This window comes from Manis javanica, chromosome 12, assembly GCF_040802235.1.
Source record: "Manis javanica isolate MJ-LG chromosome 12, MJ_LKY, whole genome shotgun sequence".
NCBI classification, from domain to species: domain Eukaryota; kingdom Metazoa; phylum Chordata; class Mammalia; order Pholidota; family Manidae; genus Manis; species Manis javanica.
Window position 1 is genome coordinate 67,084,820 of NC_133167.1, and position 72,089 is coordinate 67,156,908.

Consider the following 72,089-nt stretch of genomic DNA (forward strand, 5'->3'; position numbering starts at 1 on the left):
ACAACTGCAAACAGCACACAAAGGGCAAGCACCGCGCACAAAACACACGCAGCACGACACACATTACATACAGTCGAATGAGGGGAAACCCAACACACCAACCAGGTCACAGCACAGAATCACAACGCACACAACACCGCACACCCAAAACACGCAACACTCACAAGACACGAGGATACACTCAACACACACACCACACACAAGACATCTAACCACACATTAAATACACCACACACAACACACACATTGAGCACGCAACATGCGCAAACACACGGAAGACACAGTAAAACATAAGAATACAGGGAAACACAACACAAGGAACAGCCCACACAACCTACAGGAAAGAAGCCCCACACAACAACATACACAACACACGTCTCACCCAGAGACAGCCACCCAAAGCGCCCCCCCAACGACACCCACGGGACACAAAGTACACAAAAGTCCATAAAGCACACTCAATGTAACAACAGAGAATGGACGCACAGCACTACCCCACAAGTGTAACACTACAGTATGCACACTGCACACACTACACTGAAAACAACACCACACTGCGCACAACAAACAACACAGAAAACACGCTAAACCACACAGAAACACCACATAACACAAAACTAAATGCACACCTTTAACGCTATATACTCACATGACCAGCATGACTGCAAAACACACAACTCCACACACAGGCCACACACACAATGCACAACCAGAAGAATCACAGAAAAGTCTCAGACACACATAATAAACACATCGCATCACACACACACATATTCGCACACCCATACCCTAACCCATCCACACACCCACAACCACGAGGAAAAGCAATCACACACGCAGACACAACCCCCATCCAATCACATACATACCCACACACAACACACACACACACAACACTGGAACACAGAACACACGCAATGCACATTTCACACACCATACACATCAAAAGAACACAGATTTAGAATACACCTCTCACACCACCAGAGACAGCCAGCACAGTGTGAAGCACATAACACACACCTAGAGCAAACGAATATACACTGCACAACGGTTTCAATACACACAATAAACACAAACACACAAAAGTCACAGCCCGCACCACACGCACACCATACACAAAACACGCAAAACCATGCACACAATACAGAGCACAATGCAGAGCCCCACACAAAACACAAAGGACACACACACATCACTCAGTGCACATGACACAGCAAAGCGCAAACACAAATCACACAGCCCGCACCACTAACACGGGGAACACACTCGAAAGAACATACAGAATGCAGAGCAGCATACTCAGCACAAGTAACTGCAATCGACACACAGAACACGCATAGTACGTACAACTGCAAACAGCACACAAAGGTCAAGCACCGCGCACAAAACACGCAGCACGACACACATTACATACAGTCGAATGAGGGGACACCCAGCACACCAACCAAGTCACAGCACAGAATCACAACGCACACAACACCGCACACCCAAAACACGCAACACTCACAAGACACGAGGATACACTCAACACACACACCACACAGAAGACATCTAACCACACATTAAATACACCACACACAACACACACATTGAGCACGCAACATGCGCAAACACACGGAAGACACAGTAAAACATAAGAATACAGGGAAACACAACACAAGGAACAGCCCACACAACCTACAGGAAAGAAGCCCCACACAACAACATACACAACACACGTCTCACCCAGAGACAGCCACCCAAAGCGCCCCCCCAACGACACCCACGGGACACAAAGTACACAAAAGTCCATAAAGCACACTCAATGTAACAACAGAGAATGGACGCACAGCACTACCCCACAAGTGTAACACTACAGTATGCACACTGCACACACTACACAGAAAACACCACACTGCGCACAACAAAGAACACAGAAAACACGCTAAACCACACAGAAACACCACATAACACAAAACTAAATGCACACCTTTAACGCTATATACTCACATGACCAGCATGTCTGCAAAACACACAAATCCACACACAGGCCACACACACAATGCACAACCAGAAGAATCACAGAAAAGTCTCAGACACACATAATAAACACATCGCATCACACACACACATATTCGCACACCCATACCCTAACCCATCCACACACCCACAACCACGAGGAAAAGCAATCACACACGCAGACACAACCCCCATCCAATCACATACATAACCACACACAACACACACACACACAACACTGGAACACAGAACACACGCAATGCACATTTCACACACCATACACATCAAAAGAACACAGATTTAGAATACACCTCTCACACCACGAGACAGCCAGCACAGTGTGAAACACATAACACACACCAAGAGCAAACGAATATACACTGCACAACGGTTCCAATACACACAATAAACACAAACACAGAAAAGTCACAGCCCGCACCACACGCACACCATACACAAAACACGCAAAACCATGCACACAATACAGAGCACAATGCAGAGCCCCACACAAAACACAAAGGACACACACACATCACTCAGTGCACATGACACAGAAAAGCACAAACACAAATCACACAGCCCGCACCACTAACACGGGGAACACACTCGAAAGAACATACAGAATGCAGAGCAGCATACTCAGCACAAGTAACTGCAATCGACACACAGAACACGCATACTACGTACAACTGCAAACAGCACACAAAGGTCAAGCACCGAGCACAAAACACGCAGTACGACACACATTACATACAGTCGAATGAGGGGACACCCAGCACACCAACCAAGTCACAGCACAGAATAACAACGCACACAACACCGCACACCCAAAACACGCAACACTCACAAGACACGAGGATACACTCAACACACACACCACACACAAGACATCTAACCACACATTAAATACACCACACACAACACACACATTGAGCACGCAACTGCGCAAACACAAGGAAGACACAGTAAAACATTAGAATACAGGGAAACACAACACAAGGAAGAGCCCACACAACCTACAGGAAAGAAGCCGCACACAACAACATACACAACACACGTCTCACCCAGAGGACAGCCACCCAAAGCGCCCCCCCCAATGACACCAACGGGACACAAAGTACACAAAAGTCCATAAAGCACACTCAATGTAACAACAGAGAATGGACGCACAGCACTACCCCACAAGTGTAACACTACAGTATGCGCACTGCACACACTACACAGAAAACAACACCACACTGCGCACAACAAAGAACACAGAAAACACGCTAAACCACACAGAAACACCACATAACACAACACTAATGCACACCTTTAACGCTATATACTCACATGACCAGCATGACTGCAAAACACACAAATCCACACACAGGCCACACACACAATGCACAACCAGAAGAATCACAGAAAAGTCTCAGACACACATAATACACACATCGCATCACACACACAAAATGTCTCACACACACAAGTTCGCACAGCCATACCCTCACAAATCCACACACCCACAACCACGAGGAAAAGCAATCACACACGCAGACACAACCCCCATCCAAACACATACATACCCACACACAACACACACACACACGACACTGGAACACAGAACACACGCAACGCACATTTCACACACCATACACAGCAAGAGAACACAGATTTAGAATATACTTCTCACACCACCAGAGACAGCCAGCACAGTGTGAAGCACATAACACACACCTAGAGCAAAGGAATATACACTGCACAACGGTTCCAATACACACAATAAACACAAACAACACACAAAAGTCACAGCCCGCACCACACACACACCATACACAAAACACGCAAAACCTTGCGCACAACACAGAGCACAATGCAGAGCCCCACACAAAATACAAAGGACATGCACACATCAATCACTGCACATGACACAGGGAAGCGCAAACACAAATCACACAGCCCCGCACCACTAACACGGGGAACACACTCGAAAGAACATACAGAATGCAGAGCAGCATACTCAGCACAAGTAACTGCAATCGACACACAGAACACGCATACTACGTACAACTGCAAACAGCACACAAAGGGCAAGCACCGCGCACAAAACACACGCAGCACGACACACATTACATACAGTCGAATGAGGGGAAAATCAACACACCAACCAGGTCACAGCACAGAATCACAACGCACACAACACCGCACACCCAAAACACGCAACACTCACAAGACACGAGGATACACTCAACACACACACCACACACAAGACATCTAACCACACATTAAATACACCACACACAACACACACATTGAGCACGCAACATGCGCAAACACACGGAAGACACAGTAAAACATAAGAATACAGGGAAACACAACACAAGGAACAGCCCACACAACCTACAGGAAAGAAGCCCCACACAACAACATACACAACACACGTCTCACCCAGAGACAGCCACCCAAAGCGCCCCCCCAACGACACCCACGGGACACAAAGTACACAAAAGTCCATAAAGCACACTCAATGTAACAACAGAGAATGGACGCACAGCACTACCCCACAAGTGTAACACTACAGTATGCACACTGCACACACTACACTGAAAACAACACCACACTGCGCACAACAAACAACACAGAAAACACGCTAAACCACACAGAAACACCACATAACACAAAACTAAATGCACACCTTTAACGCTATATACTCACATGACCAGCATGACTGCAAAACACACAACTCCACACACAGGCCACACACACAATGCACAACCAGAAGAATCACAGAAAAGTCTCAGACACACATAATAAACACATCGCATCACACACACACATATTCGCACACCCATACCCTAACCCATCCACACACCCACAACCACGAGGAAAAGCAATCACACACGCAGACACAACCCCCATCCAATCACATACATACCCACACACAACACACACACACACAACACTGGAACACAGAACACACGCAATGCACATTTCACACACCATACACATCAAAAGAACACAGATTTAGAATACACCTCTCACACCACCAGAGACAGCCAGCACAGTGTGAAGCACATAACACACACCTAGAGCAAACGAATATACACTGCACAACGGTTTCAATACACACAATAAACACAAACACACAAAAGTCACAGCCCGCACCACACGCACACCATACACAAAACACGCAAAACCATGCACACAATACAGAGCACAATGCAGAGCCCCACACAAAACACAAAGGACACACACACATCACTCAGTGCACATGACACAGCAAAGCGCAAACACAAATCACACAGCCCGCACCACTAACACGGGGAACACACTCGAAAGAACATACAGAATGCAGAGCAGCATACTCAGCACAAGTAACTGCAATCGACACACAGAACACGCATAGAACGTACAACTGCAAACAGCACACAAAGGTCAAGCACCGCGCACAAAACACGCAGCACGACACACATTACATACAGTCGAATGAGGGGACACCCAGCACACCAACCAAGTCACAGCACAGAATCACAACGCACACAACACCGCACACCCAAAACACGCAACACTCACAAGACACGAGGATACAATCAAGACACACCACACACAAGACATCTAACCACACATTAAATACACCACACACAACACACACATTGAGCACGCAACATGCGCAAACACACGGAAGACACAGTAAAACATAAGAATACTGGGAAACACAACACAAGGAACAGCCCACACAACCTACAGGAAAGAATCCCCACACAACAACATACACAACACACGTCTCACCCAGAGACAGCCACCCAAAGCGCCCCCCCAACGACACCCACGGGACACAAAGTACACAAAAGTCCATAAAGCACACTCAATGTAACAACAGAGAATGGACGCACAGCACTACCCCACAAGTGTAACACTACAGTATGCACACTGCACACACTACACAGAAAACACCACACTGCGCACAACAAAGAACACAGAAAACACGCTAAACCACACAGAAACACCACATAACACAAAACTAAATGCACACCTTTAACGCTATATACTCACATGACCAGCATGTCTGCAAAACACACAAATCCACACACAGGCCACACACACAATGCACAACCAGAAGAATCACAGAAAAGTCTCAGACACACATAATAAACACATCGCATCACACACACACATATTCGCACACCCATACCCTAACCCATCCACACACCCACAACCACGAGGAAAAGCAATCACACACGCAGACACAACCCCCATCCAATCACATACATACCCACACGCAACACACACACACACAACACTGGAACACAGAACACACGCAATGCACATTTCACACACCATACACATCAAAAGAACACAGATTTAGAATACACCTCTCACACCACCAGAGACAGCCAGCACAGTGTGAAACACATAACACACACCAAGAGCAAACGAATATACACTGCACAACGGTTCCAATACACACAATAAACACAAACACAGAAAAGTCACAGCCCGCACCACACGCACACCATACACAAAACACGCAAAACCATGCACACAATACAGAGCACAATGCAGAGCCCCACACAAAACACAAAGGACACACACACATCACTCAGTGCACATGACACAGAAAAGCACAAACACAAATCACACAGCCCGCACCACTAACACGGGGAACACACTCGAAAGAACATACAGAATGCAGAGCAGCATACTCAGCACAAGTAACTGCAATCGACACACAGAACACGCATACTACGTACAACTGCAAACAGCACACAAAGGTCAAGCACCGAGCACAAAACACGCAGTACGACACACATTACATACAGTCGAATGAGGGGACACCCAGCACACCAACCAAGTCACAGCACAGAATAACAACGCACACAACACCGCACACCCAAAACACGCAACACTCACAAGACACGAGGATACACTCAACACACACACCACACACAAGACATCTAACCACACATTAAATACACCACACACAACACACACATTGAGCACGCAACTGCGCAAACACAAGGAAGACACAGTAAAACATTAGAATACAGGGAAACACAACACAAGGAAGAGCCCACACAACCTACAGGAAAGAAGCCGCACACAACAACATACACAACACACGTCTCACCCAGAGGACAGCCACCCAAAGCGCCCCCCCCAATGACACCAACGGGACACAAAGTACACAAAAGTCCATAAAGCACACTCAATGTAACAACAGAGAATGGACGCACAGCACTACCCCACAAGTGTAACACTACAGTATGCGCACTGCACACACTACACAGAAAACAACACCACACTGCGCACAACAAAGAACACAGAAAACACGCTAAACCACACAGAAACACCACATAACACAACACTAATGCACACCTTTAACGCTATATACTCACATGACCAGCATGACTGCAAAACACACAAATCCACACACAGGCCACACACACAATGCACAACCAGAAGAATCACAGAAAAGTCTCAGACACACATAATACACACATCGCATCACACACACAAAATGTCTCACACACACAAGTTCGCACAGCCATACCCTCACAAATCCACACACCCACAACCACGAGGAAAAGCAATCACACACGCAGACACAACCCCCATCCAAACACATACATACCCACACACAACACACACACACACGACACTGGAACACAGAACACACGCAACGCACATTTCACACACCATACACAGCAAGAGAACACAGATTTAGAATATACTTCTCACACCACCAGAGACAGCCAGCACAGTGTGAAGCACATAACACACACCTAGAGCAAAGGAATATACACTGCACAACGGTTCCAATACACACAATAAACACAAACAACACACAAAAGTCACAGCCCGCACCACACACACACCATACACAAAACACGCAAAACCTTGCGCACAACACAGAGCACAATGCAGAGCCCCACACAAAATACAAAGGACATGCACACATCAATCACTGCACATGACACAGGGAAGCGCAAACACAAATCACACAGCCCCGCACCACTAACACGGGGAACACACTCGAAAGAACATACAGAATGCAGAGCAGCATACTCAGCACAAGTAACTGCAATCGACACACAGAACACGCATACTACGTACAACTGCAAACAGCACACAAAGGGCAAGCACCGCGCACAAAACACACGCAGCACGACACACATTACATACAGTCGAATGAGGGGAAAATCAACACACCAACCAGGTCACAGCACAGAATCACAACGCACACAACACCGCACACCCAAAACACGCAACACTCACAAGACACGAGGATACACTCAACACACACACCACACACAAGACATCTAACCACACATTAAATACACCACACACAACACACACATTGAGCACGCAACATGCGCAAACACACGGAAGACACAGTAAAACATAAGAATACAGGGAAACACAACACAAGGAACAGCCCACACAACCTACAGGAAAGAAGCCCCACACAACAACATACACAACACACGTCTCACCCAGAGACAGCCACCCAAAGCGCCCCCCCAACGACACCCACGGGACACAAAGTACACAAAAGTCCATAAAGCACACTCAATGTAACAACAGAGAATGGACGCACAGCACTACCCCACAAGTGTAACACTACAGTATGCACACTGCACACACTACACTGAAAACAACACCACACTGCGCACAACAAACAACACAGAAAACACGCTAAACCACACAGAAACACCACATAACACAAAACTAAATGCACACCTTTAACGCTATATACTCACATGACCAGCATGACTGCAAAACACACAACTCCACACACAGGCCACACACACAATGCACAACCAGAAGAATCACAGAAAAGTCTCAGACACACATAATAAACACATCGCATCACACACACACATATTCGCACACCCATACCCTAACCCATCCACACACCCACAACCACGAGGAAAAGCAATCACACACGCAGACACAACCCCCATCCAATCACATACATACCCACACACAACACACACACACACAACACTGGAACACAGAACACACGCAATGCACATTTCACACACCATACACATCAAAAGAACACAGATTTAGAATACACCTCTCACACCACCAGAGACAGCCAGCACAGTGTGAAGCACATAACACACACCTAGAGCAAACGAATATACACTGCACAACGGTTTCAATACACACAATAAACACAAACACACAAAAGTCACAGCCCGCACCACACGCACACCATACACAAAACACGCAAAACCATGCACACAATACAGAGCACAATGCAGAGCCCCACACAAAACACAAAGGACACACACACATCACTCAGTGCACATGACACAGCAAAGCGCAAACACAAATCACACAGCCCGCACCACTAACACGGGGAACACACTCGAAAGAACATACAGAATGCAGAGCAGCATACTCAGCACAAGTAACTGCAATCGACACACAGAACACGCATAGAACGTACAACTGCAAACAGCACACAAAGGTCAAGCACCGCGCACAAAACACGCAGCACGACACACATTACATACAGTCGAATGAGGGGACACCCAGCACACCAACCAAGTCACAGCACAGAATCACAACGCACACAACACCGCACACCCAAAACACGCAACACTCACAAGACACGAGGATACAATCAAGACACACCACACACAAGACATCTAACCACACATTAAATACACCACACACAACACACACATTGAGCACGCAACATGCGCAAACACACGGAAGACACAGTAAAACATAAGAATACTGGGAAACACAACACAAGGAACAGCCCACACAACCTACAGGAAAGAATCCCCACACAACAACATACACAACACACGTCTCACCCAGAGACAGCCACCCAAAGCGCCCCCCCAACGACACCCACGGGACACAAAGTACACAAAAGTCCATAAAGCACACTCAATGTAACAACAGAGAATGGACGCACAGCACTACCCCACAAGTGTAACACTACAGTATGCACACTGCACACACTACACAGAAAACACCACACTGCGCACAACAAAGAACACAGAAAACACGCTAAACCACACAGAAACACCACATAACACAAAACTAAATGCACACCTTTAACGCTATATACTCACATGACCAGCATGTCTGCAAAACACACAAATCCACACACAGGCCACACACACAATGCACAACCAGAAGAATCACAGAAAAGTCTCAGACACACATAATAAACACATCGCATCACACACACACATATTCGCACACCCATACCCTAACCCATCCACACACCCACAACCACGAGGAAAAGCAATCACACACGCAGACACAACCCCCATCCAATCACATACATACCCACACGCAACACACACACACACAACACTGGAACACAGAACACACGCAATGCACATTTCACACACCATACACATCAAAAGAACACAGATTTAGAATACACCTCTCACACCACCAGAGACAGCCAGCACAGTGTGAAGCACATAACACACACCTAGAGCAAACGAATATACACTGCACAACGGTTCCAATACACACAATAAACACAAACAACACAAAATTCACAGCCCGCACCACACACACACCATATACAAAACACACAAAACCATGCACACACCACAGCGCACAAAGCAGAGCCCCACACAAAACAGAAAGGACACGCACACATCACTCACTGCACATGACACAGGAAAACGCAAACACAAATCACACTGCCCCGCACCACTAACACGGGGAACACACTCGAAAGAACATACAGAATGCAGAGCAGCATACTCAGCACAAGTAACTGCAATCGACACACAGAACACGCATACTACGTACAACTGCAAACAGCACACAAAGGTCAAGCACCGCGCACAAAACACGCAGTACGACACACATTACATACAGTCGAATGAGGGGACACCCAGCACACCAACCAAGTCACAGCACAGAATCACAACGCACACAACACCACACACCCAAAACACGCAACACTCACAAGACACGAGGATACACTCAACACACACACCACACACAAGACATCTAACCACACATTAAATACACCACACACAACACACACATTGAGCACGCAACTGCGCAAACACAAGGAAGACACAGTAAAACATTAGAATACAGGGAAACACAACACAAGGAAGAGCCCACACAACCTACAGGAAAGAAGCCGCACACAACAACATACACAACACACGTCTCACCCAGAGGACAGCCACCCAAAGCGCCCCCCCCAATGACACCAACGGGACACAAAGTACACAAAAGTCCATAAAGCACACTCAATGTAACAACAGAGAATGGACGCACAGCACTACCCCACAAGTGTAACACTACAGTATGCACACTGCACACACTACACAGAAAACAACACCACACTGCGCACAACAAAGAACACAGAAAACACGCTAAACCACACAGAAACACCACATAACACAACACTAATGCACACCTTTAACGCTATATACTCACATGACCAGCATGACTGCAAAACACACAAATCCACACACAGGCCACACACACAATGCACAACCAGAAGAATCACAGAAAAGTCTCAGACACACATAATACACACATCGCATCACACACACAAAATGTCTCACACACACAAGTTCGCACAGCCATACCCTCACAAATCCACACACCCACAACCACGAGGAAAAGCAATCACACACGCAGACACAACCCCCATCCAAACACATACATACCCACACACAACACACACACACACGACACTGGAACACAGAACACACGCAACGCACATTTCACACACCATACACAGCAAGAGAACACAGATTTAGAATATACTTCTCACACCACCAGAGACAGCCAGCACAGTGTGAAGCACATAACACACACCTAGAGAAAAGGAATATACACTGCACAACGGTTCCAATACACACAATAAACACAAACAACACACAAAAGTCACAGCCCGCACCACACACACACCATACACAAAACACGCAAAACCTTGCGCACAACACAGAGCACAATGCAGAGCCCCACACAAAATACAAAGGACATGCACACATCAATCACTGCACATGACACAGGGAAGCGCAAACACAAATCACACAGCCCCGCACCACTAACACGGGGAACACACTCGAAAGAACATACAGAATGCAGAGCAGCATACTCAGCACAAGTAACTGCAATCGACACACAGAACACGCATACTACGTACAACTGCAAACAGCACACAAAGGGCAAGCACCGCGCACAAAACACACGCAGCACGACACACATTACATACAGTCGAATGAGGGGAAAATCAACACACCAACCAGGTCACAGCACAGAATCACAACGCACACAACACCGCACACCCAAAACACGCAACACTCACAAGACACGAGGATACACTCAACACACACACCACACACAAGACATCTAACCACACATTAAATACACCACACACAACACACACATTGAGCACGCAACATGCGCAAACACACGGAAGACACAGTAAAACATAAGAATACAGGGAAACACAACACAAGGAACAGCCCACACAACCTACAGGAAAGAAGCCCCACACAACAACATACACAACACACGTCTCACCCAGAGACAGCCACCCAAAGCGCCCCCCCAACGACACCCACGGGACACAAAGTACACAAAAGTCCATAAAGCACACTCAATGTAACAACAGAGAATGGACGCACAGCACTACCCCACAAGTGTAACACTACAGTATGCACACTGCACACACTACACTGAAAACAACACCACACTGCGCACAACAAACAACACAGAAAACACGCTAAACCACACAGAAACACCACATAACACAAAACTAAATGCACACCTTTAACGCTATATACTCACATGACCAGCATGACTGCAAAACACACAACTCCACACACAGGCCACACACACAATGCACAACCAGAAGAATCACAGAAAAGTCTCAGACACACATAATAAACACATCGCATCACACACACACATATTCGCACACCCATACCCTAACCCATCCACACACCCACAACCACGAGGAAAAGCAATCACACACGCAGACACAACCCCCATCCAATCACATACATACCCACACACAACACACACACACACAACACTGGAACACAGAACACACGCAATGCACATTTCACACACCATACACATCAAAAGAACACAGATTTAGAATACACCTCTCACACCACCAGAGACAGCCAGCACAGTGTGAAGCACATAACACACACCTAGAGCAAATGAATATACACTGCACAACGGTTTCAATACACACAATAAACACAAACACACAAAAGTCACAGCCCGCACCACACGCACACCATACACAAAACACGCAAAACCATGCACACAATACAGAGCACAATGCAGAGCCCCACACAAAACACAAAGGACACACACACATCACTCAGTGCACATGACACAGCAAAGCGCAAACACAAATCACACAGCCCGCACCACTAACACGGGGAACACACTCGAAAGAACATACAGAATGCAGAGCAGCATACTCAGCACAAGTAACTGCAATCGACACACAGAACACGCATAGAACGTACAACTGCAAACAGCACACAAAGGTCAAGCACCGCGCACAAAACACGCAGCACGACACACATTACATACAGTCGAATGAGGGGACACCCAGCACACCAACCAAGTCACAGCACAGAATCACAACGCACACAACACCGCACACCCAAAACACGCAACACTCACAAGACACGAGGATACAATCAAGACACACCACACACAAGACATCTAACCACACATTAAATACACCACACACAACACACACATTGAGCACGCAACATGCGCAAACACACGGAAGACACAGTAAAACATAAGAATACTGGGAAACACAACACAAGGAACAGCCCACACAACCTACAGGAAAGAATCCCCACACAACAACATACACAACACACGTCTCACCCAGAGACAGCCACCCAAAGCGCCCCCCCAACGACACCCACGGGACACAAAGTACACAAAAGTCCATAAAGCACACTCAATGTAACAACAGAGAATGGACGCACAGCACTACCCCACAAGTGTAACACTACAGTATGCACACTGCACACACTACACAGAAAACACCACACTGCGCACAACAAAGAACACAGAAAACACGCTAAACCACACAGAAACACCACATAACACAAAACTAAATGCACACCTTTAACGCTATATACTCACATGACCAGCATGTCTGCAAAACACACAAATCCACACACAGGCCACACACACAATGCACAACCAGAAGAATCACAGAAAAGTCTCAGACACACATAATAAACACATCGCATCACACACACACATATTCGCACACCCATACCCTAACCCATCCACACACCCACAACCACGAGGAAAAGCAATCACACACGCAGACACAACCCCCATCCAATCACATACATACCCACACGCAACACACACACACACAACACTGGAACACAGAACACACGCAATGCACATTTCACACACCATACACATCAAAAGAACACAGATTTAGAATACACCTCTCACACCACCAGAGACAGCCACCACAGTGTGAAGCACATAACACACACCTAGAGCAAACGAATATACACTGCACAACGGTTCCAATACACACAATAAACACAAACAACACAAAATTCACAGCCCGCACCACACACACACCATATACAAAACACACAAAACCATGCACACACCACAGCGCACAAAGCAGAGCCCCACACAAAACAGAAAGGACACGCACACATCACTCACTGCACATGACACAGGAAAGCGCAAACACAAATCACACTGCCCCGCACCACTAACACGGGGAACACACTCGAAAGAACATACAGAATGCAGAGCAGCATACTCAGCACAAGTAACTGCAATCGACACACAGAACACGCATACCACGTACAACTGCAAACAGCACACAAAGGGCAAGCACAGAGCACAAAACACGCAGCACGACACATATTACATACAGTCGAATGAGGGGAAACCAAGCATACCAACCAAGTCACAGCACAGAATCACAACGCACACAACACCGCACACCCAAAACACGCAACACTCACAAGACACGAGGATACACTCAACACACACACCACACACAAGACATCTAACCACACATTAAATACACCACACACAACACACACATTGAGCACGCAACATGCGCAAACACACGGAAGACACAGTAAAACATAAGAATACAGGGAAACACAACACAAGGAACAGCCCACACAACCTACAGGAAAGAAGCCCCACACAACAACATACACAACACACGTCTCACCCAGAGACAGCCACCCAAAGCGCCACCCCAACGACACCCACGGGACACAAAGTACACAAAAGTCCATAAAGCACACTCAATGTAACAACAGAGAATGGACGCACAGCACTACCCCACAGGTGTAACACTACAGTATGCACACTGCACACACTACACTGAAAACAACACCACACTGCGCACAACAAACAACACAGAAAACACGCTAAACCACACAGAAACACCACATAACACAAAACTAACTGCACACCTTTAACGCTATATACTCACATGACCAGCATGTCTGCAAAACACACAAATCCACACACAGGCCACACACACAATGCATAACCAGAAGAATCACAGAAAAGTCTCAGACACACATAATAAACACATCGCATCACACACACACATATTCGCACACCCATACCCTAACCCATCCACACACCCACAACCACGAGGAAAAGCAATCACACACGCAGACACAACCCCCATCCAATCACATACATACCCACACACAACACACACACACACAACACTGGAACACAGAACACACGCAATGCACATTTCACACACCATACACATCAAAAGAACACAGATTTAGAATACACCTCTCACACCACCAGAGACAGCCAGCACAGTGTGAAGCACATAACACACACCTAGAGCAAACGAATATACACTGCACAACGGTTCCAATACACACAATAAACACAAACAACACAAAATTCACAGCCCGCACCACACACACACCATATACAAAACACACAAAACCATGCACACACCACAGCGCACAAAGCAGAGCCCCACACAAAACAGAAAGGACACGCACACATCACTCACTGCACATGACACAGGAAAGCGCAAACACAAATCACACTGTCCCGCACCACTAACACGGGGAACACACTCGAAAGAACATACAGAATGCAGAGCAGCATACTCAGCACAAGTAACTGCAATCGACACACAGAACACGCATACTACGTACATCTGCAAACAGCACACAAAGGGTAAGCACAGCGCACAAAACACGCAGCACGACACATATTACAGTCGAATGAGGGGAAACCCAGCACACCAACCAAGTCACAGCACAGAATCACAACGCACACAACACCGCACACCCAAAACACGCAACACTCACAAGACACGAGGATACACTCAACACACACACCACACACAAGACATCTAACCACACATTAAATACACCACACACAACACACACATTGAGCACGCAACTGCGCAAACACAAGGAAGACACAGTAAAACATTAGAATACAGGGAAACACAACACAAGGAAGAGCCCACACAACCTACAGGAAAGAAGCCGCACACAACAACATACACAACACACGTCTCACCCAGAGGACAGCCACCCAAAGCGCCCCCCCCAATGACACCAACGGGACACAAAGTACACAAAAGTCCATAAAGCACACTCAATGTAACAACAGAGAATGGACGCACAGCACTACCCCACAAGTGTAACACTACAGTATGCACACTGCACACACTACACAGAAAACAACACCACACTGCGCACAACAAAGAACACAGAAAACACGCTAAACCACACAGAAACACCACATAACACAACACTAATGCACACCTTTAACGCTATATACTCACATGACCAGCATGACTGCAAAACACACAAATCCACACACAGGCCACACACACAATGCACAACCAGAAGAATCACAGAAAAGTCTCAGACACACATAATACACACATCGCATCACACACACAAAATGTCTCACACACACAAGTTCGCACAGCCATACCCTCACAAATCCACACACCCACAACCACGAGGAAAAGCAATCACACACGCAGACACAACCCCCATCCAAACACATACATACCCACACACAACACACACACACACGACACTGGAACACAGAACACACGCAACGCACATTTCACACACCATACACAGCAAGAGAACACAGATTTAGAATATACTTCTCACACCACCAGAGACAGCCAGCACAGTGTGAAGCACATAACACACACCTAGAGCAAAGGAATATACACTGCACAACGGTTCCAATACACACAATAAACACAAACAACACACAAAAGTCACAGCCCGCACCACACACACACCATACACAAAACACGCAAAACCTTGCGCACAACACAGAGCACAATGCAGAGCCCCACACAAAATACAAAGGACATGCACACATCAATCACTGCACATGACACAGGGAAGCGCAAACACAAATCACACAGCCCCGCACCACTAACACGGGGAACACACTCGAAAGAACATACAGAATGCAGAGCAGCATACTCAGCACAAGTAACTGCAATCGACACACAGAACACGCATACTACGTACAACTGCAAACAGCACACAAAGGGCAAGCACCGCGCACAAAACACACGCAGCAAGACACACATTACATACAGTTGAATGAGGGGAAAATCAACACACCAACCAGGTCACAGCACAGAATCACAACGCACACAACACCGCACACCCAAAACACGCAACACTCACAAGACACGAGGATACACTCAACACACACACCACACACAAGACATCTAACCACACATTAAATACACCACACACAACACACACATTGAGCACGCAACATGCGCAAACACACGGAAGACACAGTAAAACATAAGAATACAGGGAAACACAACACAAGGAACAGCCCACACAACCTACAGGAAAGAAGCCCCACACAACAACATACACAACACACGTCTCACCCAGAGACAGCCACCCAAAGCGCCCCCCCAACGACACCCACGGGACACAAAGTACACAAAAGTCCATAAAGCACACTCAATGTAACAACAGAGAATGGACGCACAGCACTACCCCACAAGTGTAACACTACAGTATGCACACTGCACACACTACACTGAAAACAACACCACACTGCGCACAACAAACAACACAGAAAACACGCTAAACCACACAGAAACACCACATAACACAAAACTAAATGCACACCTTTAACGCTATATACTCACATGACCAGCATGACTGCAAAACACACAACTCCACACACAGGCCACACACACAATGCACAACCAGAAGAATCACAGAAAAGTCTCAGACACACATAATAAACACATCGCATCACACACACACATATTCGCACACCCATACCCTAACCCATCCACACACCCACAACCACGAGGAAAAGCAATCACACACGCAGACACAACCCCCATCCAATCACATACATACCCACACACAACACACACACACACAACACTGGAACACAGAACACACGCAATGCACATTTCACACACCATACACATCAAAAGAACACAGATTTAGAATACACCTCTCACACCACCAGAGACAGCCAGCACAGTGTGAAGCACATAACACACACCTAGAGCAAACGAATATACACTGCACAACGGTTTCAATACACACAATAAACACAAACACACAAAAGTCACAGCCCGCACCACACGCACACCATACACAAAACACGCAAAACCATGCACACAATACAGAGCACAATGCAGAGCCCCACACAAAACACAAAGGACACACACACATCACTCAGTGCACATGACACAGCAAAGCGCAAACACAAATCACACAGCCCGCACCACTAACACGGGGAACACACTCGAAAGAACATACAGAATGCAGAGCAGCATACTCAGCACAAGTAACTGCAATCGACACACAGAACACGCATAGTACGTACAACTGCAAACAGCACACAAAGGTCAAGCACCGCGCACAAAACACGCAGCACGACACACATTACATACAGTCGAATGAGGGGACACCCAGCACACCAACCAAGTCACAGCACAGAATCACAACGCACACAACACCGCACACCCAAAACACGCAACACTCACAAGACACGAGGATACAATCAAGACACACCACACACAAGACATCTAACCACACATTAAATACACCACACACAACACACACATTGAGCACGCAACATGCGCAAACACACGGAAGACACAGTAAAACATAAGAATACTGGGAAACACAACACAAGGAACAGCCCACACAACCTACAGGAAAGAATCCCCACACAACAACATACACAACACACGTCTCACCCAGAGACAGCCACCCAAAGCGCCCCCCCAACGACACCCACGGGACACAAAGTACACAAAAGTCCATAAAGCACACTCAATGTAACAACAGAGAATGGACGCACAGCACTACCCCACAAGTGTAACACTACAGTATGCACACTGCACACACTACACAGAAAACACCACACTGCGCACAACAAAGAACACAGAAAACACGCTAAACCACACAGAAACACCACATAACACAAAACTAAATGCACACCTTTAACGCTATATACTCACATGACCAGCATGTCTGCAAAACACACAAATCCACACACAGGCCACACACACAATGCACAACCAGAAGAATCACAGAAAAGTCTCAGACACACATAATAAACACATCGCATCACACACACACATATTCGCACACCCATACCCTAACCCATCCACACACCCACAACAACAAGGAAAAACAATCACACACGCAGACACAACCCCCATCCAATCACATACATACCCACACGCAACACACACACACACAACACTGGAACACAGAACACACGCAATGCACATTTCACACACCATACACATCAAAAGAACACAGATTTAGAATACACCTCTCACACCACCAGAGACAGTCACCACAGTGTGAAGCACATAACACACACCTAGAGCAAACGAATATACACTGCACAACGGTTCCAATACACACAATAAACACAAACAACACAAAATTCACAGCCCGCACCACACACACACCATATACAAAACACACAAAACCATGCACACACCACAGCGCACAAAGCAGAGCCCCACACAAAACAGAAAGGACACGCACACATCACTCACTGCACATGACACAGGAAAGCGCAAACACAAATCACACTGCCCCGCACCACTAACACGGGGAACACACTCGAAAGAACATACAGAATGCAGAGCAGCATACTCAGCACAAGTAACTGCAATCGACACACAGAACACGCATACCACGTACAACTGCAAACAGCACACAAAGGGCAAGCACAGCGCACAAAACACGCAGCACGACACATATTACATACAGTCGAATGAGGGGAAACCCAGCACACCAACCAAGTCACAGCACAGAATCACAACGCACACAACACCGCACACCCAAAACACGCAACACTCACAAGACACGAGGATACAATCAAGACACACCACACACAAGACATCTAACCACACATTAAATACACCACACACAACACACACATTGAGCACGCAACATGCGCAAACACACGGAAGACACAGTAAAACATAAGAATACAGGGAAACACAACACAAGGAACAGCCCACACAACCTACAGGAAAGAAGCCCCACACAACAACATACACAACACACGTCTCACCCAGAGACAGCCACCCAAAGCGCCACCCCAACGACACCCACGGGACACAAAGTACACAAAAGTCCATAAAGCACACTCAATGTAACAACAGAGAATGGACGCACAGCACTACCCCACAGGTGTAACACTACAGTATGCACACTGCACACACTACACTGAAAACAACACCACACTGCGCACAACAAACAACACAGAAAACACGCTAAACCACACAGAAACACCACATAACACAAAACTAACTGCACACCTTTAACGCTATATACTCACATGACCAGCATGTCTGCAAAACACACAAATCCACACACAGACCACACACACAATGCATAACCAGAAGAATCACAGAAAAGTCTCAGACACACATAATAAACACATCGCATCACACACACACATATTCGCACACCCATACCCTAACCCATCCACACACCCACAACCACGAGGAAAAGCAATCACACACGCAGACACAACCCCCATCCAATCACATACATACCCACACGCAACACACACACACACAACACTGGAACACAGAACACACGCAATGCACATTTCACACACCATACACATCAAAAGAACACAGATTTAGAATACACCTCTCACACCACCAGAGACAGCCAGCACAGTGTGAAGCACATAACACACACCTAGAGCAAACGAATATACACTGCACAACGGTTCCAATACACACAATAAACACAAACAACACAAAATTCACAGCCCGCACCACACACACACCATATACAAAACACACAAAACCATGCACACACCACAGCGCACAAAGCAGAGCCCCACACAAAACAGAAAGGACACGCACACATCACTCACTGCACATGACACAGGAAAGCGCAAACACAAATCACACTGTCCCGCACCACTAACACGGGGAACACACTCGAAAGAACATACAGAATGCAGAGCAGCATACTCAGCACAAGTAACTGCAATCGACACAAAGAACACGCATACTACGTACAACTGCAAACAGCACACAAATGGTAAGCACAGCGCACAAAACACGCAGCACGACACATATTACAGTCGAATGAGGGGAAACCCAGCACACCAACCAAGTCACAGCACAGAATCACAACGCACACAACACCGCACAGCCAAAACACGCAACACTCACAAGACACGAGGATACACTCAACACACACACCACACACAAGACATCTAACCACACATTAAATACACCACACACAACACACACATTGAGCACGCAACATGCGCAAACACACGGAAGACACAGTAAAACATAAGAATACAGGGAAACACAACACAAGGAACAGCCCACACAACCTACAGGAAAGAATCCCCACACAACAACATACACAACACACGTCTCACCCAGAGACAGCCACCCAAAGCGCCCCCCCAACGACACCCACGGGACACAAAGTACACAAAAGTCCATAAAGCACACTCAATGTAACAACAGAGAATGGATGCACAGCACTACCCCACAAGTGTAACACTACAGTATGCACACTGCACACACTACACTGAAAACAACACCACACTGCGCACAACAAACAACACAGAAAACACGCTAAACCACACAGAAACACCACATAACACAAAACTAAATGCACACCTTTAACGCTATATACTCACATGACCAGCATGACTGCAAAACACACAAATCCACACACAGGCCACACACACAATGCACAACCAGAAGAATCACAGAAAAGTCTCAGACACACATAATAAACACATCGCATCACACACACACATATTCGCACACCCATACCCTAACCCATCCACACACCCACAACCACGAGGAAAAGCAATCACACACGCAGACACAACCCCCATCCAATCACATACATAACCACACACAACACACACACACACAACACTGGAACACAGAATACACGCATTGCACATTTCACACACCATACACATCAAAAGAACACAGATTTAGAATACACCTCTCACACCACCAGAGACAGCCAGCACAGTGTGAAACACATAACACACACCTAGAGCAAACGAATATACACTGCACAACGGTTTCAATACACACAATAAACACAAACACACAAAAGTCACAGCCGCACCACACGCACACCATACACAAAACACGCAAAACCATGCACAAAATACAGAGCACAATGCAGAGCCCCACACAAAACACAAAGGACACACACACATCACTCAGTGCACATGACACAGCAAAGCGCAAACACAAATCACACAGCCCGCACCACTAACACGGGGAACACACTCGAAAGAACATACAGAATGCAGAGAAGCATACTCAGCACAAGTAACTGCAATCGACACACAGAACACGCATAGTACGTACAACTGCAAACAGCACACAAAGGTCAAGCACCGCGCACAAAACACGCAGCACGACACACATTACATACAGTCGAATGAGGAGACACCCAGCACACCAACCAAGTGACAGCACAGAATCACAACGCACACAACACCGCACACCCAAAACACGCAACACTCACAAGACACGAGGATACACTCAACACACACACCACACACAAGACATCTAACCACACATTAAATACACCACACACAACACACACATTGAGCACGCAACATGCGCAAACACACGGAAGACACAGTAAAACATAAGAATACAGGGAAACACAACACAAGGAACAGCCCACACAACCTACAGGAAAGAAGCCCCACACAACAACATACACAACACACGTCTCACCCAGAGACAGCCACCCAAAGCGCCCCCCCAACGACACCCACGGGACACAAAGTACACAAAAGTCCATAAAGCACACTCAATGTAACAACAGAGAATGGACGCACAGCACTACCCCACAAGTGTAACACTACAGTATGCACACTGCACACACTACACAGAAAACACCACACTGCGCACAACAAAGAACACAGAAAACACGCTAAACCACACAGAAACACCACATAACACAAAACTAAATGCACACCTTTAACGCTATATACTCACATGACCAGCATGTCTGCAAAACACACAAATCCACACACAGGCCACACACACAATGCACAACCAGAAGAATCACAGAAAAGTCTCAGACACACATAATAAACACATCGCATCACACACACACATATTCGCACACCCATACCCTAACCCATCCACACACCCACAACCACGAGGAAAAGCAATCACACACGCAGACACAACCCCCATCCAATCACATACATAACCACACACAACACACACACACACAACACTGGAACACAGAACACACGCAATGCACATTTCACACACCATACACATCAAAAGAACACAGATTTAGAATACACCTCTCACACCACGAGACAGCCAGCACAGTGTGAAACACATAACACACACCAAGAGCAAACGAATATACACTGCACAACGGTTCCAATACACACAATAAACACAAACACAGAAAAGTCACAGCCCGCACCACACGCACACCATACACAAAACACGCAAAACCATGCACACAATACAGAGCACAATGCAGAGCCCCACACAAAACACAAAGGACACACACACATCACTCAGTGCACATGACACAGAAAAGCACAAACACAAATCACACAGCCCGCACCACTAACACGGGGAACACACTCGAAAGAACATACAGAATGCAGAGCAGCATACTCAGCACAAGTAACTGCAATCGACACACAGAACACGCATACTACGTACAACTGCAAACAGCACACAAAGGTCAAGCACCGCGCACAAAACACGCAGTACGACACACATTACATACAGTCGAATGAGGGGACACCCAGCACACCAACCAAGTCACAGCACAGAATCACAACGCACACAACACCGCACACCCAAAACACGCAACACTCACAAGACACGAGGATACACTCAACACACACACCACACACAAGACATCTAACCACACATTAAATACACCACACACAACACACACATTGAGCACGCAACTGCGCAAACACAAGGAAGACACAGTAAAACATTAGAATACAGGGAAACACAACACAAGGAAGAGCCCACACAACCTACAGGAAAGAAGCCGCACACAACAACATACACAACACACGTCTCACCCAGAGGACAGCCACCCAAAGCGCCCCCCCCAATGACACCAACGGGACACAAAGTACACAAAAGTCCATAAAGCACACTCAATGTAACAACAGAGAATGGACGCACAGCACTACCCCACAAGTGTAACACTACAGTATGCACACTGCACACACTACACAGAAAACAACACCACACTGCGCACAACAAAGAACACAGAAAACACGCTAAACCACACAGAAACACCACATAACACAACACTAATGCACACCTTTAACGCTATATACTCACATGACCAGCATGACTGCAAAACACACAAATCCACACACAGGCCACACACACAATGCACAACCAGAAGAATCACAGAAAAGTCTCAGACACACATAATACACACATCGCATCACACACACAAAATGTCTCACACACACAAGTTCGCACAGCCATACCCTCACAAATCCACACACCCACAACCACGAGGAAAAGCAATCACACACGCAGACACAACCCCCATCCAAACACATACATACCCACACACAACACACACACACACGACACTGGAACACAGAACACACGCAACGCACATTTCACACACCATACACAGCAAGAGAACACAGATTTAGAATATACTTCTCACACCACCAGAGACAGCCAGCACAGTGTGAAGCACATAACACACACCTAGAGCAAAGGAATATACACTGCACAACGGTTCCAATACACACAATAAACACAAACAACACAAAATTCACAGCCCGCACCACACACACACCATATACAAAACACACAAAACCATGCACACACCACAGCGCACAAAGCAGAGCCCCACACAAAACAGAAAGGACACGCACACATCACTCACTGCACATGACACAGGAAAGCGCAAACACAAATCACACTGTCCCGCACCACTAACACGGGGAACACACTCGAAAGAACATACAGAATGCAGAGCAGCATACTCAGCACAAGTAACTGCAATCGACACAAAGAACACGCATACTACGTACAACTGCAAACAGCACACAAATGGTAAGCACAGCGCACAAAACACGCAGCACGACACATATTACAGTCGAATGAGGGGAAACCCAGCACACCAACCAAGTCACAGCACAGAATCACAACGCACACAACACCGCACAGCCAAAACACGCAACACTCACAAGACACGAGGATACACTCAACACACACACCACACACAAGACATCTAACCACACATTAAATACACCACACACAACACACACATTGAGCACGCAACATGCGCAAACACACGGAAGACACAGTAAAACATAAGAATACAGGGAAACACAACACAAGGAACAGCCCACACAACCTACAGGAAAGAATCCCCACACAACAACATACACAACACACGTCTCACCCAGAGACAGCCACCCAAAGCGCCCCCCCAACGACACCCACGGGACACAAAGTACACAAAAGTCCATAAAGCACACTCAATGTAACAACAGAGAATGGACGCACAGCACTACCCCACAAGTGTAACACTACAGTATGCACACTGCACACACTACACTGAAAACAACACCACACTGCGCACAACAAACAACACAGAAAACACGCTAAACCACACAGAAACACCACATAACACAAAACTAAATGCACACCTTTAACGCTATATACTCACATGACCAGCATGACTGCAAAACACACAAATCCACACACAGGCCACACACACAATGCACAACCAGAAGAATCACAGAAAAGTCTCAGACACACATAATAAACACATCGCATCACACACACACATATTCGCACACCCATACCCTAACCCATCCACACACCCACAACCACGAGGAAAAGCAATCACACACGCAGACACAACCCCCATCCAATCACATACATAACCACACACAACACACACACACACAACACTGGAACACAGAATACACGCATTGCACATTTCACACACCATACACATCAAAAGAACACAGATTTAGAATACACCTCTCACACCACCAGAGACAGCCAGCACAGTGTGAAACACATAACACACACCTAGAGCAAACGAATATACACTGCACAACGGTTTCAATACACACAATAAACACAAACACACAAAAGTCACAGCCGCACCACACGCACACCATACACAAAACACGCAAAACCATGCACAAAATACAGAGCACAATGCAGAGCCCCACACAAAACACAAAGGACACACACACATCACTCAGTGCACATGACACAGCAAAGCGCAAACACAAATCACACAGCCCGCACCACTAACACGGGGAACACACTCGAAAGAACATACAGAATGCAGAGAAGCATACTCAGCACAAGTAACTGCAATCGACACACAGAACACGCATAGTACGTACAACTGCAAACAGCACACAAAGGTCAAGCACCGCGCACAAAACACGCAGCACGACACACATTACATACAGTCGAATGAGGAGACACCCAGCACACCAACCAAGTGACAGCACAGAATCACAACGCACACAACACCGCACACCCAAAACACGCAACACTCACAAGACACGAGGATACACTCAACACACACACCACACACAAGACATCTAACCACACATTAAATACACCACACACAACACACACATTGAGCACGCAACATGCGCAAACACACGGAAGACACAGTAAAACATAAGAATACAGGGAAACACAACACAAGGAACAGCCCACACAACCTACAGGAAAGAAGCCCCACACAACAACATACACAACACACGTCTCACCCAGAGACAGCCACCCAAAGCGCCCCCCCAACGACACCCACGGGACACAAAGTACACAAAAGTCCATAAAGCACACTCAATGTAACAACAGAGAATGGACGCACAGCACTACCCCACAAGTGTAACACTACAGTATGCACACTGCACACACTACACAGAAAACACCACACTGCGCACAACAAAGAACACAGAAAACACGCTAAACCACACAGAAACACCACATAACACAAAACTAAATGCACACCTTTAACGCTATATACTCACATGACCAGCATGTCTGCAAAACACACAAATCCACACACAGGCCACACACACAATGCACAACCAGAAGAATCACAGAAAAGTCTCAGACACACATAATAAACACATCGCATCACACACACACATATTCGCACACCCATACCCTAACCCATCCACACACCCACAACCACGAGGAAAAGCAATCACACACGCAGACACAACCCCCATCCAATCACATACATAACCACACACAACACACACACACACAACACTGGAACACAGAACACACGCAATGCACATTTCACACACCATACACATCAAAAGAACACAGATTTAGAATACACCTCTCACACCACGAGACAGCCAGCACAGTGTGAAACACATAACACACACCAAGAGCAAACGAATATACACTGCACAACGGTTCCAATACACACAATAAACACAAACACAGAAAAGTCACAGCCCGCACCACACGCACACCATACACAAAACACGCAAAACCATGCACACAATACAGAGCACAATGCAGAGCCCCACACAAAACACAAAGGACACACACACATCACTCAGTGCACATGACACAGAAAAGCACAAACACAAATCACACAGCCCGCACCACTAACACGGGGAACACACTCGAAAGAACATACAGAATGCAGAGCAGCATACTCAGCACAAGTAACTGCAATCGACACACAGAACACGCATACTACGTACAACTGCAAACAGCACACAAAGGTCAAGCACCGCGCACAAAACACGCAGTACGACACACATTACATACAGTCGAATGAGGGGACACCCAGCACACCAACCAAGTCACAGCACAGAATCACAACGCACACAACACCGCACACCCAAAACACGCAACACTCACAAGACACGAGGATACACTCAACACACACACCACACACAAGACATCTAACCACACATTAAATACACCACACACAACACACACATTGAGCACGCAACTGCGCAAACACAAGGAAGACACAGTAAAACATTAGAATACAGGGAAACACAACACAAGGAAGAGCCCACACAACCTACAGGAAAGAAGCCGCACACAACAACATACACAACACACGTCTCACCCAGAGGACAGCCACCCAAAGCGCCCCCCCCAATGACACCAACGGGACACAAAGTACACAAAAGTCCATAAAGCACACTCAATGTAACAACAGAGAATGGACGCACAGCACTACCCCACAAGTGTAACACTACAGTATGCACACTGCACACACTACACAGAAAACAACACCACACTGCGCACAACAAAGAACACAGAAAACACGCTAAACCACACAGAAACACCACATAACACAACACTAATGCACACCTTTAACGCTATATACTCACATGACCAGCATGACTGCAAAACACACAAATCCACACACAGGCCACACACACAATGCACAACCAGAAGAATCACAGAAAAGTCTCAGACACACATAATACACACATCGCATCACACACACAAAATGTCTCACACACACAAGTTCGCACAGCCATACCCTCACAAATCCACACACCCACAACCACGAGGAAAAGCAATCACACACGCAGACACAACCCCCATCCAAACACATACATACCCACACACAACACACACACACACGACACTGGAACACAGAACACACGCAACGCACATTTCACACACCATACACAGCAAGAGAACACAGATTTAGAATATACTTCTCACACCACCAGAGACAGCCAGCACAGTGTGAAGCACATAACACACACCTAGAGCAAAGGAATATACACTGCACAACGGTTCCAATACACACAATAAACACAAACAACACACAAAAGTCACAGCCCGCACCACACACACACCATACACAAAACACGCAAAACCTTGCGCACAACACAGAGCACAATGCAGAGCCCCACACAAAATACAAAGGACATGCACACATCAATCACTGCACATGACACAGGGAAGCGCAAACACAAATCACACAGCCCCGCACCACTAACACGGGGAACACACTCGAAAGAACATACAGAATGCAGAGCAGCATACTCAGCACAAGTAACTGCAATCGACACACAGAACACGCATACTACGTACAACTGCAAACAGCACACAAAGGGCAAGCACCGCGCACAAAACACACGCAGCACGACACACATTACATACAGTCGAATGAGGGGAAAATCAACACACCAACCAGGTCACAGCACAGAATCACAACGCACACAACACCGCACACCCAAAACACGCAACACTCACAAGACACGAGGATACACTCAACACACACACCACACACAAGACATCTAACCACACATTAAATACACCACACACAACACACACATTGAGCACGCAACATGCGCAAACACACGGAAGACACAGTAAAACATAAGAATACAGGGAAACACAACACAAGGAACAGCCCACACAACCTACAGGAAAGAAGCCCCACACAACAACATACACAACACACGTCTCACCCAGAGACAGCCACCCAAAGCGCCCCCCCAACGACACCCACGGGACACAAAGTACACAAAAGTCCATAAAGCACACTCAATGTAACAACAGAGAATGGACGCACAGCACTACCCCACAAGTGTAACACTACAGTATGCACACTGCACACACTACACTGAAAACAACACCACACTGCGCACAACAAACAACACAGAAAACACGCTAAACCACACAGAAACACCACATAACACAAAACTAAATGCACACCTTTAACGCTATATACTCACATGACCAGCATGACTGCAAAACACACAACTCCACACACAGGCCACACACACAATGCACAACCAGAAGAATCACAGAAAAGTCTCAGACACACATAATAAACACATCGCATCACACACACACATATTCGCACACCCATACCCTAACCCATCCACACACCCACAACCACGAGGAAAAGCAATCACACACGCAGACACAACCCCCATCCAATCACATACATACCCACACACAACACACACACACACAACACTGGAACACAGAACACACGCAATGCACATTTCACACACCATACACATCAAAAGAACACAGATTTAGAATACACCTCTCACACCACCAGAGACAGCCAGCACAGTGTGAAGCACATAACACACACCTAGAGCAAACGAATATACACTGCACAACGGTTTCAATACACACAATAAACACAAACACACAAAAGTCACAGCCCGCACCACACGCACACCATACACAAAACACGCAAAACCATGCACACAATACAGAGCACAATGCAGAGCCCCACACAAAACACAAAGGACACACACACATCACTCAGTGCACATGACACAGCAAAGCGCAAACACAAATCACACAGCCCGCACCACTAACACGGGGAACACACTCGAAAGAACATACAGAATGCAGAGCAGCATACTCAGCACAAGTAACTGCAATCGACACACAGAACACGCATAGTACGTACAACTGCAAACAGCACACAAAGGTCAAGCACCGCGCACAAAACACGCAGCACGACACACATTACATACAGTCGAATGAGGGGACACCCAGCACACCAACCAAGTCACAGCACAGAATCACAACGCACACAACACCGCACACCCAAAACACGCAACACTCACAAGACACGAGGATACAATCAAGACACACCACACACAAGACATCTAACCACACATTAAATACACCACACACAACACACACATTGAGCACGCAACATGCGCAAACACACGGAAGACACAGTAAAACATAAGAATACAGGGAAACACAACACAAGGAACAGCCCACACAACCTACAGGAAAGAATCCCCACACAACAACATACACAACACACGTCTCACCCAGAGACAGCCACCCAAAGCGCCCCCCCAACGACACCCACGGGACACAAAGTACACAAAAGTCCATAAAGCACACTCAATGTAACAACAGAGAATGGACGCACAGCACTACCCCACAAGTGTAACACTACAGTATGCACACTGCACACACTACACAGAAAACACCACACTGCGCACAACAAAGAACACAGAAAACACGCTAAACCACACAGAAACACCACATAACACAAAACTAAATGCACACCTTTAACGCTATATACTCACATGACCAGCATGTCTGCAAAACACACAAATCCACACACAGGCCACACACACAATGCACAACCAGAAGAATCACAGAAAAGTCTCAGACACACATAATAAACACATCGCATCACACACACACATATTCGCACACCCATACCCTAACCCATCCACACACCCACAACCACGAGGAAAAGCAATCACACACGCAGACACAACCCCCATCCAATCACATACATACCCACACACAACACACACACACACAACACTGGAACACAGAACACACGCAATGCACATTTCACACACCATACACATCAAAAGAACACAGATTTAGAATACACCTCTCACACCACCAGAGACAGCCAGCACAGTGTGAAACACATAACACACACCTAGAGCAAACGAATATACACTGCACAACGGTTCCAATACACACAATAAACACAAACACACAAAAGTCACAGCACGCACCACACGCACACCATACACAAAACACGCAAAACCATGCACACAATACAGAGCACAATGCAGAGCCCCACACAAAACACAAAGGACACGCACACATCACTCACTGCACATGACACAGGAAAGCGCAAACACAAATCACACAGCCCCGCACCACTAACACGGGGAACACACTCGAAAGAACATACAGAATGCAGAGCAGCATACTCAGCACAAGTAACTGCAATCGACACACAGAACACGCATACTACGTACAACTGCAAACAGCACACAAAGGTCAAGCACCGCGCACAAAACACGCAGTACGACACACATTACATACAGTCGAATGAGGGGACACCCAGCACACCAACCAAGTCACAGCACAGAATCACAACGCACACAACACCGCACACCCAAAACACGCAACACTCACAAGACACGAGGATACACTCAACACACACACCACACACAAGACATCTAACCACACATTAAATACACCACACACAACACACACATTGAGCACGCAACTGCGCAAACACAAGGAAGACACAGTAAAACATTAGAATACAGGGAAACACAACACAAGGAAGAGCCCACACAACCTACAGGAAAGAAGCCGCACACAACAACATACACAACACACGTCTCACCCAGAGGACAGCCACCCAAAGCGCCCCCCCCAATGACACCAACGGGACACAAAGTACACAAAAGTCCATAAAGCACACTCAATGTAACAACAGAGAATGGACGCACAGCACTACCCCACAAGTGTAACACTACAGTATGCACACTGCACACACTACACTGAAAACAACACCACACTGCGCACAACAAAGAACACAGAAAACACGCTAAACCACACAGAAACACCACATAACACAACACTAATGCACACCTTTAACGCTATATACTCACATGACCAGCATGACTGCAAAACACACAAATCCACACACAGGCCACACACACAATGCACAACCAGAAGAATCACAGAAAAGTCTCAGACACACATAATACACACATCGCATCACACACACAAAATGTCTCACACACACAAGTTCGCACAGCCATACCCTCACAAATCCACACACCCACAACCACGAGGAAAAGCAATCACACACGCAGACACAACCCCCATCCAAACACATACATACCCACACACAACACACACACACACGACACTGGAACACAGAACACACGCAACGCACATTTCACACACCATACACAGCAAGAGAACACAGATTTAGAATATACTTCTCACACCACCAGAGACAGCCAGCACAGTGTGAAGCAGATAACACACACCTAGAGCAAACGAATATACACTGCACAACGGTTCCAATACACACAATAAACACAAACAACACACAAAAGTCACAGCCCGCACCACACACACACCATACACAAAACACGCAAAACCTTGCGCACAACACAGAGCACAATGCAGAGCCCCACACAAAATACAAAGGACATGCACACATCAATCACTGCACATGACACAGGGAAGCGCAAACACAAATCACACAGCCCCGCACCACTAACACGGGGAACACACTCGAAAGAACATACAGAATGCAGAGCAGCATACTCAGCACAAGTAACTGCAATCGACACACAGAACACGCATACTACGTACAACTGCAAACAGCACACAAAGGGCAAGCACCGCGCACAAAACACACGCAGCATGACACACATTACATACAGTCGAATGAGGGGAAAATCAACACACCAACCAGGTCACAGCACAGAATCACAACGCACACAACACCGCACACCCAAAACACGCAACACTCACAAGACACGAGGATACACTCAACACACACACCACACACAAGACATCTAACCACACATTAAATACACCACACACAACACACACATTGAGCACGCAACATGCGCAAACACACGGAAGACACAGTAAAACATAAGAATACAGGGAAACACAACACAAGGAACAGCCCACACAACCTACAGGAAAGAAGCCCCACACAACAACATACACAACACACGTCTCACCCAGAGACAGCCACCCAAAGCGCCCCCCCAACGACACCCACGGGACACAAAGTACACAAAAGTCCATAAAGCACACTCAATGTAACAACAGAGAATGGACGCACAGCACTACCCCACAAGTGTAACACTACAGTATGCACACTGCACACACTACACTGAAAACAACACCACACTGCGCACAACAAACAACACAGAAAACACGCTAAACCACACAGAAACACCACATAACACAAAACTAAATGCACACCTTTAACGCTATATACTCACATGACCAGCATGACTGCAAAACACACAACTCCACACACAGGCCACACACACAATGCACAACCAGAAGAATCACAGAAAAGTCTCAGACACACATAATAAACACATCGCATCACACACACACATATTCGCACACCCATACCCTAACCCATCCACACACCCACAACCACGAGGAAAAGCAATCACACACGCAGACACAACCCCCATCCAATCACATACATACCCACACACAACACACACACACACAACACTGGAACACAGAACACACGCAATGCACATTTCACACACCATACACATCAAAAGAACACAGATTTAGAATACACCTCTCACACCACCAGAGACAGCCAGCACAGTGTGAAACACATAACACACACCTAGAGCAAACGAATATACACTGCACAACGGTTTCAATACACACAATAAACACAAACACACAAAAGTCACAGCCCGCACCACACGCACACCATACACAAAACACGCAAAACCATGCACACAATACAGAGCACAATGCAGAGCCCCACACAAAACACAAAGGACACACACACATCACTCAGTGCACATGACACAGCAAAGCGCAAACACAAATCACACAGCCCGCACCACTAACACGGGGAACACACTCGAAAGAACATACAGAATGCAGAGCAGCATACTCAGCACAAGTAACTGCAATCGACACACAGAACACGCATAGTACGTACAACTGCAAACAGCACACAAAGGTCAAGCACCGCGCACAAAACACGCAGCACGACACACATTACATACAGTCGAATGAGGGGACACCCAGCACACCAACCAAGTCACAGCACAGAATCACAACGCACACAACACCGCACACCCAAAACACGCAACACTCACAAGACACGAGGATACAATCAAGACACACCACACACAAGACATCTAACCACACATTAAATACACCACACACAACACACACATTGAGCACGCAACATGCGCAAACACACGGAAGACACAGTAAAACATAAGAATACTGGGAAACACAACACAAGGAACAGCCCACACAACCTACAGGAAAGAATCCCCACACAACAACATACACAACACACGTCTCACCCAGAGACAGCCACCCAAAGCGCCCCCCCAACGACACCCACGGGACACAAAGTACACAAAAGTCCATAAAGCACACTCAATGTAACAACAGAGAATGGACGCACAGCACTACCCCACAAGTGTAACACTACAGTATGCACACTGCACACACTACACAGAAAACACCACACTGCGCACAACAAAGAACACAGAAAACACGCTAAACCACACAGAAACACCACATAACACAAAACTAAATGCACACCTTTAACGCTATATACTCACATGACCAGCATGTCTGCAAAACACACAAATCCACACACAGGCCACACACACAATGCACAACCAGAAGAATCACAGAAAAGTCTCAGACACACATAATAAACACATCGCATCACACACACACATATTCGCACACCCATACCCTAACCCATCCACACACCCACAACCACGAGGAAAAGCAATCACACACGCAGACACAACCCCCATCCAATCACATACATACCCACACGCAACACACACACACACAACACTGGAACACAGAACACACGCAATGCACATTTCACACACCATACACATCAAAAGAACACAGATTTAGAATACACCTCTCACACCACCAGAGACAGCCAGCACAGTGTGAAGCACATAACACACACCTAGAGCAAACGAATATACACTGCACAACGGTTCCAATACACACAATAAACACAAACAACACAAAATTCACAGCCCGCACCACACACACACCATATACAAAACACACAAAACCATGCACACACCACAGCGCACAAAGCAGAGCCCCACACAAAACAGAAAGGACACGCACACATCACTCACTGCACATGACACAGGAAAGCGCAAACACAAATCACACTGCCCCGCACCACTAACACGGGGAACACACTCGAAAGAACATACAGAATGCAGAGCAGCATACTCAGCACAAGTAACTGCAATCGACACACAGAACACGCATACCACGTACAACTGCAAACAGCACACAAAGGGCAAGCACAGCGCACAAAACACGCAGCACGACACATATTACATACAGTCGAATGAGGGGAAACCCAGCATACCAACCAAGTCACAGCACAGAATCACAACGCACACAACACCGCACACCCAAAACACGCAACACTCACAAGACACGAGGATACACTCAACACACACACCACACACAAGACATCTAACCACACATTAAATACACCACACACAACACACACATTGAGCACGCAACATGCGCAAACACACGGAAGACACAGTAAAACATAAGAATACAGGGAAACACAACACAAGGAACAGCCCACACAACCTACAGGAAAGAAGCCCCACACAACAACATACACAACACACGTCTCACCCAGAGACAGCCACCCAAAGCGCCACCCCAACGACACCCACGGGACACAAAGTACACAAAAGTCCATAAAGCACACTCAATGTAACAACAGAGAATGGACGCACAGCACTACCCCACAGGTGTAACACTACAGTATGCACACTGCACACACTACACTGAAAACAACACCACACTGCGCACAACAAACAACACAGAAAACACGCTAAACCACACAGAAACACCACATAACACAAAACTAAATGCACACCTTTAACGCTATATACTCACATGACCAGCATGTCTGCAAAACACACAAATCCACACACAGGCCACACACACAATGCATAACCAGAAGAATCACAGAAAAGTCTCAGACACACATAATAAACACATCGCATCACACACACACATATTCGCACACCCATACCCTAACCCATCCACACACCCACAACCACGAGGAAAAGCAATCACACACGCAGACACAACCCCCATCCAATCACATACATACCCACACACAACACACACACACACAACACTGGAACACAGAACACACGCAATGCACATTTCACACACCATACACATCAAAAGAACACAGATTTAGAATACACCTCTCACACCACCAGAGACAGCCAGCACAGTGTGAAGCACATAACACACACCTAGAGCAAACGAATATACACTGCACAACGGTTCCAATACACACAATAAACACAAACAACACAAAATTCACAGCCCGCACCACACACACACCATATACAAAACACACAAAACCATGCACACACCACAGCGCACAAAGCAGAGCCCCACACAAAACAGAAAGGACACGCACACATCACTCACTGCACATGACACAGGAAAGCGCAAACACAAATCACACTGTCCCGCACCACTAACACGGGGAACACACTCGAAAGAACATACAGAATGCAGAGCAGCATACTCAGCACAAGTAACTGCAATCGACACACAGAACACGCATACTACGTACAACTGCAAACAGCACACAAAGGGTAAGCACAGCGCACAAAACACGCAGCACGACACATATTACAGTCGAATGAGGGGAAACCCAGCACACCAACCAAGTCACAGCACAGAATCACAACGCACACAACACCGCACACCCAAAACACGCAACACTCACAAGACACGAGGATACACTCAACACACACACCACACACAAGACATCTAACCACACATTAAATACACCACACACAACACACACATTGAGCACGCAACATGCGCAAACACACGGAAGACACAGTAAAACATAAGAATACAGGGAAACACAACACAAGGAACAGCCCACACAACCTACAGGAAAGAATCCCCACACAACAACATACACAACACACGTCCCACCCAGAGACAGCCACCCAAAGCGCCCCCCCAACGACACCCACGGGACACAAAGTACACAAAAGTCCATAAAGCACACTCAATGTAACAACAGAGAATGGACGCACAGCACTACCCCACAAGTGTAACACTACAGTATGCACACTGCACACACTACACTGAAAACAACACCACACTGCGCACAACAAACAACACAGAAAACACGCTAAACCACACAGAAACACCACATAACACAAAACTAAATGCACACCTTTAACGCTATATACTCACATGACCAGCATGACTGCAAAACACACAAATCCACACACAGGCCACACACACAATGCACAACCAGAAGAATCACAGAAAAGTCTCAGACACACATAATAAACACATCGCATCACACACACACATATTCGCACACCCATACCCTAACCCATCCACACACCCACAACCACGAGGAAAAGCAATCACACACGCAGACACAACCCCCATCCAATCACATACATAACCACACACAACACACACACACACAACACTGGAACACAGAATACACGCATTGCACATTTCACACACCATACACATCAAAAGAACACAGATTTAGAATACACCTCTCACACCACCAGAGACAGCCAGCACAGTGTGAAACACATAACACACACCTAGAGCAAACGAATATACACTGCACAACGGTTTCAATACACACAATAAACACAAACACACAAAAGTCACAGCCGCACCACACGCACACCATACACAAAACACGCAAAACCATGCACAAAATACAGAGCACAATGCAGAGCCCCACACAAAACACAAAGGACACACACACATCACTCAGTGCACATGACACAGCAAAGCGCAAACACAAATCACACAGCCCGCACCACTAACACGGGGAACACACTCGAAAGAACATACAGAATGCAGAGAAGCATACTCAGCACAAGTAACTGCAATCGACACACAGAACACGCATAGTACGTACAACTGCAAACAGCACACAAAGGTCAAGCACCGCGCACAAAACACGCAGCACGACACACATTACATACAGTCGAATGAGGGGACACCCAGCACACCAACCAAGTCACAGCACAGAATCACAACGCACACAACACCGCACACCCAAAACACGCAACACTCACAAGACACGAGGATACACTCAAGACACACCACACACAAGACATCTAACCACACATTAAATACACCACACACAACACACACATTGAGCACGCAACATGCGCAAACACACGGAAGACACAGTAAAACATAAGAATACTAGGAAACACAACACAAGGAACAGCCCACACAACCTACAGGAAAGAAGCCCCACACAACAACATACACAACACACATCTCACCCAGAGACAGCCACCCAAAGCGCCCCCCCAACGACACCGACGGGACAAAAAGTACACAAAAGTCCATAAAGCACACTCAATGTAACAACAGAGAATGGACGTACAGCACTACCCCACAAGTGTAACACTACAGTATGCACACTGCACACACTACACAGAAAACACCACACTGCGCACAACAAAAGAACACAGAATACACGCTAAACCACACAGAAACACCACATAACACAAAACTAAATGCACACCTTTAACGCTATATACTCACATGACCAGCATGTCTGCAAAACACACAAATCCACACACAGGCCACACACACAATGCACAACCAGAAGAATCACAGAAAAGTCTCAGACACACATAATAAACACATCGCATCACACACACACATATTCGCACACCCATACCCTAACCCATCCACACACCCACAACCACGAGGAAAAGCAATCACACACGCAGACACAACCCCCATCCAATCACATACATACCCACACACAACACACACACACACAACACTGGAACACAGAACACACGCAATGCACATTTCACACACCATACACATCAAAAGAACACAGATTTAGAATACACCTCTCACACCACCAGAGACAGCCAGCACAGTGTGAAGCACATAACACACACCTAGAGCAAACGAATATACACTGCACAACGGTTCCAATACACACAATAAACACAAACAACACAAAATTCACAGCCCGCACCACACACACACCATATACAAAACACACAAAACCATGCACACACCACAGCGCACAAAGCAGAGCCCCACACAAAACAGAAAGGACACGCACACATCACTCACTGCACATGACACAGGAAAGCGCAAACACAAATCACACTGCCCCGCACCACTAACACAGGGAACACACTCGAAAGAACATACAGAATGCAGAGCAGCATACTCAGCACAAGTAACTGCAATCGACACACAGAACACGCATACTACGTACAACTGCAAACAGCACACAAAGGGCAAGCACAGCGCACAAAACACGCAGCACAACACATATTACATACAGTCGAATGAGGGGAAACCCAGCACACCAACCAAGTCACAGCACAGAATCACAACGCACACAACACCGCACACCCAAAACACGCAACACTCACAAGACACGAGGATACACTCAACACACACACCACACACAAGACATCTAACCACACATTAAATACACCACACACAACACACACATTGAGCACGCAAAATGCGCAAACACACGGAAGACACAGTAAAACATAAGAATACAGGGAAACACAACACAAGGAACAGCCCACACAACCTACAGGAAAGAATCCCCACACAACAACATACACAACACACGTCTCACCCAGAGACAGCCACCCAAAGCGCCCCCCCAACGACACCCACGGGACACAAAGTACACAAAAGTCCATAAAGCACACTCAATGTAACAACAGAGAATGGACGCACAGCACTACCCCACAAGTGTAACACTACAGTATGCACACTGCACACACTACACAGAAAACACCACACTGCGCACAACAAAGACCACAGAAAACACGCTAAACCACACAGAAACACCACATAACACAAAACTAAATGCACACCTTTAACGCTATATACTCACATGACCAGCATGTCTGCAAAACACACAAATCCACACACAGGCCACACACACAATGCACAACCAGAAGAATCACAGAAAAGTCTCAGACACACATAATACACACATCGCATCACACACACAAAATGTCTCACACACACAAGTTCGCACAGCCATACCCTCACAAATCCACACACCCACAACCACGAGGAAAAGCAATCACACACGCAGACACAACCCCCTTCCAAACACACACATACCCACACACAACACACAAACACACGACACTGGAACACAGAACACATGCAACGCACATTTCACACACCATACACAGCAAGAGAACACAGATTTAGAATACACTTCTCACACCACCAGAGACAGCCAGCACAGTGTGAAGCACATAACACACACCTAGGGCAAACGAATATACACTGCACAACGGTTCCAATACACACAATAAACACAAACAACACACAAAAGTCACAGCCCGCACCACACACACACCATACACAAAACACGCAAAACCTTGCGCACAACACAGAGCACAATGCAGAGCCCCACAAAAAACAAAAAGGACACGCACACATCACTCACTGCACATGACACAGGAAAGCGCAAACACAAATCACACAGCCCCGCACCACTAACACGGGGAACACACTCGAAAGAACATACAGAATGCAGAGCAGCATACTCAGCACAAGTAACTGCAATCGACACACAGAACACGCATACTACGTCCAACTGCAAACAGCACACAAAGGGCAAGCACCGCGCACAAAACACACGCAGCACGACACACATTACATACAGTCGAATGAGGGGAAACCCAACACACCAACCAGGTCACAGCACAGAATCACAAGCACACAACACCGCACACTCAAAACACGCAACACTCACAAGACACGAGGATACACTCAACACACACACCACACACAAGACATCTAACCACACATTAAATACACCACACACAACACACACATTGAGCACGCAACATGCGCAAACACACGGAAGACACAGTAAAACATAAGAATACAGGGAAACACAACACAAGGAACAGCCCACACAACCTACAGGAAAGAAGCCCCACACAACAACATACACAACACACGTCTCACCCAGAGACAGCCACCCAAAGCGCCCCCCCAACGACACCCACGGGACAAAAAGTACACAAAAGTCCATAAAGCACACTCAATGTAACAACAGAGAATGGACGCACAGCACTACCCCACAAGTGTAACACTACAGTATGCACACTGCACACACTACACAGAAAACACCACACCGGGCACAACAAAGAACACAGAAAACACGCTAAACCACACAGAAACACCACATAACACAAAACTAAATGCACACCTTTAACGCTATATACTCACATGACCAGCATGTCTGCAAAACACACAAATCCACACACAGGCCACACACACAATGCACAACCAGAAGAATCACAGAAAAGTCTCAGACACACATAATAAACACATCGCATCACACACACACATATTCGCACACCCATACCCTAACCCATCCACACACCCACAACCACGAGGAAAAGCAATCACACACGCAGACACAACCCCCATCCAATCACATACATACCCACACACAACACACACACACACGACACTGGAACACAGAACACACGCAATGCACATTTCACACACCATACACATCAAAAGAACACAGATTTAGAATACACCTCTCACACCACCAGAGACAGCCAGCACAGTGTGAAACACATAACACACACCTAGAGCAAACGAATATACACTGCACAACGGTTTCAATACACACAATAAACACAAACACACAAAAGTCACAGCCCGCACCACACGCACACCATACACAAAACACGCAAAACCATGCACACAATACAGAGCACAATGCAGAGCCCCACACAAAACACAAAGGACACGCACACATCACTCACTGCACATGACACAGGAAAGCGCAAACACAAATCACACTGCCCCGCACCACTAACACGGGGAACACACTCGAAAGAACATACAGAATGCAGAGCAGCATACTCAGCACAAGTAACTGCAATCGACACACAGAACACGCATACTACGTACAACTGCAAACAGCACACAAAGGTCAAGCACCGCGCACAAAACACGCAGCACGACACACATTACATACAGTCGAATGAGGGGACACCCAGCACACCAACCAAGTCACAGCACAGAATCACAACGCACACAACACCGCACACCCAAAACACGCAACACTCACAAGACACGAGGATACACTCAAGACACACCACACACAAGACATCTAACCACACATTAAATACACCACACACAACACACACATTGAGCACGCAACATGCTCAAACACACGGAAGACACAGTAAAACATTAGAATACAGGGAAACACAACACAAGGAAGAGCCCACACAACCTACAGGAAAGAAGCCGCACACAACAACATACACAACACACGTCTCACCCAGAGACAGCCACCCAAAGCGCCCCCCCCAATGACACCAACGGGACACAAAGTACACAAAAGTCCATAAAGCACACTCAATGTAACAACAGAGAATGGACGCACAGCACTACCCCACAAGTGTAACACTACAGTATGCGCACTGCACACACTACACAGAAAACAACACCACACTGCGCACAACAAAGAACACAGAAAACACGCTAAACCACACAGAAACACCACATAACACAACACTAATGCACACCTTTAACGCTATATACTCACATGACCAGCATGACTGCAAAACACACAAATCCACACACAGGCCACACACACAATGCACAACCAGAAGAATCACAGAAAAGTCTCAGACACACATAATACACACATCGCATCACACACACAAAATGTCTCACACACACAAGTTCGCACAGCCATACCCTCACCCATCCACACACCCACAACCACGAGGAAAAGCAATCACACACGCAGACACAACCCCCTTCCAAACACACACATACCCACACACAACACACAAACACACGACACTGGAACACAGAACACATGCAACGCACATTTCACACACCATACACAGCAAGAGAACACAGATTTAGAATACACTTCTCACACCACCAGAGACAGCCAGCACAGTGTGAAGCACATAACACACACCTAGGGCAAACGAATATACACTGCACAACGGTTCCAATACACACAATAAACACAAACAACACACAAAAGTCACAGCCCGCACCACACACACACCATACACAAAACACGCAAAACCTTGCGCACAACACAGAGCACAATGCAGAGCCCCACAAAAAACAAAAAGGACACGCACACATCACTCACTGCACATGACACAGGAAAGCGCAAACACAAATCACACAGCCCCGCACCACTAACACGGGGAACACACTCGAAAGAACATACAGAATGCAGAGCAGCATACTCAGCACAAGTAACTGCAATCGACACACAGAACACGCATACTACGTCCAACTGCAAACAGCACACAAAGGGCAAGCACCGCGCACAAAACACACGCAGCACGACACACATTACATACAGTCGAATGAGGGGAAACCCAACACACCAACCAGGTCACAGCACAGAATCACAAGCACACAACACCGCACACTCAAAACACGCAACACTCACAAGACACGAGGATACACTCAACACACACACCACACACAAGACATCTAACCACACATTAAATACACCACACACAACACACACATTGAGCACGCAACATGCGCAAACACACGGAAGACACAGTAAAACATAAGAATACAGGGAAACACAACACAAGGAACAGCCCACACAACCTACAGGAAAGAAGCCCCACACAACAACATACACAACACACGTCTCACCCAGAGACAGCCACCCAAAGCGCCCCCCCAACGACACCCACGGGACAAAAAGTACACAAAAGTCCATAAAGCACACTCAATGTAACAACAGAGAATGGACGCACAGCACTACCCCACAAGTGTAACACTACAGTATGCACACTGCACACACTACACAGAAAACACCACACCGGGCACAACAAAGAACACAGAAAACACGCTAAACCACACAGAAACACCACATAACACAAAACTAAATGCACACCTTTAACGCTATATACTCACATGACCAGCATGTCTGCAAAACACACAAATCCACACACAGGCCACACACACAATGCACAACCAGAAGAATCACAGAAAAGTCTCAGACACACATAATAAACACATCGCATCACACACACACATATTCGCACACCCATACCCTAACCCATCCACACACCCACAACCACGAGGAAAAGCAATCACACACGCAGACACAACCCCCATCCAATCACATACATACCCACACACAACACACACACACACGACACTGGAACACAGAACACACGCAATGCACATTTCACACACCATACACATCAAAAGAACACAGATTTAGAATACACCTCTCACACCACCAGAGACAGCCAGCACAGTGTGAAACACATAACACACACCTAGAGCAAACGAATATACACTGCACAACGGTTTCAATACACACAATAAACACAAACACACAAAAGTCACAGCCCGCACCACACGCACACCATACACAAAACACGCAAAACCATGCACACAATACAGAGCACAATGCAGAGCCCCACACAAAACACAAAGGACACGCACACATCACTCACTGCACATGACACAGGAAAGCGCAAACACAAATCACACTGCCCCGCACCACTAACACGGGGAACACACTCGAAAGAACATACAGAATGCAGAGCAGCATACTCAGCACAAGTAACTGCAATCGACACACAGAACACGCATACTACGTACAACTGCAAACAGCACACAAAGGTCAAGCACCGCGCACAAAACACGCAGCACGACACACATTACATACAGTCGAATGAGGGGACACCCAGCACACCAACCAAGTCACAGCACAGAATCACAACGCACACAACACCGCACACCCAAAACACGCAACACTCACAAGACACGAGGATACACTCAAGACACACCACACACAAGACATCTAACCACACATTAAATACACCACACACAACACACACATTGAGCACGCAACATGCTCAAACACACGGAAGACACAGTAAAACATTAGAATACAGGGAAACACAACACAAGGAAGAGCCCACACAACCTACAGGAAAGAAGCCGCACACAACAACATACACAACACACGTCTCACCCAGAGACAGCCACCCAAAGCGCCCCCCCCAATGACACCAACGGGACACAAAGTACACAAAAGTCCATAAAGCACACTCAATGTAACAACAGAGAATGGACGCACAGCACTACCCCACAAGTGTAACACTACAGTATGCGCACTGCACACACTACACAGAAAACAACACCACACTGCGCACAACAAAGAACACAGAAAACACGCTAAACCACACAGAAACACCACATAACACAACACTAATGCACACCTTTAACGCTATATACTCACATGACCAGCATGACTGCAAAACACACAAATCCACACACAGGCCACACACACAATGCACAACCAGAAGAATCACAGAAAAGTCTCAGACACACATAATACACACATCGCATCACACACACAAAATGTCTCACACACACAAGTTCGCACAGCCATACCCTCACCCATCCACACACCCACAACCACGAGGAAAAGCAATCACACACGCAGACACAACCCCCTTCCAAACACACACATACCCACACACAACACACAAACACACGACACTGGAACACAGAACACATGCAACGCACATTTCACACACCATACACAGCAAGAGAACACAGATTTAGAATACACTTCTCACACCACCAGAGACAGCCAGCACAGTGTGAAGCACATAACACACACCTAGGGCAAACGAATATACACTGCACAACGGTTCCAATACACACAATAAACACAAACAACACACAAAAGTCACAGCCCGCACCACACACACACCATACACAAAACACGCAAAACCTTGCGCACAACACAGAGCACAATGCAGAGCCCCACAAAAAACAAAAAGGACACGCACACATCACTCACTGCACATGACACAGGAAAGCGCAAACACAAATCACACAGCCCCGCACCACTAACACGGGGAACACACTCGAAAGAACATACAGAATGCAGAGCAGCATACTCAGCACAAGTAACTGCAATCGACACACAGAACACGCATACTACGTCCAACTGCAAACAGCACACAAAGGGCAAGCACCGCGCACAAAACACACGCAGCACGACACACATTACATACAGTCGAATGAGGGGAAACCCAACACACCAACCAGGTCACAGCACAGAATCACAAGCACACAACACCGCACACTCAAAACACGCAACACTCACAAGACACGAGGATACACTCAACACACACACCACACACAAGACATCTAACCACACATTAAATACACCACACACAACACACACATTGAGCACGCAACATGCGCAAACACACGGAAGACACAGTAAAACATAAGAATACAGGGAAACACAACACAAGGAACAGCCCACACAACCTACAGGAAAGAAGCCCCACACAACAACATACACAACACACGTCTCACCCAGAGACAGCCACCCAAAGCGCCCCCCCAACGACACCCACGGGACAAAAAGTACACAAAAGTCCATAAAGCACACTCAATGTAACAACAGAGAATGGACGCACAGCACTACCCCACAAGTGTAACACTACAGTATGCACACTGCACACACTACACAGAAAACACCACACCGGGCACAACAAAGAACACAGAAAACACGCTAAACCACACAGAAACACCACATAACACAAAACTAAATGCACACCTTTAACGCTATATACTCACATGACCAGCATGTCTGCAAAACACACAAATCCACACACAGGCCACACACACAATGCACAACCAGAAGAATCACAGAAAAGTCTCAGACACACATAATAAACACATCGCATCACACACACACATATTCGCACACCCATACCCTAACCCATCCACACACCCACAACCACGAGGAAAAGCAATCACACACGCAGACACAACCCCCATCCAATCACATACATACCCACACACAACACACACACACACGACACTGGAACACAGAACACACGCAATGCACATTTCACACACCATACACATCAAAAGAACACAGATTTAGAATACACCTCTCACACCACCAGAGACAGCCAGCACAGTGTGAAACACATAACACACACCTAGAGCAAACGAATATACACTGCACAACGGTTTCAATACACACAATAAACACAAACACACAAAAGTCACAGCCCGCACCACACGCACACCATACACAAAACACGCAAAACCATGCACACAATACAGAGCACAATGCAGAGCCCCACACAAAACACAAAGGACACGCACACATCACTCACTGCACATGACACAGGAAAGCGCAAACACAAATCACACTGCCCCGCACCACTAACACGGGGAACACACTCGAAAGAACATACAGAATGCAGAGCAGCATACTCAGCACAAGTAACTGCAATCGACACACAGAACACGCATACTACGTACAACTGCAAACAGCACACAAAGGTCAAGCACCGCGCACAAAACACGCAGCACGACACACATTACATACAGTCGAATGAGGGGACACCCAGCACACCAACCAAGTCACAGCACAGAATCACAACGCACACAACACCGCACACCCAAAACACGCAACACTCACAAGACACGAGGATACACTCAAGACACACCACACACAAGACATCTAACCACACATTAAATACACCACACACAACACACACATTGAGCACGCAACATGCTCAAACACACGGAAGACACAGTAAAACATTAGAATACAGGGAAACACAACACAAGGAAGAGCCCACACAACCTACAGGAAAGAAGCCGCACACAACAACATACACAACACACGTCTCACCCAGAGACAGCCACCCAAAGCGCCCCCCCCAATGACACCAACGGGACACAAAGTACACAAAAGTCCATAAAGCACACTCAATGTAACAACAGAGAATGGACGCACAGCACTACCCCACAAGTGTAACACTACAGTATGCGCACTGCACACACTACACAGAAAACAACACCACACTGCGCACAACAAAGAACACAGAAAACACGCTAAACCACACAGAAACACCACATAACACAACACTAATGCACACCTTTAACGCTATATACTCACATGACCAGCATGACTGCAAAACACACAAATCCACACACAGGCCACACACACAATGCACAACCAGAAGAATCACAGAAAAGTCTCAGACACACATAATACACACATCGCATCACACACACAAAATGTCTCACACACACAAGTTCGCACAGCCATACCCTCACCCATCCACACACCCACAACCACGAGGAAAAGCAATCACACACGCAGACACAACCCCCTTCCAAACACACACATACCCACACACAACACACAAACACACGACACTGGAACACAGAACACATGCAACGCACATTTCACACACCATACACAGCAAGAGAACACAGATTTAGAATACACTTCTCACACCACCAGAGACAGCCAGCACAGTGTGAAGCACATAACACACACCTAGGGCAAACGAATATACACTGCACAACGGTTCCAATACACACAATAAACACAAACAACACACAAAAGTCACAGCCCGCACCACACACACACCATACACAAAACACGCAAAACCTTGCGCACAACACAGAGCACAATGCAGAGCCCCACAAAAAACAAAAAGGACACGCACACATCACTCACTGCACATGACACAGGAAAGCGCAAACACAAATCACACAGCCCCGCACCACTAACACGGGGAACACACTCGAAAGAACATACAGAATGCAGAGCAGCATACTCAGCACAAGTAACTGCAATCGACACACAGAACACGCATACTACGTCCAACTGCAAACAGCACACAAAGGGCAAGCACCGCGCACAAAACACACGCAGCACGACACACATTACATACAGTCGAATGAGGGGAAACCCAACACACCAACCAGGTCACAGCACAGAATCACAAGCACACAACACCGCACACTCAAAACACGCAACACTCACAAGACACGAGGATACACTCAACACACACACCACACACAAGACATCTAACCACACATTAAATACACCACACACAACACACACATTGAGCACGCAACATGCGCAAACACACGGAAGACACAGTAAAACATAAGAATACAGGGAAACACAACACAAGGAACAGCCCACACAACCTACAGGAAAGAAGCCCCACACAACAACATACACAACACACGTCTCACCCAGAGACAGCCACCCAAAGCGCCCCCCCAACGACACCCACGGGACAAAAAGTACACAAAAGTCCATAAAGCACACTCAATGTAACAACAGAGAATGGACGCACAGCACTACCCCACAAGTGTAACACTACAGTATGCACACTGCACACACTACACAGAAAACACCACACCGGGCACAACAAAGAACACAGAAAACACGCTAAACCACACAGAAACACCACATAACACAAAACTAAATGCACACCTTTAACGCTATATACTCACATGACCAGCATGTCTGCAAAACACACAAATCCACACACAGGCCACACACACAATGCACAACCAGAAGAATCACAGAAAAGTCTCAGACACACATAATAAACACATCGCATCACACACACACATATTCGCACACCCATACCCTAACCCATCCACACACCCACAACCACGAGGAAAAGCAATCACACACGCAGACACAACCCCCATCCAATCACATACATACCCACACACAACACACACACACACGACACTGGAACACAGAACACACGCAATGCACATTTCACACACCATACACATCAAAAGAACACAGATTTAGAATACACCTCTCACACCACCAGAGACAGCCAGCACAGTGTGAAACACATAACACACACCTAGAGCAAACGAATATACACTGCACAACGGTTTCAATACACACAATAAACACAAACACACAAAAGTCACAGCCCGCACCACACGCACACCATACACAAAACACGCAAAACCATGCACACAATACAGAGCACAATGCAGAGCCCCACACAAAACACAAAGGACACGCACACATCACTCACTGCACATGACACAGGAAAGCGCAAACACAAATCACACTGCCCCGCACCACTAACACGGGGAACACACTCGAAAGAACATACAGAATGCAGAGCAGCATACTCAGCACAAGTAACTGCAATCGACACACAGAACACGCATACTACGTACAACTGCAAACAGCACACAAAGGTCAAGCACCGCGCACAAAACACGCAGCACGACACACATTACATACAGTCGAATGAGGGGACACCCAGCACACCAACCAAGTCACAGCACAGAATCACAACGCACACAACACCGCACACCCAAAACACGCAACACTCACAAGACACGAGGATACACTCAAGACACACCACACACAAGACATCTAACCACACATTAAATACACCACACACAACACACACATTGAGCACGCAACATGCTCAAACACACGGAAGACACAGTAAAACATTAGAATACAGGGAAACACAACACAAGGAAGAGCCCACACAACCTACAGGAAAGAAGCCGCACACAACAACATACACAACACACGTCTCACCCAGAGACAGCCACCCAAAGCGCCCCCCCCAATGACACCAACGGGACACAAAGTACACAAAAGTCCATAAAGCACACTCAATGTAACAACAGAGAATGGACGCACAGCACTACCCCACAAGTGTAACACTACAGTATGCGCACTGCACACACTACACAGAAAACAACACCACACTGCGCACAACAAAGAACACAGAAAACACGCTAAACCACACAGAAACACCACATAACACAACACTAATGCACACCTTTAACGCTATATACTCACATGACCAGCATGACTGCAAAACACACAAATCCACACACAGGCCACACACACAATGCACAACCAGAAGAATCACAGAAAAGTCTCAGACACACATAATACACACATCGCATCACACACACAAAATGTCTCACACACACAAGTTCGCACAGCCATACCCTCACCCATCCACACACCCACAACCACGAGGAAAAGCAATCACACACGCAGACACAACCCCCTTCCAAACACACACATACCCACACACAACACACAAACACACGACACTGGAACACAGAACACATGCAACGCACATTTCACACACCATACACAGCAAGAGAACACAGATTTAGAATACACTTCTCACACCACCAGAGACAGCCAGCACAGTGTGAAGCACATAACACACACCTAGGGCAAACGAATATACACTGCACAACGGTTCCAATACACACAATAAACACAAACAACACACAAAAGTCACAGCCCGCACCACACACACACCATACACAAAACACGCAAAACCTTGCGCACAACACAGAGCACAATGCAGAGCCCCACAAAAAACAAAAAGGACACGCACACATCACTCACTGCACATGACACAGGAAAGCGCAAACACAAATCACACAGCCCCGCACCACTAACACGGGGAACACACTCGAAAGAACATACAGAATGCAGAGCAGCATACTCAGCACAAGTAACTGCAATCGACACACAGAACACGCATACTACGTCCAACTGCAAACAGCACACAAAGGGCAAGCACCGCGCACAAAACACACGCAGCACGACACACATTACATACAGTCGAATGAGGGGAAACCCAACACACCAACCAGGTCACAGCACAGAATCACAAGCACACAACACCGCACACTCAAAACACGCAACACTCACAAGACACGAGGATACACTCAACACACACACCACACACAAGACATCTAACCACACATTAAATACACCACACACAACACACACATTGAGCACGCAACATGCGCAAACACACGGAAGACACAGTAAAACATAAGAATACAGGGAAACACAACACAAGGAACAGCCCACACAACCTACAGGAAAGAAGCCCCACACAACAACATACACAACACACGTCTCACCCAGAGACAGCCACCCAAAGCGCCCCCCCAACGACACCCACGGGACAAAAAGTACACAAAAGTCCATAAAGCACACTCAATGTAACAACAGAGAATGGACGCACAGCACTACCCCACAAGTGTAACACTACAGTATGCACACTGCACACACTACACAGAAAACACCACACCGGGCACAACAAAGAACACAGAAAACACGCTAAACCACACAGAAACACCACATAACACAAAACTAAATGCACACCTTTAACGCTATATACTCACATGACCAGCATGTCTGCAAAACACACAAATCCACACACAGGCCACACACACAATGCACAACCAGAAGAATCACAGAAAAGTCTCAGACACACATAATAAACACATCGCATCACACACACACATATTCGCACACCCATACCCTAACCCATCCACACACCCACAACCACGAGGAAAAGCAATCACACACGCAGACACAACCCCCATCCAATCACATACATACCCACACACAACACACACACACACGACACTGGAACACAGAACACACGCAATGCACATTTCACACACCATACACATCAAAAGAACACAGATTTAGAATACACCTCTCACACCACCAGAGACAGCCAGCACAGTGTGAAACACATAACACACACCTAGAGCAAACGAATATACACTGCACAACGGTTTCAATACACACAATAAACACAAACACACAAAAGTCACAGCCCGCACCACACGCACACCATACACAAAACACGCAAAACCATGCACACAATACAGAGCACAATGCAGAGCCCCACACAAAACACAAAGGACACGCACACATCACTCACTGCACATGACACAGGAAAGCGCAAACACAAATCACACTGCCCCGCACCACTAACACGGGGAACACACTCGAAAGAACATACAGAATGCAGAGCAGCATACTCAGCACAAGTAACTGCAATCGACACACAGAACACGCATACTACGTACAACTGCAAACAGCACACAAAGGTCAAGCACCGCGCACAAAACACGCAGCACGACACACATTACATACAGTCGAATGAGGGGACACCCAGCACACCAACCAAGTCACAGCACAGAATCACAACGCACACAACACCGCACACCCAAAACACGCAACACTCACAAGACACGAGGATACACTCAAGACACACCACACACAAGACATCTAACCACACATTAAATACACCACACACAACACACACATTGAGCACGCAACATGCTCAAACACACGGAAGACACAGTAAAACATTAGAATACAGGGAAACACAACACAAGGAAGAGCCCACACAACCTACAGGAAAGAAGCCGCACACAACAACATACACAACACACGTCTCACCCAGAGACAGCCACCCAAAGCGCCCCCCCCAATGACACCAACGGGACACAAAGTACACAAAAGTCCATAAAGCACACTCAATGTAACAACAGAGAATGGACGCACAGCACTACCCCACAAGTGTAACACTACAGTATGCGCACTGCACACACTACACAGAAAACAACACCACACTGCGCACAACAAAGAACACAGAAAACACGCTAAACCACACAGAAACACCACATAACACAACACTAATGCACACCTTTAACGCTATATACTCACATGACCAGCATGACTGCAAAACACACAAATCCACACACAGGCCACACACACAATGCACAACCAGAAGAATCACAGAAAAGTCTCAGACACACATAATACACACATCGCATCACACACACAAAATGTCTCACACACACAAGTTCGCACAGCCATACCCTCACCCATCCACACACCCACAACCACGAGGAAAAGCAATCACACACGCAGACACAACCCCCTTCCAAACACACACATACCCACACACAACACACAAACACACGACACTGGAACACAGAACACATGCAACGCACATTTCACACACCATACACAGCAAGAGAACACAGATTTAGAATACACTTCTCACACCACCAGAGACAGCCAGCACAGTGTGAAGCACATAACACACACCTAGGGCAAACGAATATACACTGCACAACGGTTCCAATACACACAATAAACACAAACAACACACAAAAGTCACAGCCCGCACCACACACACACCATACACAAAACACGCAAAACCTTGCGCACAACACAGAGCACAATGCAGAGCCCCACAAAAAACAAAAAGGACACGCACACATCACTCACTGCACATGACACAGGAAAGCGCAAACACAAATCACACAGCCCCGCACCACTAACACGGGGAACACACTCGAAAGAACATACAGAATGCAGAGCAGCATACTCAGCACAAGTAACTGCAATCGACACACAGAACACGCATACTACGTCCAACTGCAAACAGCACACAAAGGGCAAGCACCGCGCACAAAACACACGCAGCACGACACACATTACATACAGTCGAATGAGGGGAAACCCAACACACCAACCAGGTCACAGCACAGAATCACAAGCACACAACACCGCACACTCAAAACACGCAACACTCACAAGACACGAGGATACACTCAACACACACACCACACACAAGACATCTAACCACACATTAAATACACCACACACAACACACACATTGAGCACGCAACATGCGCAAACACACGGAAGACACAGTAAAACATAAGAATACAGGGAAACACAACACAAGGAACAGCCCACACAACCTACAGGAAAGAAGCCCCACACAACAACATACACAACACACGTCTCCCCCAGAGACACCCACCCAAAGCGCCCCCCCAACGACACCCACGGGACAAAAAGTACACAAAAGTCCATAAAGCACACTCAATGTAACAACAGAGAATGGACGCACAGCACTACCCCACAAGTGTAACACTACAGTATGCACACTGCACACACTACACAGAAAACACCACACCGGGCACAACAAAGAACACAGAAAACACGCTAAACCACACAGAAACACCACATAACACAAAACTAAATGCACACCTTTAACGCTATATACTCACATGACCAGCATGTCTGCAAAACACACAAATCCACACACAGGCCACACACACAATGCACAACCAGAAGAATCACAGAAAAGTCTCAGACACACATAATAAACACATCGCATCACACACACACATATTCGCACACCCATACCCTAACCCATCCACACACCCACAACCACGAGGAAAAGCAATCACACACGCAGACACAACCCCCATCCAATCACATACATACCCACACACAACACACACACACACACACGACACTGGAACACAGAACACACGCAATGCACATTTCACACACCATACACATCAAAAGAACACAGATTTAGAATACACCTCTCACACCACCAGAGACAGCCAGCACAGTGTGAAACACATAACACACACCTAGAGCAAACGAATATACACTGCACAACGGTTTCAATACACACAATAAACACAAACACACAAAAGTCACAGCCCGCACCACACGCACACCATACACAAAACACGCAAAACCATGCACACAATACAGAGCACAATGCAGAGCCCCACACAAAACACAAAGGACACGCACACATCACTCACTGCACATGACACAGGAAAGCGCAAACACAAATCACACTGCCCCGCACCACTAACACGGGGAACACACTCGAAAGAACATACAGAATGCAGAGCAGCATACTCAGCACAAGTAACTGCAATCGACACACAGAACACGCATACTACGTACAACTGCAAACAGCACACAAAGGTCAAGCACCGCGCACAAAACACGCAGCACGACACACATTACATACAGTCGAATGAGGGGACACCCAGCACACCAACCAAGTCACAGCACAGAATCACAACGCACACAACACCGCACACCCAAAACACGCAACACTCACAAGACACGAGGATACACTCAAGACACACCACACACAAGACATCTAACCACACATTAAATACACCACACACAACACACACATTGAGCACGCAACATGCTCAAACACACGGAAGACACAGTAAAACATTAGAATACAGGGAAACACAACACAAGGAAGAGCCCACACAACCTACAGGAAAGAAGCCGCACACAACAACATACACAACACACGTCTCACCCAGAGACAGCCACCCAAAGCGCCCCCCCCAATGACACCAACGGGACACAAAGTACACAAAAGTCCATAAAGCACACTCAATGTAACAACAGAGAATGGACGCACAGCACTACCCCACAAGTGTAACACTACAGTATGCGCACTGCACACACTACACAGAAAACAACACCACACTGCGCACAACAAAGAACACAGAAAACACGCTAAACCACACAGAAACACCACATAACACAACACTAATGCACACCTTTAACGCTATATACTCACATGACCAGCATGACTGCAAAACACACAAATCCACACACAGGCCACACACACAATGCACAACCAGAAGAATCACAGAAAAGTCTCAGACACACATAATACACACATCGCATCACACACACAAAATGTCTCACACACACAAGTTCGCACAGCCATACCCTCACCCATCCACACACCCACAACCACGAGGAAAAGCAATCACACACGCAGACACAACCCCCTTCCAAACACACACATACCCACACACAACACACAAACACACGACACTGGAACACAGAACACATGCAACGCACATTTCACACACCATACACAGCAAGAGAACACAGATTTAGAATACACTTCTCACACCACCAGAGACAGCCAGCACAGTGTGAAGCACATAACACACACCTAGGGCAAACGAATATACACTGCACAACGGTTCCAATACACACAATAAACACAAACAACACACAAAAGTCACAGCCCGCACCACACACACACCATACACAAAACACGCAAAACCTTGCGCACAACACAGAGCACAATGCAGAGCCCCACAAAAAACAAAAAGGACACGCACACATCACTCACTGCACATGACACAGGAAAGCGCAAACACAAATCACACAGCCCCGCACCACTAACACGGGGAACACACTCGAAAGAACATACAGAATGCAGAGCAGCATACTCAGCACAAGTAACTGCAATCGACACACAGAACACGCATACTACGTCCAACTGCAAACAGCACACAAAGGGCAAGCACCGCGCACAAAACACACGCAGCACGACACACATTACATACAGTCGAATGAGGGGAAACCCAACACACCAACCAGGTCACAGCACAGAATCACAAACACACAACACCGCACACTCAAAACACGCAACACTCACAAGACACGAGGATACACTCAACACACACACCACACACAAGACATCTAACCACACATTAAATACACCACACACAACACACACATTGAGCACGCAACATGCGCAAACACACGGAAGACACAGTAAAACATAAGAATACAGGGAAACACAACACAAGGAACAGCCCACACAACCTACAGGAAAGAAGCCCCACACAACAACATACACAACACACGTCTCACCCAGAGACAGCCACCCAAAGCGCCCCCCCAACGACACCCACGGGACAAAAAGTACACAAAAGTCCATAAAGCACACTCAATGTAACAACAGAGAATGGACGCACAGCACTACCCCACAAGTGTAACACTACAGTATGCACACTGCACACACTACACAGAAAACACCACACTGGGCACAACAAAGAACACAGAAAACACGCTAAACCACACAGAAACACCACATAACACAAAACTAAATGCACACCTTTAACGCTATATACTCACATGACCAGCATGACTGCAAAACACACAAATCCACACACAGGCCACACACACAATGCACAACCAGAAGAATCACAGAAAAGTCTCAGACACACATAATAAACACATCGCATCACACACACACATATTCGCACACCCATACCCTAACCCATCCACACACCCACAACCACGAGGAAAAGCAATCACACACGCAGACACAACCCCCATCCAATCACATACATAACCACACACAACACACACACACACAACACTGGAACACAGAACACACGCAATGCACATTTCACACACCATACACATCAAAAGAACACAGATTTAGAATACACCTCTCACACCACGAGACAGCCAGCACAGTGTGAAACACATAACACACACCAAGAGCAAACGAATATACACTGCACAACGGTTCCAATACACACAATAAACACAAACACAGAAAAGTCACAGCCCGCACCACACGCACACCATACACAAAACACGCAAAACCATGCACACAATACAGAGCACAATGCAGAGCCCCACACAAAACACAAAGGACACACACACATCACTCAGTGCACATGACACAGAAAAGCACAAACACAAATCACACAGCCCGCACCACTAACACGGGGAACACACTCGAAAGAACATACAGAATGCAGAGCAGCATACTCAGCACAAGTAACTGCAATCGACACACAGAACACGCATACTACGTACAACTGCAAACAGCACACAAAGGTCAAGCACCGCGCACAAAACACGCAGTACGACACACATTACATACAGTCGAATGAGGGGACACCCAGCACACCAACCAAGTCACAGCACAGAATCACAACGCACACAACACCGCACACCCAAAACACGCAACACTCACAAGACACGAGGATACACTCAACACACACACCACACACAAGACATCTAACCACACATTAAATACACCACACACAACACACACATTGAGCACGCAACTGCGCAAACACAAGGAAGACACAGTAAAACATTAGAATACAGGGAAACACAACACAAGGAAGAGCCCACACAACCTACAGGAAAGAAGCCGCACACAACAACATACACAACACACGTCTCACCCAGAGACAGCCACCCAAAGCGCCCCCCCAACGACACCCACGGGACACAAAGTACACAAAAGTCCATAAAGCACACTCAATGTAACAACAGAGAATGGACGCACAGCACTACCCCACAAGTGTAACACTACAGTATGCGCACTGCACACACTACACAGAAAACAACACCACACTGCGCACAACAAAGAACACAGAAAACACGCTAAACCACACAGAAACACCACATAACACAACACTAATGCACACCTTTAACGCTATATACTCACATGACCAGCATGACTGCAAAACACACAAATCCACACACAGGCCACACACACAATGCACAACCAGAAGAATCACAGAAAAGTCTCAGACACACATAATACACACATCGCATCACACACACAAAATGTCTCACACACACAAGTTCGCACAGCCATACCCTCACAAATCCACACACCCACAACCACGAGGAAAAGCAATCACACACGCAGACACAACCCCCATCCAAACACATACATACCCACACACAACACACACACACACGACACTGGAACACAGAACACACGCAACGCACATTTCACACACCATACACAGCAAGAGAACACAGATTTAGAATATACTTCTCACACCACCAGAGACAGCCAGCACAGTGTGAAGCACATAACACACACCTAGAGCAAAGGAATATACACTGCACAACGGTTCCAATACACACAATAAACACAAACAACACACAAAAGTCACAGCCCGCACCACACACACACCATACACAAAACACGCAAAACCTTGCGCACAACACAGAGCACAATGCAGAGCCCCACACAAAATACAAAGGACATGCACACATCAATCACTGCACATGACACAGGGAAGCGCAAACACAAATCACACAGCCCCGCACCACTAACACGGGGAACACACTCGAAAGAACATACAGAATGCAGAGCAGCATACTCAGCACAAGTAACTGCAATCGACACACAGAACACGCATACTACGTACAACTGCAAACAGCACACAAAGGGCAAGCACCGCGCACAAAACACACGCAGCACGACACACATTACATACAGTCGAATGAGGGGAAAATCAACACACCAACCAGGTCACAGCACAGAATCACAACGCACACAACACCGCACACCCAAAACACGCAACACTCACAAGACACGAGGATACACTCAACACACACACCACACACAAGACATCTAACCACACATTAAATACACCACACACAACACACACATTGAGCACGCAACATGCGCAAACACACGGAAGACACAGTAAAACATAAGAATACAGGGAAACACAACACAAGGAACAGCCCACACAACCTACAGGAAAGAAGCCCCACACAACAACATACACAACACACGTCTCACCCAGAGACAGCCACCCAAAGCGCCCCCCCAACGACACCCACGGGACACAAAGTACACAAAAGTCCATAAAGCACACTCAATGTAACAGCAGAGAATGGACGCACAGCACTACCCCACAAGTGTAACACTACAGTATGCACACTGCACACACTACACTGAAAACAACACCACACTGCGCAGAACAAACAACACAGAAAACACGCTAAACCACACAGAAACACCACATAACACAAAACTAAATGCACACCTTTAACGCTATATACTCACATGACCAGCATGACTGCAAAACACACAACTCCACACACAGGCCACACACACAATGCACAACCAGAAGAATCACAGAAAAGTCTCAGACACACATAATAAACACATCGCATCACACACACACATATTCGCACACCCATACCCTAACCCATCCACATACCCACAACCACGAGGAAAAGCAATCACACACGCAGACACAACCCCCATCCAATCACATACATACCCACACACAACACACACACACACAACACTGGAACACAGAACACACGCAATGCACATTTCACACACCATACACATCAAAAGAACACAGATTTAGAATACACCTCTCACACCACCAGAGACAGCCAGCACAGTGTGAAGCACATAACACACACCTAGACCAAACGAATATACACTGCACAACGGTTTCAATACACACAATAAACACAAACAACACAAAATTCACAGCCCGCACCACACACACACCATATACAAAACACACAAAACCATGCACACACCACAGCGCACAAAGCAGAGCCCCACACAAAACAGAAAGGACACGCACACATCACTCACTGCACATGACACAGGAAAGCGCAAACACAAATCACACTGCCCCGCACCACTAACACGGGGAACACACTCGAAAGAACATACAGAATGCAGAGCAGCATACTCAGCACAAGTAACTGCAATCGACACACAGAACACGCATACTACGTACAACTACAAACAGCACACAAAGGGCAAGCACAGCGCACAAAACACGCAGCACGACACATATTACATACAGTCGAATGAGGGGAAACCCAGCACACCAACCAAGTCACAGCACAGAATCACAACGCACACAACACCGCACACCCAAAACACGCAACACTCACAAGACACGAGGATACACTCAACACACACACCACACACAAGACATCTAACCACACATTAAATACACCACACACAACACACACATTGAGCACGCAACATGCGCAAACACACGGAAGACACAGTAAAACATAAGAATACAGGGAAACACAACACAAGGAACAGCCCACACAACCTACAGGAAAGAAGCCCCACACAACAACATACACAACACACGTCTCACCCAGAGACAGCCACCCAAAGCGCCCCCCCAACGACACCCACGGGACACAAAGTACACAAAAGTCCATAAAGCACACTCAATGTAACAACAGAGAATGGACGCACAGCACTACCCCACAGGTGTAACACTACAGTATGCACACTGCACACACTACACTGAAAACAACACCACACTGCGCACAACAAACAACACAGAAAACACGCTAAACCACACAGAAACACCACATAACACAAAACTAAATGCACACCTTTAACGCTATATACTCACATGACCAGCATGTCTGCAAAACACACAAATCCACACACAGGCCACACACACAGTGCATAACCAGAAGAATCACAGAAAAGTCTCAGACACACATAATAAACACATCGCATCACACACACACATATTCGCACACCCATACCCTAACCCATCCACACACCCACAACCACGAGGAAAAGCAATCACACACGCAGACACAACCCCCATCCAATCACATACATACCCACACACAACACACACACACACAACACTGGAACACAGAACACACGCAATGCACATTTCACACACCATACACATCAAAAGAACACAGATTTAGAATACACCTCTCACACCACCAGAGACAGCCAGCACAGTGTGAAGCACATAACACACACCTAGAGCAAACGAATATACACTGCACAACGGTTTCAATACACACAATAAACACAAACACACAAAAGTCACAGCCCGCACCACACGCACACCATACACAAAACACGCAAAACCATGCACAAAATACAGAGCACAATGCAGAGCCCCACACAAAACACAAAGGACACACACACATCACTCAGTGCACATGACACAGCAAAGCGCAAACACAAATCACACAGCCCGCACCACTAACACGGGGAACACACTAGAAAGAACATACAGAATGCAGAGAAGCATACTCAGCACAAGTAACTGCAATCGACACACAGAACACGCATAGTACGTACAACTGCAAACAGCACACAAAGGTCAAGCACCGCGCACAAAACACGCAGCACGACACACATTACATACAGTCGAATGAGGGGACACCCAGCACACCTACCAAGTCACAGCACAGAATCACAACGCACAGAACACCGCACACCCAAAACACGCAACACTCACAAGACACGAGGATACACTCAACACACACACCACACACAAGACATCTAACCACACATTAAATACACCACACACAACACACACATTGAGCACGCAACATGCGCAAACACACGGAAGACACAGTAAAACATAAGAATACAGGGAAACACAACACAAGGAACAGCCCACACAACCTACAGGAAAGAAGCCCCACACAACAACATACACAACACACGTCTCACCCAGAGACAGCCACCCAAAGCGCCCCCCCAACGACACCCACGGGACACAAAGTACACAAAAGTCCATAAAGCACACTCAATGTAACAACAGAGAATGGACGCACAGCACTACCCCACAAGTGTAACACTACAGTATGCACACTGCACACACTACACTGAAAACAACACCACACTGCGCACAACAAACAACACAGAAAACACGCTAAACCACACAGAAACACCACATAACACAAAACTAAATGCACACCTTTAACGCTATATACTCACATGACCAGCATGACTGCAAAACACACAAATCCACAAACAGGCCACACACACAATGCACAACCAGAAGAATCACAGAAAAGTCTCAGAGACACAGAATACACACATCGCATCACACACCCAAAATGTCTCACACACACAAGTTCGCACAGCCATACCCTCACAAATCCACACACCCACAACCACGAGGAAAAGCAATCACACACGCAGACACAACCCCCATCCAAACACACACATACCCACACACAACACACAAACACACGACACTGGAACACAGAACACACGCAACGCACATTTCACACACCATACACAGCAAGAGAACACAGATTTAGAATACACTTCTCACACCACCAGAGACAGCCAGCACAGTGTGAAGCACATAACACACACCTAGGGCAAACGAATATACACTGCACAACGGTTTCAATACACACAATAAACACAAACACACAAAAGTCACAGCCCGCACCACACGCACACCATACACAAAACTCGCAAAACCATGCACACAATACAGAGCACAATGCAGAGCCCCACACAAAACCCAAAGGACACACACACATCACTCAGTGCACATGACACAGCAAAGCGCAAACACAAATCACACAGCCCGCACCACTAACACGGGGAACACACTCGAAAGAACATACAGAATGCAGAGCAGCATACTCAGCACAAGTAACTGCAATCGACACACAGAACACGCATAGTACGTACAACTGCAAACAGCACACAAAGGTCAAGCACCGCGCACAAAACACGCAGCACGACACACATTACATACAGTCGAATGAGGGGACACCCAGCACACCAACCAAGTCACAGCACAGAATCACAACGCACACAACACCGCACACCCAAAACACGCAACACTCACAAGACACGAGGATACACTCAAGACACACCACACACAAGACATCTAACCACACATTAAATACACCACACACAACACACACATTGAGCACGCAACATGCGCAAACACACGGAAGACACAGTAAAACATAAGAATACTGGGAAACACAACACAAGGAACATCCCACACAACCTACAGGAAAGAAGCCCCACACAACAACATACACAACACACGTCTCACCCAGAGACAGCCACCCAAAGCGCCCCCCCAACGACACCCACGGGACAAAAAGTACACAAAAGTCCATAAAGCACACTCAATGTAACAACAGAGAATGGACGCACAGCACTACCCCACAAGTGTAACACTACAGTATGCACACTGCACACACTACACAGAAAACACCACACTGCGCACAACAAAGAACACAGAAAACACGCTAAACCACACAGAAACACCACATAACACAACACTAATGCACACCTTTAACGCTATATACTCACATGACCAGCATGACTGCAAAACACACAAATCCACACACAGGCCACACACACAATGCACAACCAGAAGAATCACAGAAAAGTCTCAGACACACATAATAAACACATCGCATCACACACACACATATTCGCACACCCATACCCTAACCCATCCACACACCCACAACCACGAGGAAAAGCAATCACACACGCAGACACAACCCCCATCCAATCACATACATACCCACACACAACACACACACACACGACACTGGAACACAGAACACACGCAACGCACATTTCACACACCATACACATCAAAAGAACACAGATTTAGAATACACCTCTCACACCACCAGAGACAGCCAGCACAGTGTGAAGCACATAACACACACCTAGAGCAAACGAATATACACTGCACAACGGTTCCAATACACACAATAAACACAAACAACACACAAAATTCACAGCCCGCACCACACGCACACTATATACAAAACACACAAAGCCATGCACACAACACAGCGCACAAAGCAGTGCCCCACACAAAACACAAAGGACACGCACACATCACTCACTGCACATGACACAGGAAAGCGCAAACACAAATCACACTGCCCCGCACCACTAACACGGGGAACACACTCGAAAGAACATACAGAATGCAGAGCAGCATACTCAGCACAAGTAACTGCAATCGACACACAGAACACGCATACTACGTACAACTGCAAACAGCACACAAAGGTCAAGCACCGCGCACAAAACACGCAGCACGACACACATTACATACAGTCGAATGAGGGGACACCCAGCACACCAACCAAGTCACAGCACAGAATCACAACGCACACAACACCGCACACCCAAAACACGCAACACTCACAAGACACGAGGATACACTCAAGACACACCACACACAAGACATCTAACCACACATTAAATACACCACACACAACACACACATTGAGCACGCAACATGCTCAAACACACGGAAGACACAGTAAAACATTAGAATACAGGGAAACACAACACAAGGAAGAGCCCACACAACCTACAGGAAAGAAGCCGCACACAACAACATACACAACACACGTCTCACCCAGAGACAGCCACCCAAGGCGCCCCCCCAATGACACCAACGGGACACAAAGTACACAAAAGTTCATAAAGCACACTCAATGTAACAACAGAGAATGGACGCACAGCACTACCCCACAAGTGTAACACTACAGTATGCGCACTGCACACACTACACAGAAAACAACACCACACTGCGCACAACAAAGAACACAGAAAACACGCTAAACCACACAGAAACACCACATAACACAACACTAATGCACACCTTTAACGCTATATACTCACATGACCAGCATGACTGCAAAACACACAAATCCACACACAGGCCACACACACAATGCACAACCAGAAGAATCACAGAAAAGTCTCAGAGACACAGAATACACACATCGCATCACACACACAAAATGTCTCACACACACAAGTTCGCACAGCCATACCCTCACAAATCCACACACCCACAACCACGAGGAAAAGCAATCACACACGCAGACACAACCCCCATCCAAACACACACATACCCACACACAACACACAAACACACGACACTGGAACACAGAACACACGCAACGCACATTTCACACACCATACACAGCAAGAGAACACAGATTTAGAATACACCTCTCACACCACCAGAGACAGCCAGCACAGTGTGAAGCACATAACACACACCTAGACCAAACGAATATACACTGCACAACGGTTTCAATACACACAATAAACACAAACAACACAAAATTCACAGCCCGCACCACACACACACCATATACAAAACACACAAAACCATGCACACACCACAGCGCACAAAGCAGAGCCCCACACAAAACAGAAAGGACACGCACACATCACTCACTGCACATGACACAGGAAAGCGCAAACACAAATCACACTGCCCCGCACCACTAACACGGGGAACACACTCGAAAGAACATACAGAATGCAGAGAAGCATACTCAGCACAAGTAACTGCAATCGACACACAGAACACGCATACTACGTACAACTGCAAACAGCACACAAAGGGCAAGCACCGCGCACAAAACACGCAGCACGACACATATTACATACAGTCGAATGAGGGGAAACCCAGCACACCAACCAAGTCACAGCACAGAATCACAACGCACACAACACCGCACACCCAAAACACGCAACACTCACAAGACACGAGGATACACTCAACACACACACCACACACAAGACATCTAACCACACATTAAATACACCACACACAACACACACATTGAGCACGCAACATGCGCAAACACACGGAAGACACAGTAAAACATAAGAATACAGGGAAACACAACACAAGGAACAGCCCACACAACCTACAGGAAAGAAGCCCCACACAACAACATACACAACACACGTCTCACCCAGAGACAGCCACCCAAAGCGCCCCCCCAACGACACCCACGGGACACAAAGTACACAAAAGTCCATAAAGCACACTCAATGTAACAACAGAGAATGGACGCACAGCACTACCCCACAAGTGTAACACTACAGTATGCACACTGCACACACTACACTGAAAACAACACCACACTGCGCACAACAAACAACACAGAAAACACGCTAAACCACACAGAAACACCACATAACACAAAACTAAATGCACACCTTTAACGCTATATACTCACATGACCAGCATGACTGCAAAACACACAAATCCACACACAGGCCACACACACAATGCACAACCAGAAGAATCACAGAAAAGTCTCAGACACACATAATAAATACACATATTCGCACACCCATACCCTAACCCATCCACACACCCACAACCACGAGGAAAAGCAATCACACACGCAGACACAACCCCCATCCAATCACATACATAACCACACACAACACACACACACACAACACTGGAACACAGAATACACGCATTGCACATTTCACACACCATACACATCAAAAGAACACAGATTTAGAATACACCTCTCACACCACCAGAGACAGCCAGCACAGTGTGAAACACATAACACACACCTAGAGCAAACGAATATACACTGCACAACGGTTTCAATACACACAATAAACACAAACACACAAAAGTCACAGCCCGCACCACACGCACACCATACACAAAACTCGCAAAACCATGCACACAATACAGAGCACAATGCAGAGCCCCACACAAAACACAAAGGACACACACACATCACTCAGTGCACATGACACAGCAAAGCGCAAACACAAATCACACAGCCCGCACCACTAACACGGGGAACACACTCGAAAGAACATACAGAATGCAGAGCAGCATACTCAGCACAAGTAACTGCAATCGACACACAGAACACGCATAGTACGTACAACTGCAAACAGCACACAAAGGTCAAGCACCGCGCACAAAACACGCAGCACGACACACATTACATACAGTCGAATGAGGGGACACCCAGCACACCAACCAAGTCACAGCACAGAATCACAACGCACACAACACCGCACACCCAAAACACGCAACACTCACAAGACACGAGGATACACTCAAGACACACCACACACAAGACATCTAACCACACATTAAATACACCACACACAACACACACATTGAGCACGCAACATGCGCAAACACACGGAAGACACAGTAAAACATAAGAATACTGGGAAACACAACACAAGGAACAGCCCACACAACCTACAGGAAAGAAGCCCCACACAACAACATACACAACACACGTCTCACCCAGAGACAGCCACCCAAAGCGCCCCCCCAATGACACCCACGGGACAAAAAGTACACAAAAGTCCATAAAGCACACTCAATGTAACAACAGAGAATGGACGCACAGCACTACCCCACAAGTGTAACACTACAGTATGCACACTGCACACACTACACAGAAAACACCACACTGCGCACAACAAAGAACACAGAAAACACGCTAAACCACACAGAAACACCACATAACACAAAACTAAATGCACACCTTTAACGCTATATACGCACATGACCAGCATGTCTGCAAAACACACAAATCCACACACAGGCCACACACACAATGCACAACCAGAAGAATCACAGAAAAGTCTCAGACACACATAATAAACACATCGCATCACACACACACATATTCGCACACCCATACCCTAACCCATCCACACACCCACAACCACGAGGAAAAGCAATCACACACGCAGACACAACCCCCATCCAATCACATACATACCCACACACAACACACACACACACAACACTGGAACACAGAACACACGCAATGCACATTTCACACACCATACACATCAAAAGAACACAGATTTAGAATACACCTCTCACACCACCAGAGACAGCCAGCACAGTGTGAAGCACATAACACACACCTAGAGCAAACGAATATACACTGCACAACGGTTCCAATACACACAATAAACACAAACAACACAAAATTCACAGCCCGCACCACACGCACACCACATACAAAACACACAAAACCATGCACACACCACAGCGCACAAAGCAGAGCCCCACGCAAAACAGAAAGGACACGCACACATCACTCACTGCACATGACACAGGAAAGCGCAAACACAAATCACACTGCACCGCACCACTAACACGGGGACACACTCGAAAGAACATACAGAATGCAGAGAAGCATACTCAGCACAAGTAACTGCAATCGACACACAGAACACGCATACTACGTACAACTGCAAACAGCACACAAAGGGCAAGCACAGCACACAAAACACGCAGCACGACACATATTACATACAGTCAAATGAGGGGAAACCCAGCACACCAACCAAGTCACAGCACAGAATCACAACGCACACAGCACCGCACACCCAAAACACGCAACACTCACAAGACACGAGGATACACTCAACACACACACCAAACACAAGACATCTAACCACACATTAAATACACCACACACAACACACACATTGAGCACGCAACATGCGCAAACACACGGAAGACACAGTAAAACATAAGAATACAGGGCAACACAACACAAGGAACAGCCCACACAACCTACAGGAAAGAAGCCGCGCACAACAACATACACAACACATGTCTCACCCAGAGGACAGCCACCCAAAGCGCCCCCCCCAATGACACCAACGGGACACAAAGTACACAAAAGTCCATAAAGCACACTCAATGTAACAACAGAGAATGGACGCACAGCACTACCCCACAAGTGTAACACTACAGTATGCGCACTGCACACACTACACAGAAAACAACACCACACTGCGCACAACAAAGAACACAGAAAACACGCTAAACCACACAGAAACACCACATAACACAACACTAATGCACACCTTTAACGCTATATACTCACATGACCAGCATGACTGCAAAACACACAAATCCACACACAGGCCACACACACAATGCACAACCAGAAGAATCACAGAAAAGTCTCAGACACACATAATACACACATCGCATCACACACACAAAATGTCTCACACACACAAGTTCGCACAGCCATACCCTCACCCATCCACACACCCACAACCACGAGGAAAAGCAATCACACACGCAGACACAACCCCCATCCAATCACATACATACCCACACAAAACACACACACACACGACACTGGAACACAGAACACACGCAACGCACATTTCACACACCATACACATCAAAAGAACACAGATTTAGAATACACCTCTCACACCACCAGAGACAGCCAGCACAGTGTGAAACACATAACACACACCTAGAGCAAACGAATATACACTGGACAACGGTTCCAATACACACAATAAACACAAACAACACAAAATTCACAGCCCGCACCACACACACACCATATACAAAACACACAAAACCATGCACACACCACAGCGCACAAAGCAGAGCCCCACACAAAACAGAAAGGACATGCACACATCACTCACTGCACATGACACAGGAAAGCGCAAACACAAATCACACTGCCCCGCACCACTAACACGGGGAACACACTCGAAAGAACATACAGAATGCAGAGAAGCATACTCAGCACAAGTAACTGCAATCGACACACAGAACACGCATACTACGTACAACTGCAAACAGCACACAAAGGGCAAGCACAGCGCACAAAACACGCAGCACGACACATATTACATACAGTCGAATGAGGGGAAACCCAGCACACCAACCAAGTCACAGCACAGAATCACAACGCACACAACACCGCACACCCAAAATACGCAACACACACAAGACACGAGGATACACTCAACACACACACCACACACAAGACATCTAACCACACATTAAATACACCACACACAACACACACATTGAGCACGCAACATGCGCAAACACACGGAAGACACAGTAAAACATAAGAATACAGGGAAACACAACACAAGGAACAGCCCACACAACCTACAGGAAAGAAGCCCCACACAACAACATACACAACACACGTCTCACCCAGAGACAGCCACCCAAAGCGCCCCCCCAACGACACCCACGGGACACAAAGTACACAAAAGTCCATAAAGCACACTCAATGTAACAACAGAGAATGGACGCACAGCACTACCCCACAAGTGAAACACTGCAGTATGCACACTGCACACACTACACTGAAAACAACACCACACTGCGCACAACAAACAACACAGAAAACACGCTAAACCACACAGAAACAACACATAACACAAAACTAAATGCACACCTTTAACGCTATATA